This window comes from Magnolia sinica, chromosome 3, assembly GCF_029962835.1.
Source record: "Magnolia sinica isolate HGM2019 chromosome 3, MsV1, whole genome shotgun sequence".
NCBI lineage: Eukaryota > Viridiplantae > Streptophyta > Magnoliopsida > Magnoliales > Magnoliaceae > Magnolia > Magnolia sinica.
Window position 1 is genome coordinate 129,253,656 of NC_080575.1, and position 72,089 is coordinate 129,325,744.

The 72,089-nt window shown below is 40.1% G+C and overlaps 2 protein-coding genes across 2 annotated transcripts; one reads left to right on the plus strand and one right to left on the minus strand.

Annotated features, from left to right (window-relative positions):
• The first annotated feature begins 1,793 nt into the window (after window positions 1-1,793).
• LOC131241300 (COP1-interactive protein 1) lies at window positions 1,794-17,071 on the plus strand. The gene is given in 5 exon segments (XM_058240088.1): window positions 1,794-2,119; window positions 2,331-2,405; window positions 6,999-7,188; window positions 8,376-11,047; window positions 11,049-17,071. Coding segments are annotated over 3 exon segments (8,676 nt in total). The 5' UTR covers window positions 1,794-2,119; window positions 2,331-2,405; window positions 6,999-7,103; the 3' UTR covers window positions 16,968-17,071.
• Window positions 17,072-18,272: 1,201 nt separating this feature from the next.
• LOC131241299 (mitochondrial adenine nucleotide transporter ADNT1-like) lies at window positions 18,273-49,004 on the minus strand. The gene is made up of 8 exons (XM_058240087.1): window positions 48,437-49,004; window positions 42,941-42,989; window positions 38,515-38,678; window positions 36,671-36,708; window positions 33,659-33,771; window positions 20,366-20,479; window positions 19,334-19,678; window positions 18,273-18,710 (listed from the first exon to the last, which is right to left on the minus strand). The coding sequence occupies exons 1-8, from the start codon at window positions 48,601-48,603 to the stop codon at window positions 18,627-18,629; spliced, it is 1,074 nt and encodes a 357-aa protein (XP_058096070.1). The 5' UTR covers window positions 48,604-49,004; the 3' UTR covers window positions 18,273-18,626.
• Between the last annotated feature and the right edge of the window lie 23,085 nt (window positions 49,005-72,089).

A 72,089-nucleotide genomic window follows, 5' to 3' on the forward strand; every position in this document is an offset into this window, starting at 1 on the left:
ATTAAAAGGTTGGTAGGCCATATATGGGTCGTACAGTAGGAAATTTCTCCTGCTGAAAGTCGGAACGAAGTTCGCTAGAGTAGATCCCCATGGCCTGCGGAAGGACACGTAGGGACTTTATCTTTTGGATCTGGGTCATATTTGAATGATCCAAACCGTTACCTTGGATGGTGATACACAAAAACCAAAACCTATTTGATTGAATTATTTTTATTGAATCTTTTTCTTTGAATACGGACAGTAATGATCAAACGGTCGAAATATTTTTTGTGTCGTTGAAAAGGATCCTGATACAACTGATCAAACCCATATGTATCCTGATTCGGTACTTTGGAATTGCCTGTGCATTATCAACTCCCTTGGGTAGGGCCAGGCGCACCTACTCCGCTACCATATTTTGGCTCTTTCTGGCTAGGGGAGCTGAAATTTGTGTTCTCCCTTATTTCGTGTCTGTCTTAACGTATGAACACGTTGGATCTCAGGTGTAAACATCATAGTGAACCTGAGGCAGGTTTCAACGGTGGGCGTAACTCTTCCCACAGATTTCTGTGGTGAGTGCACTCCATATTTGTATCTGACGCATTATTTGTCTGATGCCCTAAAATGATCTCTCTAAATAGATGGATGGTGTAATGATCTCTCTAAATAGATGGATGGTGTAGATACAACACATACATAGTAGTGGGTACTGCAGAACTGGGTGTCGTGCGTTTGGAATAGCCCACCTGAGCTATCTGGGCTATTTGCCTAATTTCAGGTCGTAACTTGAGGTTTTACAACTGGCGGACCCAGAGGATTTCACACACATCACGGTGGGCTTACAGAACTCGGGTTTTGGACGGTCTTCCTGCGGGAGGGTGTGTAGAGGATTACGTTCCTCAACATACGATCGTGTCCTAATAATCTCATTGGACTGTATTGCGTTCCTCAACATACGATCGTGTCCTAATAATTTCATTGGACCGAATTTCTTTTCAGACAGGCCATCAGTACGGCGGCCCGGTCTAAATAAAAGGAGCCAATGGCTTTTTCCTCTAATGTGGTCTACTTGATATTGGGATATATCTCATTTTTGGTCTCATACCATAAAATGATCTAGAAAAGTAGATGGACGGCATGGATGAAACACATACATCATGGTGGGACCCACAGAGCACCAAACATCAGCCATTGGCTGGTGGCAGGGGAAGTAGCCGATCCGTTTCCCTGGGGCAGGCAGATTGGACGGGATTGGATGGTATTAGGGTGGATTGCACGGATTTCAAGGTGATGATGGCTGCTTGTCTTTTGGCACGCCAGGTCAATTCCGGGATTAAATCTTCCAATCCATTTCAATCCATCGAACCAAACACGTCCCAGGCAAATTTGATCGGATTAAGGTGGATTGGATGGGATTTAAAGGCAATGATGGTGATGTCAGTGGATTGTCTTAAGATCCATGGGATTGCTATATCCCGGTATCATAATCCGGTGTCTGTTTGGCACGCCTGGCCAATCCCCGGATCTATCTTCCAATCCCATCCAACCTACCCGGCCAAACAGGCCCTAAATCACGGGGATGTCCACCACATGAGCCTTGGCACGTGCACCGTACAAAGAGGTGACTGCGGCAGGGAGAAAAACGTCTTGCCCGATATTTTGCGGAGACAACATGAAAGTGAAAAATTGCGGAAGCATATCGAATCCTCAAGTTCTCCTCCAATGGCATCATAGTAATAATCTAGCAAACAAGCGGCATTTTCGCTACAGAAGGTCCAAAGATTCCATTTCCCAGTCCCAGCTTGGGCAAGCTTGCGCTCCAGAGAAAATTCGCAGCCATAAACGCGCCTGCAGTTGCTTTTATGCCCTAATCCAAACGAAAAACACACGTTTCTTCTTCCGTTTTTTTAGATCCTTCCATTAAAAAACCCTTCTCTCTGGCTGTCTGTCTGTCTGTCTGTCTCTCTCTGTCTCTCTCATTGAATTCCTTCCGTTTTTCTACTTCGTTTTGGATTTCATGGAAGAAGCTCTTTTTTGAAACAATCAGATGAAACTCTTCCAAGAAAATCGAGATTCAAAGCAGGTTTTTCTGTAAATTTTCCTGTTCTTGGGAGTTTGAAGAACAGAAGAGAAGCCTGAGGTGAGTTTTTTCTCCGATCTTTCCACTCTCTATTTTCTATAGAAGACAAGTAGTAGAATTATATGTTCTGTTTCTAGTTTTGAATCTGATTTTTCTTGGAAGCGAAATTCTCATCTACTACTTCTTCTTCTTTTCGTTTTTTTTTTTTTGTTTTTCCTTTCTTTTTCTTAATTTTAATTTTAATTTCTTTTTTTTTTTTTTTTTTTTAAAGACAGCTCATATTCATCTGGGATTTTGAAGCTTTCTTGCTTCATTAGGTGGTGCCAGATAAGAAATGGTTGCGCAGGTGCGTTATTTAGCTAAAATTGGATAGCTGCCATCATTTTTCTTTCTGTAGGATGCGAGTGGCATTTATGGTTTTAATATACGATTCCGCACGTGCGGGGCCATTGCTTGGGTGATCCGAAAGGATGATTTCGTGGGCCCCGCCTTGGAAAGAGATCTGATAGTAAAAAAATTCCAGACTGGAAGAACGTAGCCCTTCTACCAGTGCCCTGAAAAACAGCAGTGGTCGACAATCAACTGAAAGTAGTATGGTGATCGGAGGGACAGGACCTTCCGATCAACGTGATTTTCAGGGAGTCTCCCATCCATGGCAGGGTCCGTCCGATCAACGTTTCGGATCTTAGAACCATGGGCCTCATATGAGTTGAATCTTGCAGGATGGGCAATTGTAGGTTTGCTGATGAGCACTACCCTCCTGTTTATTTATTTATTTAAAACTCTTCCGCATGTTTTCATTTTCAACTGACTTCATATTCATTATTAAGTCTGAGGGGAGTTAAGCATAAGCCCATTAACCATTCATGTGAAAGTTAGAATTTCTTCATCTGAATAAATTTAAAAGCCTTTAACACGAATGCATGTTTATAGGGTGTTAAGTATAGACTTGTTACCCTGCTTCAATGCACGCATTGAGCACCAAGAGTGGTTGCAAGTATTATCTCCCACCTAGAGCTGTCAAGCGATGCAACCAAACGGCCACACAAGCTGCTTGGTCAAGGATCTGACCAATCCAATCATTCATATTGTCTTGATTGATAATATGGACCAAATTAATGGTTTGTAATAACTTTGATGAGATCAACGGTCAGTTTGCAGTTTGGGGCCCATGGGATCAATCTTATGGTCTTCAAGTTCATAGGTGTTTACTTATTTAATTAGTCTTTAGGGTGAGAATGAATCATGAGTTCTTTAATAAATTTCTCTTTTATATTTTTTCACTTTCTTAGTGGGCCACTTTTGGGACACCAAATTATGTTCAAATGATATCTAATTGGTTCTGTTTGATAGCCTATTAAGCTGCCTTTCAAGTGAGCCTAAAATTATCCCATCCAAATGCTATTGGAATGAGTCATGGCTGAATTACAGAAGGCCCATCGGGTTGTGCATTTTGGTCTTTTTGCTGGTTAGGGTTTCTTTGTTTTAAGCCTATATAAGGTTCTGTTTTGGGTGTAAAGTAGTGTGATACATTGGACCAGTGTTTTAAATAGCGGTAGCGTGTTGCGTAGCGTTCAACCCTCCGTAGCGTGTAGCGAAATAGTGTAACGTGTAACGTAAGCTGCGCAATACTTCTATTTTTTTTAATTATTTTTAAAAAGAAAAATATGATAAATATTAAATAGTAAGAAAAAAGCAAAATATATAAATGTCACGTTCTTCAAAATAAAAATCTCAAATATAGTAGTTCCCACATGGACCACACAATAAAAAACAATGCACACATATGCACACAGCACACCAGAGTGGGCTCACCATAGAAAATAATGCAAATCCACCCCTTCACGCACCTCAGTGGGCTCACACCATAGAAAACAATGCACATCCACACATACGCACACCACAGTGGACCCCACGCAAGCCATAACATAGAAAACAATGCAAATCCACCCCTTCACGCACCTCAGTGGGCCCCACGTGGGCCATATCATAGAAAACAATGCAAATCCAACCCTTCACGCACCTCAGTGGGCTCCACGTGGGCCATACCACAGAAAAAATTCTATATTTAAAGAGATATTGAAAAAGAAATGAAAAAAATTATAAAGGACAAAAAAATGTACAGTAACTGGCATTTTAAAAGGAAAAAAATAAGAAAAAACTCAAAATGGCAAGTTATTTTCATTGTACATCGAAAAAAATTCAAAAAAAAAGAAAGCGTGCGTACCTATTTTTGTCTCAAGATGAGATTGAACTAATGAAATATGCAAAAGTTGAAGCTCCACAGTCGATCGCAATTGGAATAGGGGAAATCCGATTTCTCCGTTTTTTCTTCTCCATTGTTGATGAAACTGCACCAAATGGAGCTCCTTGTAGTCTCCAGCAATCGGCCAAAGAAGCCCCTTCAAAGGGCCTTTCGATCGCGAGATTGAAGAGGGGGGAGAGGAAGTAGCGTCGGTTTGGGGCTTGCTGTCGAATACGTTGTTCGATAAGGCCTAAGGGTTTTTTTTTTTTTTTCAAAAAAAAAAAAAAAAACTTAACTTCCTGTGGTGTGAGTTCGCCACTATTTACAGCAGTGAAAAAAAATAATTTACAACAAGTAGCCCGCGCTACCTGTGCTACACGCTACGCGTCTGTAGCGTACGCTATGACCCCTGTAGTGTGCGCTACAGGGGGTTTACATTATTGGATGCGCTACATAGCGATTTTGCAGTGCTACGCTATGTAGCGTACGCTACCGCTACGCTACCAACGCTACTCAAAACATTGCATTGGACATAGAAAGTCCTTAAGAGGGTTCTTTTTTTCTTTTTTTTTTTGGGTGATCCCCTTAAAGAGTTTTTGCTTCGGTAGAGGATTGTTGGGTTCTTTCCCACAATCTTGTTTTCCTTCCTTTGATCATTTGCATCCCTATTCGGGGTTGCAGGTTCGGTTCAGATAGTGGTGTACTTGTACTAGACCCCAGCGAAGGGACCAAATTTGGAACTGTTGGGTTTGGATATGGGTACATGAGGTACTGGGTACAAATCTGATTGGATTTGGGTATCCCATTAGATTTGATTAGGTTTAGTTTCAAGCATGACTTGGGATTCAAATGGGGTTTGGACTTGGTGGGTTTAAAATATGGCCATGTTAATTCAGGTTAGGATCTAAATTTGGATCTTGATTCGAATTCAGATCGATACCAAAAACAGTCTATTGTAAGGTTCGCAAATGAATGATAAAACTTTTTTAAAAAAAAATTCATAGATTTGGGCACCCAACTCGATCAATTTCTAGTCAGATCCAAAATGTTGACTTAAATATGACTCGATTATCAATCAAATTTGGACTTGGGTCTTCAGTTATTTGCAGATCTGAGTATCCATCAACAGTCCTCCTCCCACCATTACAAGACAGGTTGGCAGGAATATAGCAAGCATTTCAAAATGCGAATTTTTAAATGCCCTTTTGAACTGCATGTTAAGATTGCGGTGGCAATGGGCCGGGTGGCTGACCTGATAGGGCAAGGGCTTGGGCCCCTAAACAAATGGTTTAAAGACTGCCTTTAAACCATTAGCCTTCAGGAATGGCCTGGTCCAACTCACTAGTCCTGTCCAATCTCCAAGTGAGCTATCTTACAAAAATCACTTTACAGTGGGTTTGCTTTTCGCTTCTTGTTGTTTGAAGAAACCCTCCACTTCAATTGGTCTCTTTTCACGAAAAGTAGACATGAGATTACAAATCAAGTGTTTCACTAAGATTTCGAATAGCTGTCTTGAATTCAAGTTGATTATGTTTCGCTTCTTCCTCGGACAAAGACGATCAAAGAATTCCCAATCAAGGTCCTTGCGGATCGGATATGGTGAGACGAGCCATTTATCATTATGATAGGTGTCAAGTGCAAGTGCAGTGATGTATGCAGCTGAGGCATCCTAACAGACAGGGAGATTTGAACCTTGTTCCTACATGACCCGATCAATTCGATCAGGCAATCGCCATCTATTTTCATTGTTCAACTGTATGACAACATGAAAAAACCAAAAGCTCTGCCCTCCCTCTCTATCTATCCAAGGGATGGAAGGCCAGAGGCCTTTGGTGTATGCATGTTTGTTATTATAATCACATTACAGGTATTTTATAATTTATTTATTTTCAATTTAGAAAATACCCCAACAATTGTTACTAGTGATTTGGCACATCTCAACAGGCAGGCCATAACCCAAAGTCCCACTAATCAGACATTCCTGACTGTCCAACTGGAGGAGTGAAAACAGCCTGATTTTTATGGCAGAGGATCTAAACAGTGTGGCCACCTATTGAAAGCTTGGATCTCACAGCCATGTGCCATATTGGCATGTATGCTTGCATCTGGATGAGTTAGGCTCTGCATGCCCGGGCTTAGTAAACCTCTTCAGATGTGAGTGTCATTATGTCAATTTTCTAGGTCCCTATGCCTGACACATCGAGTCCATGTCTAAGTAATACATGTTTGGTTGGTTTTGGAAATATAAGAGCATCTTGGTCATGTTAGTAAAATTTCTTTTATGTTCCTGTGTTCTTCGTGTGTCATAACCTCATTTTCTGATTAGCATTGGTTCCTTTAACTCGCCTATGTGAACCTAATGAATCTTTTCTGTTTGCATGATAATAGTACAATCAAGATTTATCAATGTTGGTTTGGACAATTTTAGAGCATTTTCTTGTGTTTAGTGAGATTCGACGACCGATGTGTGTTTTCTTCATGTCTCGTGACCTTATTTCGATTTTTATGATGTTAACAAAGTGGAGTTACAGACATACAGAACTCGTTCATATAAAATGGCAATAAAAACTTGCAAGCTTGGTTAAGGTTTTGTTTACTTTTCAGACTGAAGGTGAATGCAAGTTATTTGTTTAGTAATTGACCAAAACATAATAATAATAATAATAATAACATAAAACATGATTTCTGTTTCAGATCTTCATGCATTTGAGCTTGAGAGGATTTTCATTCATGGAGATGGCTTCATTTCAGGGTGATGCATGTTAAGGAAGGTTTACAATAAAAGCAGAAACATCAGAGATGAAGAAACACAGATTAAGCGGTTTGCTTTCGTCTTTCTTTGGGAGACATGAGAACTCTGAATGGCTTGAAGAGGACAAGAAAGGTGACTTTCCCCCTACATAAATGTTGTAACGATCTTAGTACCTTAAGTCCTGATGAAGATGTCTGTTTTTGTCTTCTATTTGCAAACTGACTGTGAAGTTTTTGTTTTCTTTGAAAGATTGCACAAATGAAAATCGCATGTCTTGCTCTTGTTGTTGGAAAGATAGTCACTTGTATTTAGTTGGGTTTTAGTCCTTGTTCTGAATGATTGTCCAGACAACAAAAACAACCGAGAAATTCAAAATTTGAACATGGTGTGCGCATGGATTTACAGCTGAATCAACCCTTATGATTTTTTTTTTTTAAAATCTAAATCATCCACGTTTCATGTTAAGAAGCTTTTGTCCATATGCCTTTCTTAATATTACTAAGAAAAGGCACTGAAGGAAGAGATCTATAGGAGTAAAATTAGTCTGACTCATTGCAGTTTTCTGTATTATGTGTTCTATGTTTGTTTCCTTCTGAAGGTCTGGCCTTGATAGAGTGAAATGGCATAACATGATTCATGTAGCCAACCCCAATTAATTGGGACAAGGCTTAGATGACGACGACGATCATGATGTATGTTTCCTTCTATTCTTTTATTTGGTGTGCTCTTGGGACTAGACTGTGTTTTTCCCAATATTTCTTAAATGTTGGTGACTGGTGAACAATCCATGTAGACTCGAGATCTGTGTATGCCAATCCAGATTCCAGACTGTCTGAACTCATGGGCCACATTTAAATGTAGCATAGTTAAATCACAGAGATCAAACACTATGATCCTACACCCAACTGATGACCTTAAAATGGACAGGAAAATGGTCAGTGATCGATTCAGTGGCCAATATGAGATTGGTAAAGATGGTTGATCAGTGTGATTTTTGGGCATTGCGCTGTCCACAATGCAGCCGAAGACTTGGACAGTTCGGATTGACAATTGATATACTTATAGGAGACATCTGTAGAGGATGGGTCAGCACCATCTGGGAATTGCGGAAAATGCACACAATAGTCCAGATCACAGTTTAGATAACTTACCCATAATATTGTCTGATAGAAAGATTTAAGGTTGCAGTATACTGGTGTTGTTGCAAAAGCTGCTAGTTTTATTCTTGCACCTTCCATCTTGGTGATGTGCAAGCAGCAGTTAAATAGTTACTCTTCCAAATAATAATAATAATAAGTAAAAGGCTCTTGTTATTGCAGATATTGAGAAGAATGTAGAGAAGATACTAAAGCTGATCACTGAAGAAAAGGACAGAGACTCTGTTGGGAATTCAACTGAAGGGTCTGAATTGGCAACACTTGTTGAGGATTTCTACCAACGCTACAAATCACTGTATGAACACTATGATCATCTGACAGGTGAGCTAAGGCAAAACGTTCATCACAGAGAAAAAAAGGATAGCAGTTCTTCCTCTAGCTCAGACTCAGACTCAGAGCATTCATCTAATGAGAAAACAGCTAAGAGCAGAGAAGGCAAAGCTGGCAAACAGAAGATTTCTGCGTCGGAGTATCAAGCTCTGCAGGAGCAGCTTGGGAGTTTAACAGAGACCTGTAAGGTCTTGCAGGTCGAGAATGGAGGACTGAAGCAAGAAATGGGTGAGAGATTAAGAACTATTAATGAAGAAAAAGATGCTCTTGAGTTGGTAAAGTTGGAGGCTTTTAGCAAGATAGAGAGTGCAGAGAAAAACATAGATGAACTTAAAAATGAAGCTGGATGGTTGAAAGATGAGAATTCGAAATTGCAAGTAGAGAATGGAGGTTTGAAGCTTGAAATGGAAACCGCAGTGCTACAAGTAGCTGATCTCAACCAGAGATTGGCAGCTGCAAATGAAGAAAAGGTTGCTTTGAGCTTGGAAAATTCAATGGCTTTGAACAAGATACAGCAGTTGGCATCAGAAAATTTGGAGGTCTTGAACAGGATACGGCAGGCAGAGAAAATCATTGAAGAGTCTGGTTCTGAAATGGGGCTGCTGAAAGACAAGATTTCGGAATTTCAGGCTGGGAACGGCAGTCTGAAGCTGGAGCTGGAAGCTGCAATTCGGGAAGTGATGGATCTGAAGCAGAGATTGTCAACTACAAATGATGATAAGAATGCCTTATCCATGGAAAACCTTGCTCTTTTGGGCAAGGTAGAACAGGCAGAGAAAGCCATTGAGGAATTCAAAATCGAAGCTGAACGGTTAAAAGGTTTGAAACATGATCTGGAAGTTGTAAATCAGCAAGTGGCTGATCTGAACCAGACACTGCAAGCTACAGAGGAAGAGAAGGCTACTCTGTCTTCAGAAAATTTGGCGCTTTTGAACAGGATACAGAAGGCAGAGAATCATATAAGTGAATCAGAAAATGAGAGCAAACGGTTGATGGAGCAGAATTCCATTCTGCAGTCAAATCAAAGTGACCTGCAAGATCAGTTTCTAGATCTGGAGAGAAGATGGGAAGAGAGAGGAGACCAGGTTTCCACTCTTCTGAAGAAACTAGAAGATGCTGAGAATGAAGCATCGGGTGTGGTCAAGGGTTTCACGTTACAGGTAAATGATCTGAAACTGGAGCTGGACCTGTTTCGTACTCAGAAAAGTGAACTGGAAGAGCAGGTCCAAAGGAAAAACAGTGAAGCTTCAGAAAACCAGGTTCAGTTGGAAGCTTTGAGCTGCGAATTAACAAACAGGATTTCAGATCTGCAGATGACACTGAAAGAGAAAGAAGATAGTTTGAACGGGTTAGAGGTGAATTATAAAAAACTTGAAGATCAGTTCCGGGAGTCATCCAAGAAGCTTCAGATTGCAGAAAAGAAGATTGAAGAAATAACAGAAGAGAATGGCCTGACAAAATCACATGTCAATGATCTGCAACTAGAGCTGGATTTGTTATGTGCCCAGAAAAGAGAACTGGAAGAGCAGATTGAAAGGAAAAACAGTGAAGCTTCAGAAAACCAGATTCAGATGGAAAATTTGAGGAGCGAATATACAAACAAGATTTCGGATCTGCAGATATTACTGAAAGAGAGAGAAGATAGTTTGAACGGGTTAGATGTGAATTGTAAAAAACTCCAAGATCAGTTTGGGGAGTCCTTTGAGAAGCTTCAGATTGCAGAAAAGAAGTTTGAAGAAATAACAGAAGCGAGCGAGCAGACAAAATCACAGGTAAACGATCTGCAACGAGAGCTGGACTTGCTACATACCCAGAGAAGTGAACTGGAAGAGCAGATCAAAAGGAAAGACGATGAAGCTTCAGGAAACAGGATTCAGATGGAAAGTTTGAGCCGTGAATGGGGAAGTAAGAGTTCGGATATGCAGGTAATGCTCAAAGAGAAAGAAGATGGTTTTAATGAGTTACATACAAGTTATAAACAACTCGATGAACAGTTCAGGGAGTTGGCCGAGAAGCTTCAAATTGCAGACATGAAAATCGAAGAAATGGCAGAAGAGAAAGAACTGATCAAATTACAAGGAAATGATCTGCAACTGGAGCTTGATTTGGTGTGCACCCAAAAAATCGAATTGGAAGAGCAGATTGAAAGGAAAACTAATGAAGTTTCTGAGCTAAATGGCAAGATTTTGGATCTGGAGAGAGTGCTGAAAGAGAACGAAGATAGTTTCAACAAGTTAAATGTGAATTACAAGCAACTTGACGATCAGTTCCGGGAGTCTCGTGAGAAGCTTCTGATTACAGAAAAGAAGATTGAGGAAATGGCAGAAGAGAGCCGGATGACCTTCGAATCTAAAGATGAGATGATTCGGAAGTTGGAAACAGTCAGCCAAGAGCACAAGAAGGAGATTGAAGCTGCAGGAGAAGAAATCAGTAGATTGAGAATGGAAATAAATAAATTGGAGGAGAATCGGAAAGAACTCCGAGAAAAGCTTGACCTTGCAGAGGCGTGAAAAGATGGAAATGGCTGGAGTGAAGGAGGAATTGGTCCGATCAAAAGATGAGAAGCTTCAGATTGCAGAAAAGAAGATTGAAGAAATAACAGAAGCGAGTGAGCAGACTAAATCACAGGTACACAATCTGCAACAAGAATTGGACTTGCTACGTACCCAGAAAAGCGAACTGGAAGAGCAGATGGAAAGGAAAGACAGTGAAGCTTCAGGAAACAGGATTCAGATGGAAAGTTTGAGCCGTGAATGGGGAAGTAAGAGTTCGGATATGCAGGTAATGCTCAAAGAGAAAGAAGATGGTTTTAATGAGTTACATACAAGTTATAAACAACTCGATGAACAGTTCAGGGAGTTGGCCGAGAAGCTTCAAATTGCAGACATGAAAATCGAAGAAATGGCAGAAGAGAAAGAACTGATCAAATTACAAGGAAATGATCTGCAACTGGAGCTTGATTTGGTGTGCACCCAAAAAATCGAATTGGAAGAGCAGATTGAAAGGAAAACTAATGAAGTTTCTGAGCTAAATGGCAAGATTTTGGATCTGGAGAGAGTGCTGAAAGAGAACGAAGATAGTTTCAACAAGTTAAATGTGAATTACAAGCAACTTGACGATCAGTTCCGGGAGTCTTGTGAGAAGCTTCTGATTACAGAAAAGAAGATTGAAGAAATGGCAGAAGAGAGCCGGATGACCTTCGAATCTAAAGATGAGATGATTCGGAAGTTGGAAACAGTCAGCCAAGAGCACAAGAAGGAGATTGAAGCTGCAGGAGAAGAAATCAGTAGGTTGAGAATGGAAATAAATAAATTGGAGGAGAATCGAAAAGAACTCCGAGAAAAGCTTGACCTTGCAGAAGCTGAAAAGATGGAAATGGCTGCAGTGAAGGAGGAATTGGTCCGATCAAAAGATGAGAAGCTTCAGATTGCAGAAAAGAAGATTGAAGAAATAACAGAAGTGAGTGAGCAGACTAAATCACAGGTACACAATCTGCAACAAGAATTGGACTTGCTACGTACCCATAAAAGCGAGCTGGAAGAGCAGATGGAAAGGAAAGACAGTGAAGCTTCAGGAAACAGGATTCAGATGGAAACTTTGAGCCGTGAATGGGGAAGTAAGACTTCGGATATGCAGGTAATGCTCAAAGAGAAAGAAGATGGTTTGAATGAGTTACATGCAAGTTATAAACAACTTGGTGAGCAGTTCAGGGAGTTGGCCGAGAAGCTTCAGATTGCAGACAAGAAAATTGAAGAAATGGAAGAAGAGAAAGAACTGATCAAAGTACAAGGAAATGCTGTGCATCTGGAGCTTGATTTGGTGAGCACGCAAAAAAGTGAATTGGAAGAGCAGATTGAAAGGAAAGCTAATGAAGTTTCTGAGCTAAATGGCAAGATTTTGGATCTGGAAAGAGTGCTGGAAGAGAGAGAAGATAGTTTCAACAAGTTAAATGTGAATTACAAGCAACTTGACGATCAGTTCCGGGAGTCTCGTGAGAAGCTTCTGATTACAGAAAAGAAGATTGAGGAAATGGCAGAAGAGAGCCGGATGACCTTCGAATCTAAAGATGAGATGATTCGGAAGTTGGAAACAGTCAGCCAAGAGCACAAGAAGGAGATTGAAGCTGCAGGAGAAGAAATCAGTAGATTGAGAATGGAAATAAATAAATTGGAGGAGAATCGAAAAGAACTCCGAGAAAAGCTTGACCTTGCAGAAGCTGAAAAGATGGAAATGGCTGCAGTGAAGGAGGAATTGGTCCGATCAAAAGATGAGAAGCTTCAGATTGCAGAAAAGAAGATTGAAGAAATAACAGAAGCGAGTGAGCAGACTAAATCACAGGTACACAATCTGCAACAAGAATTGGACTTGCTACGTACCCAGAAAAGCGAACTGGAAGAGCAGATGGAAAGGAAAGACAGTGAAGCTTCAGGAAACAGGATTCAGATGGAAACTTTGAGCCGTGAATGGGGAAGTAAGACTTCGGATATGCAGGTAATGCTCAAAGAGAAAGAAGATGGTTTGAATGAGTTACATGCAAGTTATAAACAACTTGGTGAGCAGTTCAGGGAGTTGGCCGAGAAGCTTCAGATTGCAGACAAGAAAATTGAAGAAATGGTAGAAGAGAAAGAACTGATCAAAGTACAAGGAAATGCTGTGCATCTGGAGCTTGATTTGGTGAGCACGCAAAAAAGTGAATTGGAAGAGCAGATTGAAAGGAAAGCTAATGAAGTTTCTGAGCTAAATGGCAAGATTTTGGATCTGGAAAGAGTGCTGGAAGAGAGAGAAGATAGTTTCAACAAGTTAAATGTGAATTACAAGCAACTTGACGATCAGTTCCGGGAGTCTCGTGAGAAGCTTCTGATTACAGAAAAGAAGATTGAGGAAATGGCAGAAGAGAGCCGGATGACCTTCGAATCTAAAGATGAGATGATTCGGAAGTTGGAAACAGTCAGCCAAGAGCACAAGAAGGAGATTGAAGCTGCAGGAGAAGAAATCAGTAGATTGAGAATGGAAATAAATAAATTGGAGGAGAATCGGAAAGAACTCCGAGAAAAGCTTGACCTTGCAGAGGCGGAAAAGATGGAAATGGCTGGAGTGAAGGAGGAATTGGTCCGATCAAAAGATGAGAAGCTTCAGATTGCAGAAAAGAAGATTGAAGAAATAACAGAAGCGAGTGAGCAGACTAAATCACAGGTACACAATCTGCAACAAGAATTGGACTTGCTACGTACCCAGAAAAGCGAACTGGAAGAGCAGATGGAAAGGAAAGACAGTGAAGCTTCAGGAAACAGGATTCAGATGGAAACTTTGAGCCGTGAATGGGGAAGTAAGACTTCGGATATGCAGGTAATGCTCAAAGAGAAAGAAGATGGTTTGAATGAGTTACATGCAAGTTATAAACAACTTGGTGAGCAGTTCAGGGAGTTGGCCGAGAAGCTTCAGATTGCAGACAAGAAAATTGAAGAAATGGTAGAAGAGAAAGAACTGATCAAAGTACAAGGAAATGCTGTGCATCTGGAGCTTGATTTGGTGAGCACGCAAAAAAGTGAATTGGAAGAGCAGATTGAAAGGAAAGCTAATGAAGTTTCTGAGCTAAATGGCAAGATTTTGGATCTGGAAAGAGTGCTGGAAGAGAGAGAAGATAGTTTCAACAAGTTAAATGTGAATTACAAGCAACTTGACGATCAGTTCCGGGAGTCTCGTGAGAAGCTTCTGATTACAGAAAAGAAGATTGAGGAAATGGCAGAAGAGAGCCGGATGACCTTCGAATCTAAAGATGAGATGATTCGGAAGTTGGAAACAGTCAGCCAAGAGCACAAGAAGGAGATTGAAGCTGCAGGAGAAGAAATCAGTAGATTGAGAATGGAAATAAATAAATTGGAGGAGAATCGGAAAGAACTCCGAGAAAAGCTTGACCTTGCAGAGGCGGAAAAGATGGAAATGGCTGGAGTGAAGGAGGAATTGGTCCGATCAAAAGATGAGAAGCTTCAGATTGCAGAAAAGAAGATTGAAGAAATAACAGAAGCGAGTGAGCAGACTAAATCACAGGTACACAATCTGCAACAAGAATTGGACTTGCTACGTACCCAGAAAAGCGAACTGGAAGAGCAGATGGAAAGGAAAGACAGTGAAGCTTCAGGAAACAGGATTCAGATGGAAACTTTGAGCCGTGAATGGGGAAGTAAGACTTCGGATATGCAGGTAATGCTCAAAGAGAAAGAAGATGGTTTGAATGAGTTACATGCAAGTTATAAACAACTTGGTGAGCAGTTCAGGGAGTTGGCCGAGAAGCTTCAGATTGCAGACAAGAAAATTGAAGAAATGGTAGAAGAGAAAGAACTGATGAAATTACAAGGAAATGCTGTGCAACTGGAGCTTGATTTGGTGAGCACCCAAAAAAGTGAATTGGAAGAGCAGATTGAAAGGAAAGCTAATGAAGTTTCTGAGCTAAATGGCAAGATTTTGGATCTGGAGAGAGTTCTGGAAGAGAGAGAAGATAGTTTCAGCAAGTTAAATGTGAATTACAAGCAACTTGACGATCAGTTCCGGGAGTCTCGTGAGAAGCTTCTGATTACAGAAAAGAAGATTGAGGAAATGGCAGAAGAGAGCCGGATGACCTTCGAATCTAAAGATGAGATGATTCGGAAGTTGGAAACAGTCAGCCAAGAGCACAAGAAGGAGATTGAAGCTATGGGAGAAGAAATCAGTAGGTTGAGAATGGAAATAAATAAACTGGAGGAGAATCGGAAAGAACTCCGAGAAAAGCTTGACCTTGCAGAAGCTGAAAAGATGGAAATGGCTGGAGTGAAGGAGGAATTGGTCCGATCAAAAGATGAGAAGCTTCAGATTGCAGAAAAGAAGATTGAAGAAATAACAGAAGTGGGCAAGCAGATAAAATCACAGGTACACGATCTGCAACAAGAATTGGACTTGCTACGTACCCAGAAAAGCGAACTGGAAGAGCAGATGGAAAGGAAAGACAGTGAAGCTTCAGGAAACAGGATTCAGATGGAAACTTTGAGCCGTGAATGGGGAAGTAAGACTTCGGATATGCAGGTAATGCTCAAAGAGAAAGAAGATGGCTTGAATGAGTTACATGCAAGTTATAAACAACTTGGTGAGCAGTTCAGGGAGTTGGCCGAGAAGCTTCAGATTGCAGACAAGAAAATTGAAGAAATGGTAGAAGAGAAAGAACTGATGAAATTACAAGGAAATGCTTTGCAACTGGAGCTTGATTTGGTGTGCACCCAAAAAAGTGAATTGGAAGAGCAGATTGAAAGAAAAGCTAAGGAAGTTTCTGAGCTAAATGGCAAGATTTTGGATCTGGAGAGAGTGCTGGAAGAGAGAGAAGATAGTTTCAACAAGTTAAATGTGAATTACAAGCAACTTGATGATCAGTTCCGGGAGTCTTGTGAGAAGCTTCTGATTACAGAAAAGAAGATTGAGGAAATGGCAGAAGAGAGCCGGATGACCTTCGAATCTAAAGACGAGATGATTCGGAAGTTGGAAACAGTCAGTGAAGAGCACAAGAAGGAGATTGAAGCTGCGGGAGAAGAAATCAGTAGGTTCAGAATGGAAATAAGTAAATTGGAGGAGAATTGGAAAGAACTCCGAGAAAAGCTTGACCTTGCAGAAGCTGAAAAGATGGAAATGGCTGGAGTGAAGGAGGAATTGGTCCGATCAAAAGACGAGAAGATCCGAATGCTGCAGAAAATAGAAGGAGAGCAGAAAGAAGAGACCGACAGAATCGAAGTTCAGCTCCGCCTAGCGAGCCGGAAGCTTCAAATCACAGAGACTGAATTCAAGGAGAAGGAAGAAAATTATCAGAGGATGCAAAAGAAGCTACAAGAAGAACACAAACTACTTGAAGAACACATACTGAAGTCAGACAAAAAGACAAGTGTATTAGAAAAGGAGCTGATGCACATTAAAGAAGTGGCGAAATCCGCGATGGAAGCGCTGAGCATTGGACTCTGCGAGCTGGAAATTAAAGTCCAAAAAATTGTGGAAAATCACGGGTACGTCAAAACCCGATTGTCAGATTGGTCGCAAGAGCTTCAAGTTGCAAAGGTGTGGGCTGCGGCCATGATTAATGAGAAGCAAGTACTAAAGAAGGAGAAGCATGATTTATTGGGGAGGCTGAAGGATACGGGGGAACTGATATTGGCGTTGAAAGAGAAGGTCAGAATCTTAGAAGTAAAGGCCGGCGAGAAGGAGAGAGAAAAGGAGAGAGTGGTAGGTAAGATGGTTGAATTGGAGAAGAGAGTGCAGGAGAAGGAAGAGGAGATGTTGGATAGGAAGGAGGAGAAAAGGGAAGCCATAAGGCAGCTCTGCTTGTGGATTGAATACCACCGTGAAAACTACAATCAACTCCGGGAATCGCTCTTGATGGTGCTTAAAAGGAACCGGCAGCGGCAGCCATGATTCTCTTTTTTTTCTTTCTTCTTTTCTTTTTTTTTTTTCTGGTCATTTTGTGTGTCCTGCATCCTTGATTCTGGATTGTCAGTAAATGGTCTTATATTTGTTCATTTTATTTTATTTATTGTATGAGACAGTTGGGCTTGTTGGTGAGATATCATTGATTTTTTTTTTTTTGGGGTAAAACAGTAGCGTCTGTTGGTAGATAATCGTGATTCGCAATAACAACAATCCACCTAACGGTGGTTGAGGATTTACATGATTCTCAATCGATGATGAGTCAGATGCTCATGTGGTTAAGTGACTGAGATTGTTGATTTGATGGGCCTCACAGTGGATGGATCATGACCCCAAAACTTAGCCCCCAGTACCAAAACTTGGATTTATAGTGACCATTGAGAAGAGAAATACTCAATTGAAAAGATGCTTTAGGTTGGATTGCTAGGATCCTTATGGCTCATCAAATCATGGGCCCTGCCTTTTCAAATTGAAAAATGGGGATACAGTGTATATCTTTCATATTTGTGGATCACATAATTCCTCCAGGAATGATCAACGGCCAATTTTAGTTCTTCAATACATGCTAACCTCCCCGCTAGTCTGCAGATGGTGCGTGAAACTGTTCAGCCAACTCCACTGGAGAATTAAAATATGCGGACAATATAACACCATTATGGCACTCTTTCCAGGTTAGGATTAAAGGGTCACCGTGACGTGGTTGCAAGCTAAATACATAAATGTGAGGGATGTCTTGAGATGAGGGAGAACTCTCTTTTCAATCATGAAAATAAAGTAAAGGTTAGTTTCCATCGTTGCTGAGATCCAGAAATTGGAATAAATAGTCATCACCCACCAAAGTGTTGTGGGCCTCGGAATGAGTTAAATGAGAGAATAGAAAGTGATAAAAGGAGGTTTCCTCATGGTTGGTTGCGATCATCAGGTGTAGGATCTGCTCCCATCAAATTAGTTTCTTGCCAGAGGGGAGGACCAACCAGCAAAGCTTGCCACTGTGGGGCCCTTGCATATTGCTGACTGAATTGCACGAGGACAGGCCTCTCACCCATACACCATAAAAATCATCATCATCATCATGATAGCCTGGTCTAGTTATATCGGACCAGCTTCTGGAATCCAATTTTGATAATCATCCATGGCCGTATCCTCAGTAAATAAGTGAACAGGCTTTCAAATCCATTTTCACCACCTAAATCTAAGTCCTTTGCAACAGTGCAAAATTCCTGATTTCTTTTGTTTCTCTGCTATTTTTTCATATCACAATGCATCAAAAGAGGCCTTGACAATTCCAACGGGTAAAGGAAATGACATATATCTAATTCACTTCCCATGTAACCCAGCAAATGAAGAGAAAGTAATTAACATATAACACAAGCAATCTAAATAACAGGCTAATGGCCATTATAAGACATGAAGAAGGAATTTAAGAAAACTACGAAAATTCTCGTCTATTGCCTTGTGTCTTATTCAGTTAGGCGAATACCAATAGGAGGAGAAGAGGGGTATTCAGTTGTAGAGAGAAGGAGAGAATGCATGGAATATCAACATGGGCTTACAGGGTTTTTCATCCTCTGATTTCTTCACCTACCTTGATCTTTCTATCCTTTCGCCTACAAAAATCACACGGAATTCCCTTTCTTCCCTTTTGCTTCAATCTGATATTCTCATCTCCACTCCAAGGACATCCTTCACCAGTTCATATGTCACAAATGCAATTGCAATGGATGGCACCACCTGAATAAACAACAAGCATAATACATCATTAAGCACCCAAAGGAATCAACAAAAATGTCTTGACAAACTAAAAGGCAATTATTTCTCTGGAATTTCATCTTGACTATAAGTGAAATTAAGGTTCATGGGATAACAGTTTGTATGGTAGTTCATCGTCTTAGCTGGAGACAAGGATATGATGATGACGGGAATGACAGTGATTGAAGCGCATTGTGTTCTTTCTTTTCTTTTCTTTTCTTTTCTGTTCCTTCTTCTTCTTCTTCTTCTTCTTCTTTTAAAAAAAAATCCCTTTAGTATTCAGTGACTCTAATATGAGATTCAGATTTCAGGCTGTCCATCGAGCTGCACTGTTGATTGGCCAAAGCCCAACACAAATACGGCAATCACAACCATCTGATCAGAGGCCTTCTACCCATTCAAACGTTGGATTTCGGTTGACAGCAACCGAACACTTCCAATTCTTTGAATCCTCCAATCGATGGTTAAGATTATCTGATCCTATGTAGTGTAGATTCATCAGTAGCCAGAAGAAAGGGTGGAAAAAAGAAAAGAGGAGAAAAACGATATTTAATTCTTCTGTTATGTGGGAAGGTAGAAATCTAAGATGGGTGACGTTGACTTACCTTCACAGAATTGGGGACCAAACCCTTGTACAGTGCTCCAAAACCTTCATGTCTGACTGTTTTTCTGAATGCATCAACCATGCCAGAATACTCAAGTGGTGCTTTGCTCCTACCATCACCGGTCACTATAGAGGAAGCATCTTTCCAGCCAACCATCTGCATTCTTCTGCGAATGACATCAAGGGGGTATGCAACAGTCTGGCCAATAGTTCCAGCAGCAGCTCCACATGCAAGCCTTGTCATCACCCCTAACTCATTGTCTTCAACCAGTCCAAATGGTTTCAATTTGAGTAACCAGTCCTTCAGAGATTCGTAGACAGCAAAATTGAGGCCCACATAAGGAACCTGCAAATATCAGACACCATTCAAGTTCGTTGAAGTGGAATATCATGTAGAGAGTTATTCCAGTATGCACATGAGATATAGACACCACAAGTAATAACAGGGCTGCAAGATGAGAAAAGTGGTAGCTGGTTCATTTTGTCAAGTTCAGGGTTCCAGTTCAACATTTTCTGAAGTGTGGTGAATCAAATATGGAAATCAATGGTATTTTTGTCATTTTACCTGAACATCCAAAGTTTCCTGTCTTTTATAAAGTCAAAGTTCAGGAACAGTAGAGAAACTGTATACAGACATTGTACTTGTTGAAAAGGACTAGTTACGGATGGGATTCAAAACATGTGACAATGAGGTCAATAAAATAGAATTGGTCCCTAATCTGCTGGAAAGTAAATGAACTGAAACTAAGAAATATAAGGAGTCACTAGCTAAGGCTGGAAAAAGGGCTATGCTAAGCATCGTAACACCAGAATTCCATCATCAATACTCAACTGTTAGCCAGCCCTCCAGCAACCATGTAGCCTCGATAAGAGTTATTACAAAAATAAAAAATAAAACTCTGACAGAGCATTACCTTGTGTTTCCTATGGGATAATTAGAACTTACAATGTTTAAGAGAAAATTTAATAGATTATGATGTGAAAGCGTAAACTATGAGAATTTTGCCAATGGGTTGGGGAAGGCACCACTCACCACTCCGATGACAGATGGAAGCCATCCTTTGTACAGTGCCCTAGGGCCTTCTTGTCGAAAAACAGTTGATAGTGCATGAAACATCCCTCTATACTGGTACGGAGACTTCTCTGTCTGCACAAAGCAAAAGAAAAATGTAAGGGCCTGTTTGGCAGACACCTAAAACGTGGTCCGCAGAAATGAGCTACTCTCCCAGCAAATTATCTGAAAGCAGCATGTTTTGTAGCAACATTACATAAATGTACTAAAGCTTAAATAAGCCTTAAATTTGGTTGAGATTAAAATGGCAAGGGGCTGCTTCTTCTTCTTCTTCTTCTTCTTCTTCTTATTATTTTTTTTAAGAAAAACAAATTGAAACTTGACTCCCTTTATCCTGGTGAGAATAACCTAATGAATGGGTTGGATGGCATATAAACATTACAGTGGATCCAAGAAGGCTTCAATGTGCGCAAAAATCCCACTGTTTCTGGGGTGTGGCACACCTGAATTTTGGATTTGCCTGATCTTCATTCCCACGTCCTAACATGTGATAGTGAACACATCAAGGTGGGCCCCAAGTAACCATTTTTACATGCCTCCACATAATACTTTTAGTAGGAAATCTACAACTGTGAAAGCTTGAAAATGTGCATTCTTCTTGGATGGGTTTTGATAGGGTATGCATCCCCGTAGCACATTACCCTACAGTGGATGGTTTCCACCTCCAGTTACAACTTACATGATGATCTGAACCATTCACATTCTAGATTCTATGCTAAACGAACCATTGTATGAAACATTTGCACCTTTCAATTTTTTATTTTTATTTTTAAATAAACAAAATCATATGAAACATTTGCTCAAAATCATTTTAGAATTTCTTATTTTCTTTATGACTATGAATCCCAGAGTTTTAAATCGTTAGAGAGGACGCCGACGCCGACGACGAAGACGATGTAGCTCTCTTTCCATGCTTCGTTTAGCTATGGCTCTAAGCGGTATGAATATAGGCGAAGATAAAGGCAAGGGAACTGTGGGAGAGATGACCGATGGTAGCGGTGAAATCGACTGGAAGGTAGCAAAGGCAAGGAACAGGAACAGAAAACCGGTGGGGGATGGTTGACGTAAATAAGCTTCGTTTCCGACCCTTTACGTGAAAGGTTACCCTCATAGCTGGTTTTCCCTCAATCTGGAGAGGATTTTTGGCCGTGCGGGAGCTGTTATGGATGTAGTTATGCCTAGGGATAAGGACATTGGTGCGTATTGCGGATTCGCTTTAGTTATAGCGAGGCGGAACTGGCCAGGGCGGTGGCCATGTTGCATGGAGTCAGCTATGACGGTAAAAAGATGCTGGTTCAAAGGGCGTGTTATGGTCCTGAATCCCTGACCGCTTCGTATTACCAGAAGCACTCCACCCTTAGTGCGTCCAAACCGATGGAGCAACAGCCCGCATTTCCAGTCATGACCACCCGGCCTGTATCTCGTTCCAAGGGTTGTTCTTTTAGAGATGCCTTGCTCTAAGATCCAAAGGGCACTGTTTTGCCCTCTCAGGAGTCGGAAGGGTCCAGGAAGGATCAGTTCAATCCAGATTGTGATGATAGTGCCGATGATCAGTCAGATAACTCTGTTGTTGTAGAGCAGGAGATTTTTGAGAAGAATCGAGCTAAGTTGGCTACGTCAGTGGTGATCATAACAGAAGCGGGTGCGTCGATTTCGGGAGTGAAGGAATGGATTCAACAACGCACTGGGTTCCAACTTGGCATCTCTGACTTCAAGCCACTGGGTCACGATGTCTTATGGGTGAGAGTGTGTCCAGGCCTCAACCCCAACATCTTAACAATGGCGGACCAATTGCATGCAGATGGCCCGATTAGAAAAATCATGCCATGGGAGGAATTTTCAATATTCGGCAAAGAAAACATATGGATCCTCATTTGGGATATTCCTCCAGAATGCTAATACGACGAGTTCCTCATCAAAGCGGCATCTCGAGGAGGCTTTCTTCTCGAAATCGACCCTAAGACTCGACTCGGGACGAAACTCGGCGTCATTAGGGCACAGGTGAGAAGAAAGAAAGGTTCTCCCCTCCCGTCTCATGTACGTGTGAAGATCAATAATCATATCAACCTGCTCCCGATCTAGAAGGGTTCCCCTCAGTCGACGCAGCCTAGATGGGGAGACATGTGGAGGGCCAAGTAATTGGTGAGTTAGCCATTGTTGCACATGCAGGAAGCAAGGTGGGAAGAAGGTGCTCAATCCGCGTTCTCCAGCGGACTACCGAATCAAAGGGGTGTCAGATCTCCTGCAGCGAGAGTACATGAAGACAGCGTTCGGCCTTTTCAAATGACGCGTGGCAGTCTCTCCCCTACGTCAGGGTCTTGTGTGGCAGACGAAATCCAGGGAGCCAGTGCGAAGATATCTGTTGCCTTCAATAACTCGACACGTGTCCCGGAGTTTGAGCGTCCTTCTCGGGAAGAGGGTCTCATCTCTCATCAAGCAGCAATGGCGCAGACACGTGGCCTCTTATTTTCGTCGGCCGAGTAATATTAATTACGATGAGGCCGTTCTTATGAGATCATGACGTGTGTCGTCTGAGCGCCTGATCAATGGTAGTAGGGCTATCCACATGGAGGAGTGGACGTCATCCCCTAGGCTAACGTCTCTCATTGACATCGGGTCGGTCGAAGCAGGCCTGTTCTCATCTCGTTTTCACCTCTCCCCAAGCAAATGGGGAACTCTGAAGGTATCCGAACCCGTTTCTATCAACCCCAACCCCAGCCCTTTTTCCGTGTCGCACCCGAATATAAGACCCAACAAACCCGGTAGACCGCAACATTCTAACCACACCCTATCATTCTATCTCGTCCCACCTTCCCATAACCCCACTCTTTCCGTCCAGGGCGACGATATCTCCCAAGAGGACATGACAGAAAATCTAATATTTGAGTCTCGTTCTGCTTCATCTATCCCTTCATCTCCTCTCAACTCCGCATCCAAAGACTAGGCTGATCTAGGTCCCCCTTACGCTGTTCCGAGAGGAGACGTCTACGGATGTCATCGTCTTAGAACCTCTTCAGATGTGCTCAGAAATTCCCCATTAGCGTCAGGGAGACAACTCCATGGTTTTCTCGGAGGGCAAAAGTAGAGACGAAATTTATAAGGAAATTCGCGACAAAAAATGGATCAGAGACGCAGTGGGGAATGTGGGCCGATCGCTGGGCCTCTCCTTCGGCAATAGGGAAGAAGACTATACTGGTCTCTTCCAATACATTGAGACCAGGGGTAGGCCATTACCTTCTCCGAAGACCCCCGTCAAACAAGTTCCTCGATCCACTAGTAACAGAGAGCTTCTCCGGCTTCAATCCTCTCCGACTATTGCTTCCACGTCTACGGCTAGACGCGGAAGGAAGGGAACGTAAGGGGAGGATTGAAGCCGGAGAAGCTTAGTGCCCCAATGATAGTTCTCTCATGGAACGTAAGGGGAGTGGGGTCCAAGTAGAAGCGGAGCCTGATCAAAGGATCTATCAGGAGAAAGGACCCAGATGTTATCTGCTTACAAGAAACTAAAGTTCTGTTGTTCTCAAAGAAACTTCTGGATACGATATGGGGAGCTCAGGATGCAAATTTCGTTTCTCTAGACGCTTCTGGATCCTCAGGAGGTATCCTCATTGCTTGGAAATCCTCCAAGTGGGATTTATAGTTCTCGCTATCAGGGGTCTTCTCTAAAGCAGTCATTCTCCAAGATAAGTATTCTTCTTTCCGATGCATTGTCATTTCTGTTTATGGCCCTAATGAAGACTCTTAAAGGTCCAATTTCTGGGATGAGCTGACTGCCATTAGACAGTCCTATTCAGGGCCTTGCTGTTATGTGGGTGATTTCAACGTGGTCCGCTTTCCTCAGGAGCACTCTCGAAGAAGGAGATCAAATCTCGCCATGCAATCGCTCTCCGACTGGATTCAAGCCCAGGAGCTAGTTGATCTCTCCCTCTCTGAGCCAAATTCACTTGGTCCAACAGCCGTAAATCCCAGATTCAATCGAGATTAGATAGGTTCCTCTTATCTACGGACTGGATTGAGGAGTTCCCGTCTTCGGCTCAAATTGCTCTGCCTAGAATGACTTCTGATCAGTCGTATCCTCCTCTCGGTTATTGAAGATGATTGGGGCCCCAAACCATTCAAATTCAACCTTGCCTGGCTCAATATCGACAGTTTTAATCAGAAAGTAGTGGAGTGGTGGTCCTCCTTCCCGTCTGATGGTTTCGCTGGTCACGGGCTCATGTGCAAGCTTCGTCTGCTAAAGGAAAGAATGGAAGAAAGATGAGCTTCGTTAGAGATAGAGCGAACCTAAGGCTTTATTCGCAGAGCTCCAACAGATTGATTCCGGATTAGAAGGTAATGTCCTCCCTCTGGAGGTGTTATCCAGACGCATCCAGATTATTCAATCCATTTCCTCCAGAACGCTGGAAGACGAATTATCTTGGAAGGTTAAATCGAGAGCTAAGTGGATCTTTGAGGGCGACAAGAATACTAAGTATTTCCACACCCTTGCTAATATGAGAGCTCGGGCTAAAGTTATTCACAGCATTTCAGTGGACGGTAGACAGGTTGATGATAGAGATGAGATATCGGAAGCAGCGGTGCTCCATTTTAGATCCCTTCTCTCTTCTGAAGGCTGGTCCAGGTCTCGGTTGGATGAGAACCAGTTCCTCTCGCTCCTAAGTTCGGGAGAAGATCGGCTGGAGGTTCCTTTCTCAGTAGAGGAGATTAAAGCGGCCATTGATGCAATGGGTGGAGATAAGTCCCCTGGACCTGATGGGTTCCCTATGAGCTTCTATCACTCGTTCTGGGATACTGTACGCCCTGACGTCATGAACTTCCTTAACGAATTCCATGCCAGGCGAAAGCTAACTAAGGGTATCAGAGCTTCTTTCATCGCTCTTATCCCCAAAGTCCCTGGGGCAAATTCTTTCTCCGATTTTAGGCCCATCAGTCTCATTGGCAGCCTGTATAAAATCCTGGCAAAAATCCTATCCTTAAGGCTTGCTTCTGTGATGGAAAAGTTGATATCCAAATATCAAAATGCCTTTATTAAAGGAAGACAGATCGTCGACAGAACGCTGATAGCGAATGAAATTCTCCACTCCTGTCATAGGGCTGGGATCAAATCTGTCTTTTGCAAGCTCGACATTGAGAAGGCTTACGACCATGTGGACTGGGAGTTCCTTCATTACATGCTTCTTCGTATGGGTTTTGGTGAGAAATGGAGGACGTGGATGAAGGCATGCGTTGAATCTCCTCTCTTTTTGGTCCTTCTAAACGAAGCCCTGAAAGGTTTTTTCCCCAGCTCGAGGGGCTTACGACAGGGTGACCCTCTTTCCCCTCTTCTATTCCTTATGATTGCTAAGGCCCTCTCCCAGATGCTGCTTAAGGGCCAAAGCGCTAGGCTGTTCAAAGGCATCTCGATGCCAGGGGTAGATACGCCGATATCTCATATTCAATTCGCGGACGATACGTTGATAACCTGCGAAGCGGATTTTAAAGCCATCGTAAATTTGCATACGACTTTTAGATGTTTCGAGGTTGTGTCTGGGCTGTGCATCCACATGGCCAAATCTAAAGTCTTTAGGATCAATGTTTCCAACCTGGACCTAAATTATTTTGCCCAAATTTTGGGTTGCTCCACTGCCCCTTTCCCGACATTCTTCGTGGGCCTGCCGCTTGCCATCGGTACTCCCCCGATATCTATGTGGGACAAGGTGGTCGAGAAATTCCAAAAGACGCTGGCCAGATGGAAATGTAGGTACTTGTCTTGGGGGGGGGGGGCTCACACTTATAAAAGTTGCATTGTCGAATATCCCCATATATTTCATGTCCCTCTTTCTCTGTCTGTCAGTTGTTTTGCGCCGGATCGACAAGCTAAGGAGAGTTTTCTTGTGGAGCGGCAAGGAAAACCAGAAGAAATTTCATCTCCTGGATTGGCAGGAGGTTTGCAGCCATTTCCAAGATGGAGGCGCCAGCGTAAAAAATCTGAAGGTGATGAATAAGGCCCTCCTGGGCAAGTGGACCTGGAGACTCGGATCGGAGCCGGAAGCTCTGTGGAATATTGTCATCAAAGGGAAATATGGGTCGTCCCCGGGAGGTTGGTGGACAAGGGATTCTTCAGCCTACAGAGCTTCTCGCATATGGAAAGGAATCCTTCATTTCAAAAATCCGGTAATGGAGAACATTGTTTTTCATTTGGGGAACGGGTTGGCGATTCGGTTTTGGGAGGACCACTGGATAGGGGAAAGGTGTTTGAGGGACAGCTTACCTTCGATTTATCGCCTCGCAATCAAGAAATACAGGCTTGTTGACAGCTTCTTCTCTCAATCGGAGTCTGGTGTAGTTTGGGACATCAGCTGCCGTAGACATCTTCACGACTGGGAGATTGCTCATTTTGTTGAGCTCCCGCATTGCTTATTTAGGGTTAGCTCGTCCCAGTCCGAACCGGATAAAATTTTCTAGACCAAAGAAAAATCCTCCCAGTTCTCGGTGAAGTCGCTCTACACTACTCTTCTCCCCTCCTCTCACCCTGCCTCGTTGGCTTCCCCGTTCATCTGGAAATATCCCATTCCCCCAAAATATATTTGCTTTGATTGGCTCGCCTCTAGGAATCGGATCCTCACCTTAGACAACCTCATGAAGAAAGGTATGCAGCTCGCCAACATCTGCCTATGTTGCATGGGTTGTGATGAATCTGTCGATCACCTTCTCGTGCACTGCCCGTTCATCTCTCAGATCCAACAGTACTTTCTTTCAAGCTTCAGCGTCCTTGGTGGCGTGCCAGCTACTGCATCCTCTTTTCTTGCTTACTGGCACGGTTTCAAGTTGGGTAAAATCAGATCCAAGGTTTGGAAAATGGCAATCATGGCTATCTGGTGGGCGGTCTGGAAGGAGAGAAACGATAGATGTTTCTACAACGTGCAAGCTTCGGCTCAAACAATGGGATCGAGAGCAAAAAAACTTCTTATAGAATGGGCTTCTAATGTGCCTCTTCTTAGAGATTTTAATTTTCTCATTTTAGGCTTGTAGTGTTTTCTTTCTGTGTGGTTTTGGCTCTGCTATCTCAGCAGGCCCCTTTGTTCCCTTCCTCCGTTTTTAATATATTCCCGTTGCTTTAATAAATTTTTTATAAAAAAAAAAGAAAAAAAGATGAACATGAAGCATTGAAAAGTTATTTTTACTGGTTCCTATTCAAATTCAAGATTCAAAACATTTTCTCAATGGATGATTGTGTATGAAAGTGAATATGAAGCACTGAAAAGTAATTTAGTGGTTCACATTCAAATCCAAGATTCAAAGGTAGGATTATCAATGAAGTATGATTATAAGAGCATAGCTTCTATATGGTAGTAGTGAGAACATGAAGAGTTCCAATTGATCTTGGATGTGCAATACAGGGGTTGGTAACCAGCCACTGTAGGTATTGTTGCTATGGAGGCACTGGACCCTATCAAAACATTTGCTCAATGGATGATTGTGTACGAAGACAAATACGAAGCATTGAAAACTAATTTTAGTGGCTCGTATTCAAATGCAAGATTCAAAGATAAGGATCATATATGAATCATGATGATAAGAGCATGGCTTATAGATGTTAATAGTGAGGTCATGAATTGTTCCAATTGATCTTGGATGCAATCCATGGGTTGGTAATCAGCCACTGTAGGTACTGTGCTATGGGGCTCCATACCCTATCAAAACTCTTCTTCAGATTATGTTGCATTCACAGTAACAGTAAAGAATAGTTTGAAAACTGAAGATGTGTGGGCTAATCCGTATGATTTATGTTGAATCAAAACCGTTAAAATATTTTATCACCTAATTTCCACTGTAAATACCAAGAGTCATCCTGATCCAAAATTTAGGTCAGACACACTAGAAGGAGGAATGTATAATCACACCTCAAAACAACTATACATTCATGTGGGTGTAGTGTACATAAGTGTTCTAATATACTATATTTTGGTGTATCCCTTCATTCTAGTGGTTCTTACTTGATGACTAGTTTGGATGGTATAGATTGATTAGAATAGAGGTCTGATTAATGATTTGAACCATCCATCATGTGAGCCCTACCTTTGAATGCCAATCCCTTTCAAAAGCTCCATCGATCCAATGGCCATTACCATCAGATCAATGCCTAAGAGAATGGATGAGCCATATTTATTATATCAGAGAGGTCCAACTGGTGATCTAGGCTACCCATCATGTAGGGCCCACTTTCAATTAACAATCCCTCTTGAAAGTCTCTTTAATCTAGATTTAAATAGGGACCAATCAATTATGATTAGAATAGAGGTCCAGTTAGTGATCTAGACCACCCATCACGCAAGCCTCACCTATGATTGCCGATCCCTTCCAAAAGTCATTTTGATCTGTAGCCATCAGATCAATGCCTAGGAAAATGGATGTGTTATATTTATACCGGAGAGGTTTAGTTAATGATCCGAGCAGCCCATCATGTAAGGCCCACCTTTCATCAACAATCCATCTTAAGAGTCACTTTGATTGTATGCTCCTAGCCTTCCACTCAAATGGCTTGAAAAAGGGACAATTCATATTGATAAGAATAGAGATCCGATTAGTGCTTTGAATTGTCCATCATGAGAGTCCTACCTCTGATTGCCAATCCCTTTCAAAAATCACTTTGATCTAATGGCCATAAACATGCGATAAATGGCTAGGAAAATGCATGGTCTACATTGATTACAATAGAGTCCAGTTGTTGATTTGGATTGTCCATGAACTGGGTCCACTTTGATTGTCATCAAGTTGCATTATTTCATAAAATAAAATTTCCAATGATTGTCATCCAAACAACATTTAAAGAGAAAAGGATAAAATAGGGAGTACCATCCAAACACCATTTGCATATAAAATTAGATTTCTGGAGGTAAGTTTTCCAAATTTGCTTTCCAGATAAATCTGCTTCAAATTTATTTTTTTGCGGGAGTGGCTACCTGTAACACCCTGGTTTTCTAATACTCGAGTACTGAGTATCCTGGGGTATCACCACATATTTTTATTTTATCAGCTATATAAATACATGCGCGCGCACTCCATTTACACTCAAGAACCCTAAAAATATGTACATAGAACCTGAATTCTAGGATCCTGATTCCAACAAGACTTCATAAAACCCCGTAACATACAAATTAAATCGTTCATTGTCAATATCGGGTCCTGGATTACTAGATCCACCGTCCATCAGATCTACAATTAATATTGGGCAATCCAACACTTAATTACCATGCTTAGATTGTTTGATCAATAAGTATACCACTAATGTTCATCTAAACTAGACCGGGAACCCTTAGAACCATTAAGATCAAACTGAGAAGTCATCTGACCATTGGATCGAAAGAAATCAACATCTAAAACCCAAAACCTAGTGGTGTGGTCCACCCGAGCTTTGGATCTACCGACATATGATCTGAATTGTTCATTATACTGGACCCTAGTAAGACTCTTAACTATAGATGAATTCAAATATTGCAGCCCACATGATAGTCGGAGACTCGGAATAATTAAACTCATTTTGAGCTCATGACTACCACGATAGAGTTGCATTAGACGAGCGTAGTGGATTTCCCACAAACATCATGGTGGACCCCACATTGCACGGAGTACACTGGTAGGCGTACACCCCCGTACCATTGAACTTAAAACCCAGTCAATCAAGTTTGACCCAAACCGAGTCGAAGAGGAAACTTCCTCGTCCTCTTTTCGTTTTCCCGCTTGCGGGCGTTTAAAACGGAAACCATCCATTGTGATTGATCGTGGCCCACCATTTGCGATCACATGCCTGATCCGATCCGTCCATTGTGTTCGGGCGGTGGTTCCAACCAAAACCCTAACGATCTCACAGGTTGGTGCACACATGTACAAGTGAAATCCGAGCTGCGTGCAACCGTTTTGCGAAAGCAAAAACCCCATTTCTCCTTGCCATGTTGGCAATCCAAAGAGACATACTTCCTTTAATCTTAACTATCTAGTAGAACAGATCTCAGCCTTCTATTTGTCTTTGTTTTAGGGTTTCCATGGCTAGAGCTAGAGGCGGAGAGAATCTTTCAGTTTTGATAACATGGCTCAATCTCAGCCACTCCCTAGCTTCTAGAAGCCTTGTCAGTAGATCTCGAACATCAAAATTAGGGTGTCAGGAGATCCTATACAAAAACAACGATATCTCGTGCGATATTCCAAGCCAGCGCGAGTCATCTCGGGCGGAATCATGAAACTTGAAAAATCACTACACATGAGTCCCTTTCACATCACAAGATGGGTCCCACAAGCTTTGTGGGGCCAATTAGGATTGTTCAAAGGCCTTGGATCAAAGGATGACCCCCTAGACCAAGAATCACCATGACTGATCGGGTCATCTTCCTCGTATGGCTAGAAAAACCCACCATCCGATTATGGGTTATAAACATTGATCAGAGCCATTCACCTAGTGGGACATGGTATCTGAAATCCAGTTGTAACGTCGTTTTACTACCATGCAAACGAAAATTGAGATTTTCTTTTCTAACCCATCTAGGAGAACACTTAAAAGTTGTAACTAATCCATTGATTAGTTGCACCCGAATGCTCTAGAATCGAATTAGAGAAGCCTATAAGAGCAATCTTTTTAGGGCATGCATTTCCCAAAATAGAAAGTTCGTGAGGGTAAGTGTGCCGCATCGAATCCATACTACCAAGTCAGGTTGTGGTGCTAAGTCTGGACCGAGTCCAAAGCTCCACGAAGCATCAAGAAGAAGGGAGGAAGTAAGGAGTAGTAGTAGAAGAAGAAAGAATGGGAGAGAGTATACTCTCGTGTTGGCTTAGTTGAGTTGTGAGGGGAGCAAATCAGCGTTTATGCCGCATCACGCCGGGTCGCTGACTGAGTCTATCTGAGTTTTCAGGTTAGGGTTGGTCGAGTTCAGATCTCGCCGAATACTCCAGAGAGAGAGAGAGAGAGAGAGAGAGGCAGTTTCCATGTCGTGATTGAGTCAACTCGTTGGCTCGACTGGTGCTCGGATTTCCAGTGTTGTGTCTGTTCACCCAGGGCATTCTCTGGCCATTCATATAGAGAAGGAGAGAGAGAGAGAGAGAGAGAGAGAGAGAGAGAGAGAGAGAGAGAGTGGAGTTGGGAAATCGGGTTGTGCCGACTCAGCCAAGTCGACTCACTGAATCAATCTATTGGGGCCGAGTTTGGATCAAGGAAGGTTAGGCTGGGGTTGGAAAACCCCTGGTGTGGGTTGATCGTGAATCAAGAACAGTTGGTTTGGCTCAAGTTCGACCGAGTCAGGTCACCTAGTTCGTAGTGTTGGTAAGTTCCGAGTTAACTTGTTGTATTTTGCTGAGTTTTGCCCTTTGAATGGAATCTGATTTTGAACATTTTGTTTGCCTCAGCTCAATGTTGGTTTGGGGTTTTGATTGCTAGCTTGGATCGAGTTAAACGTATCCAAATCGGAACCGAGTTGTGTTCAAGTTGTCATAGGTGAGTCTTCTTCTATGAGTTTTGGAATACAATTCAAATTCAATAAGCTTGTTGGATTTTGAGTCTTAAATTTAGTTGTGCGAAGTGTAAAAATTTCAAATCTAACCCTAAATCTAAGTAGTCTAAACCATAGGTTATGATCTTAACCATATATAGTGTGTAGAACTTGAATCTAACCGTACAATTTCACAATTTGTCATAGGATTCGATCCTAAGGGGCGCACGCGCTTCCTAGCGACGTTAGTAGGCAATTCAGCTCATAAGGTGATGATTTTTTCCCTTGAGCTTTCCGCCTTCATTGTTAGTTTAAGTGATAGTTTACTTTTCACCTTCATCGATGATTGATAGCTTTATTTCGTGCTTACCTGTGTTAGTTAGTTGAATAAATCTTCAAGTCATCCGCTCGACATTTATTTACTATAAGCACTTACATGTTGCACATGAACACCTTCACATACCTTGTGGATTGTTTATGAAGCTTGAATTACCATATGGACTAATGGGAAACTCAACTCCTGTATGAAAAACTGGACTTTTAATATGAACTTGAATAGTGGTGGTCACCTATATAGAATGGTTCCTCAAACTAGTAGCCCACTTTGGGAAATGGATTAAATGGAAACTTGATTGTAGGCTTACCATCTTGTGAATAAGTTATGTCTATGTGGCTCTTGATGAACTATTTTGTATAATCTTGAACTAGTAAGATCTACTTGTTACATTATAGCCACTAGTTGTAGAGGTTACCCTCAAACATCATACTTGCTAAAGTCTCATGAGTTGGGGATGGTGGTATGGGGCACTATGCCCAAGCTGTCGACTTATATTGAGTGATGAGCCCCCCCCATAGTGACCTTTGAGCTCCATTAAAATGGTTGTTTGTAAAATTAAATAATAACAGTTGGGCCAATCATTCATTCCATAGAATGTGGGCGAGATCGGGTGACTAATCTGGATGCTATAGTACGTACCTTACTTGGGGTATTTTTCACCAGCTCCTAGACCACTGTCGATTGACCCAATTTGTGTGAGCTTGTCACTTGAGCCCGTACTCAATGTACATTCTCTGGTGACTAGCCACTTGAAACTGCATGTGGGTTTTTGCCCAAAGCTAGCCGGATGAGCATCCTCAGGTTGATGTGCATTTCATGCATCCATGCATTTAAATAAGAATACATGATGAATTGTTTTGCATGTTTTCTTGTTTAAAACTATAGTTGACTAATGTGATGATGTGTAATCTTGAGGGGAATTTACGTTGAGCTGGCCACTCATGCTTTGAATTATACAACTATACAGATGATGTAGGCATGGATGGTGGAGTTTATGAAGCAAACCCTAAGGACGTTCCTGCTATGGAGAGAGAGGATCTTGTCGAGGAAGAGCCCTACCAAGATATGGCTGAGCTCTATGGTCTCAACCGGTGGCTGCTTAGTATTTTCCTTTTAGCAGTATCTTTCATGGCATTTGATACTTTGGGTTGAGTCCCCAGCTGAGTGGATTCGTATTTTCTAGTAATTCGCATGAACTATGGTACTTGATGTTATACCATGATTAGTTTTCTCTCTCGTCTTTGATGCCCACTGATACGAATCATATGCATGTTATATGTTCCTAAGTTAATGCTCGGGTTTTTGTTGGCAGAGTTCTGTACTCGAGTTACAAAAACTGGGGTGTTACACTACCAAACAGGGCCTAACCATTAAATTACTGCAAAGTTCCTGCAAACTGGAATAACCAAAACCGGGAAAAAAAAAAAAAAAAAGGAATTGTCAGGACATTCAAGAAAATACCTGGACAGTTAGCCTACCCCGTGCCAAGTCCATCGGATAAGTTGCTGACATGGCAATGATTCCAGCACAGGCTCCAGCTCCGAGACGTAAGAGAGGAGTTAACTGAGCATCTTCTGTAAAAAGGTTCAAGGGGGGGGGGAAAGTCTTAGAGATCTTGACCCATAAAGATCAGTATCATAAAGGTATTAAGTATCTATCAGAGGATGTGTAAGTAACTAGAAAAGCCAGCCAGCAAATTAGAGCATCACAACACAAGTTTCATGATAGTTCACCCAAGGCGAGAATCAAATAACAAAAAGAGGTGGGGACACCCTGTGTCTTCAAAAAAAAACAAAAAAAACAAACAAACAAACAAAGTTATTCAAGGAAAGAAGGCAATCAAGAATTCAGATTCACAACTGTGACAGGCACCATTAGGTTCCCAAATCCAGCTCGTAAATTTGTAACAGGTGTATGTGTGCATGTGTGGATAACAACCTATCAAATAACTCAACAGAATGCAGTGTGTCGTTGCTGCATTTGAGTGGGAAATTAAAGCCAAGTGCCATCTACATCACTGTTAATGATAACCTAGTCTTCAGTGATAGAAGCAAACGAAAAGGCTTGTGATCATGTGGATTGGAAATTTTTGGACTATATGCTTGATCGAATCGAATGTGGAAGTAAATGTAGGGGATGTATAAAGGAATGTATTAGCTCAGTTAAATTTTTGAGGTTGATCAACATGTCCTCGAAAGGTTTCTTTAAAAGCTCAAGAGGTTTAAGGTAAGGGGACCCGCTGTCACCTCTCCTGTTTGTGGTAGTAGCTGATGTGTGGCAAAAGTGTTGGAGCGTGGTCAAGAAATTGGTCTGTATCGCGGGTTCAGTGTTTGTTGTAGGACAAGCATCCAATCTCCCATTTGCAATATGAGAATGATATGATACTCTTGTATGATCCTAATGGGGCAATGGTGGAAAGATTGCAAATGGTGATTAGTTGCTTTGAGGCCATCTCTGGATTAATAGTCAAAGAGTGTCTTGTTGGGCGTGCATTTGTCATCTGAAGAGGTCAATCACTTGGGTGGGTTTTTTGGGTGTGGAGCGTGGGTTGTTTTCTCTCCACCTATCTTGGCCTCCCCCTTTGTATTGGAAAACCGGCAAAACATTTGTGGGATGCGGTAGCAGGAAATATTCGAATATAAACTTGCCAAGTGGAAGAGCCGGAAACTCTCCTTTGGTGGCCAACTCACTCTTATCAAAGCAGTCCCTTCTAATCTTCCAGTTTACTTTATGTCCTTGTTCAAATGCTTGAAGGCAGTGCTGGTCAGGCTAGAAAGGTTGAGGTGCGATTTTCTGTGGCAAGGCGCAAAAGAGAGGAAAAAGTTTCATATGTTATCCTGGGTTGAGGAGTGCAGGCCTTAAAATAGGGGAGGAGAGAGAATCAAGGATTTGGGGCAAATGAACTTGGCTCTTACAGGAAAATGGTTGTGGAGGTTTCGGGTAGATGAAGATGCACTTTGGAAGGTATCTATCGCTGCCAAGTACGAATGTAATAAGGGTGGATAGTGCACTAAAGATTCTTTTAATTACAGGGCCACAGCAATATGTAAAAGGTGATGTCTGAGAAGGTAAAGTTCATTGAGGCCTGAGGGGATCGGTTTTTCTCTTGGAATTAGGGAGAGAATCTGGTTTTGGGAAGATGTGTGCCCAAGTGACACCCCACAAAAGATCTGTTTCCAAGGATTGCTCGCTCGTCTCCGAATCCTAATATTTTGGTCTCTTTGTGTTATTCCTTCTGTGGTGATCATTTGGTTTGGTCTCCCCTGTGCCATAGATCTCTTACAGATGAAAAGGTGGGCGAGTTTGTAATGTTGTTAAATCAAGTTTTTCTTTGCCATTCAGTGATTAGGGAACAAGATAAGATGATTTGGAGATTCAATAAGTCCAGAGTTTTCTCAGTTTGGTCTTTTTATGGTATGATTGATCCTGGCGAGGAAAGTGGTGGAGCGCAAACACACCACGTATGGACGTACAGAATTCTTTCCAAGGTTGCAGCTTTTGGGTTGTTAGTTGGAAGAGAAAGGGTGCTAATAGTGGATAACCTTCAGAAGCTATCGATGATTATTCCAAATACTTGTCTTATGCATATGGTGAATGCTGAATCGGTGAATCATCTTTTTACTCACTGCCCGTTCGTGCATCAGATGTGGTCCAGTTTCCTAAAGAGTTTTCATATCTCATGGACTGTACCAAAAATCTGTTGGCACCCTTTTGTTGGCTTGGAATGGTGGGCTTTTGGAAGCAAGTTAAGGCTCTGTGGAGGCTAAGTCTGCTAGCTGTCCTATGGGCTTTATGGGCTGAAAGAAACCTGAGATGTTTTTGTAATGTTAGTAATAGTGGGGACAAGGTCCAGTGTGGGGTGATGGGTTTAGTCGTGGATTGGGCCTCTTGTATAAATGGTTTAAGGGATTGTTGTTTTCCTTTTTAGTTTGTAATTTTGTGCTATCTTGGCATGTCTTTTAATAAATTCATCGTTATCTTTCAAAAAAGAATGATAGAGGCAAACACATTAAGGCACGTGTTAATTTCTAGGGACAAAAGTGAACACACCCGCAACAAGAAACACACACATATTTCAAATATGCAAAATGGTGTTATGTTCATTGATGGGAACTCTCAATCATATTTGCATTAGCTCAACATTGCATGTAATGTATTCACACATATTTCAAGTTAGCTTGCACACATTTCATTTGCATTAGCTCGTAATATATTCACTTACATATTTCACTAATGGGAACCATTTCCTAATTGTCAAGTTCATTTGCATTAGCTTATCATTCCACACAATATATTCATCAGGGATGCTTTTCCTTTATGAAAATTATGAATGCCAACTTATTCATCAAGCTCATAATCGAGAAACAACTGTTCCCTAACTAATACACATTAGAACCGTAGAATGCAACTTCAACTTCGTATGCAACTATAAACAAAGGAATAGCATCACAGACAAAATAATGAAGATCATACCGTTGCCTGGTTGTTGCCGGTAGAACCATAAAATTCCTCTGTTAGAAAGACCAGTTAATAGTGAGCAAGATGGGAAAATATTTTATTAGTTGAATAATAAGCACACACTGGATGGTAATGCAATTGATTTCTCTTCTTCTTCTCATTTAAATATGACAGAAATTGGTGATTATCAATGGATAGAGATATCATGCAGAAACAAAGAATGATGCTTAAAATAAGTATAGCAAGCATTTCAGAGCAATTGGAAAATGTAATTCAGAAGCTTAGAATGCTTCCCATGTAGAAGACAATCTCAACATTTAACATGGAAAAAGTAAATACTCTCAAGCATACAAATCAAACCAAATTCTGCAGGGTTAAAATTTATCTTTTGAGAAGCCAAACTGTAAATATCAAGTTAAATTTATCTTCCCAAAAAAAGTATCAGGTAAAATAGATTGGAGTTTTTTTTTAAAAAAAAGTCTTCAAAAGAGAATATCTATGAACAGAAAGACTGGTCCTGTTCCCAGTTGAACACCAAGTTTGATAATACAAAACAATTACTGCCATTCGCCCAGAGGGCCCAGACATATAAAAGTGATAACTTCCAGCATCAAACTTTCACCACTACTTCTCATACATAGCCGAACCCAATTAGTTGGGATAAGGCTTAGATGAAGAAGGCGACGACGATGATGATGAAATGAATACATACCCTATGTCATCCGCGAACAATGTTTCAAAAGCCTACCACATTGGCAACTATGAACTAGTCTCAACTACGACCCAACTTCCAGATATTATCCCGATCATGGAGTTTGTCTGGTTTTTCTAGTAGAACACTAACAAAATTGATGAGCAGATCAAAACTGATATGTTCTGTACTGACGAACTGGCTCTATAGTCTGCTTCAAGGTTTAAATATCAGTATGAGGGGGGCATATCAGCTGGGCTGAAAAAAGATACAATGCAGGTCAAATTCAACTGTATCAGATCTCTGTTGATGAGCCCATATTGACCTCTCTTTTTTTCTTTTTTTCTTTTTTTTTTTTTCGGCGTCAAAAATTAGAAAATTTATAAGGAATTATGAGAAAATGTCAAACATTGGACACTATCATTGTTTCTATGTTTTTAACATGTAATCAATGGTGTATCAGACTATTCTTTCATAAGAATTTTGTCTGCCAGCCTGTCCAACTGAAAATTGTCTAAATGGGTCATAATTGAACACAAATCAAGTATGATTTAGTGGATTATGGCTCATTACATTGAAGTATAACAAAAAGGAAATGAAGAAAATGGAGGGAAAAAAAAAAAGGTGATGGTTTACCACTTTTTCTGATTTCCCCCGAATGATCCATCTGCCTCAAAACTTGTGTTTTGATCCTCAAAATAGGCTTAGATCTAGTCTAAACTGAGTTTCTAAGCTTCCTTTAGGGTTGAAATAAAGGAAAGGTTGGAAAAAATGAGAAGAAAGATTGAAAAGGAAAAAAAAAGGAGGGGGAGGGGGGGCAGCTTAGATGCACTTCCTGATTGAACTTGTGAGCTACTTAATAGGAATTCTAATAAATTAATCTCTAGCAACAATATAAAAAGCCGAAAGGACGGCATGTTTGATGATTATGTCATGCACTCTTACAATAACATTCCAAGTAAATGTTTTGGTATGCACAATGAGGGGACTTTCATGCCATTTACTAAAACAAGGATCATAGGCATCGAACATGGGTGTCTAAAGAACTTGACATCAATCATGACAAAATGTTATGCATTCATGGACATCAATCAGCACAAATAAAAAGAGATATTGGCATCAGCCTTCAAACAAGGCAAGATAATGATTCGATGCAAAGAAACCAAACCTAGATGCTTGCTCATAGCTAAAAAACTTGACTGCCGAGTTCGGCACTATGCGTGCACAATTGGTACCATTGCCTTTAAATAGGCCACGAAAACCCTCAGTTCTCCATATATACTTCAAGCCTTGTACTGTTCCATTGTACTTTATATTTTGATGATTTTGAACCTGCATTTTCCAATTACCAAGGAGGGTACCATGCTTTAGATTGAAAATTGTAACAAAAAGAAGAATAATGGAGAGAAGGCTAAAAGATGAAGTTACTACTTGTTAGAAAATATTTCAGCTCTTTATATTTCCAACCAGGAACAAGCTTTCAGGCACTACACATTGAATGTTTTTCAGTGATCTATACAGTGGTCATAAATGCATTTGAATCAATGGGCGAAATTTTACTTAAAAAAATTTCATCACTTCCAAAAAATAATTTATGACTTATAATTTGAAAAAGGCAACTTTATTTAAAGATGTTTTCCAACTAAAATTTTGCAACAAAAAAATAAAATAAAAATAAGAGCATACTCAACTCCATTTACAAAAATGTAATCTGTAAATGCAATAACTTGACGTAGCAGTTTAGCATAGAACCAAAGCCTTTTGCTCAATGATTAGATAGAAAACATGAAGGATACAAAGCAAGTCAAGATGCAAAGAAGTTGCAATACAAAGAAAGATCCCACACCCTTAACAAGGCATTTACAATCTTTAGCTTGCTTCTCTCAAAGAGGAAAGAAGGAAATGACAATCTAGGGCAATAACTAAAAAACCCCATTCCCAGTAAAGGGTATATAACTAGATTAGAACACAATTTTCAGAAAAACATGACAGTATTATGTAAGAACTAAGATGTAGGCTCAATCATTGGATAAATTTTCTAGATAATAATGGGGTTCCTCAAAACTGAGTTGCTTAAACCTGAACTAGCCTCAGCAGCAATGGCAGCTGAAAAATAAGCCAACACAACATTTCACAGGTTTTAAGGACAGTACTTGACTGCACAGAGAAAAGGCCAGTCTTTAGGTTTTTTTTTCTCTTTTTTTCCTGATCGGCTACCGGTCTTTCAATATTATTAAAAAAACAAATGAAATTCTCAGTTATTATCAAGGTATTCCAAAACAGTTATGGCAGTAACAGTGTTAACCGTTACACGTTGCAGGGTTGTAACAGCCGTTATGGAAAAATTGCCCCGTAACGGTCCTATAATGGTCCCATAACAGCACCAAAATAGGTTTTTTCAAAAAAGAAAAAAGAAAAAGAAAAAAGGAAGCCATTATGGCCTGTATCATAATGGTAACGGTGGTGGCCATTACAACCACCATTACCATTATGGAATACTTTGATTATCGTCATCATTATGTTTGGAAACTAGGAACTTGGACTCAGCTCGGTTGACCAATGAGTCAAGATCATAGTTAGCAAAATGCCGTACAGCATAAAAGAAAAGAAAAAAGGGCACGGAAAATATCCACGTGTAATGTAATTTGGTTTCTATCAGCTGACCGCTATTAATTGGTATAAAGCTTAGATGATGATGAATTTAGTTTCTATCATTAAAAGGAATGTAAAAAATTCAGTCAAAGAAACGGAAACACCAAAAGATCGGTGAATAAAGATTTTGGGTCTAACGTAATTGATTGAAAGAAAGAAAGAAAAAAAGAAGAAGAAGAAGCTATATATGTGATTTATCATATATAAATAAGCTTAGAAAACAAAACGGCAAATAAATGAATAGTTCTATATGCATAAGTAACAATGGATATAGGCCTTCTTTACCTCTCTCAAACCCTTCATTTTCAAGTATACCTTCTATAAACAATCCGCCTAAGCTAAAATTTGTCACCTTCTACTCAAATCTATCAATGGATGATGCCCACAAATCTTTGTTTTTAAAATCGTATTAAAAGTTTTTTTACAAAATAAAACACTTTTTTTTTTCCAAAAAGGTGTTTAATTCGGTTTGCCCAAAAAGAGTTTTTTTTTTTCCCTCAATAATAAGGAGTTTAAAATGGAGTATTGCTAATTTTGAAAGATGATTGTATGGCTCTATCGGTACGAAATGGATGAAGTTGTTGTGTTTCGCTACCCTGGAACTTAAGGGTAGGGTATGGCCCAAGAGTGTCGGTATGCTGTTGAAGAAGACTTGCATCACTGTGCCCTTCCTGTGAACAACCAGGAGGAAATGAGGGTGAGGCTAAACAGAGGTTTCTACAGTTTTGATTACGAGACACCTCCTTTCAAGAGCTCTTCTCGCTACGTTTGGAGTTACGAAAACTTCATTGTGGAAGAAAATACAATAGTATCATGAACTAGTAATCTGATGCCACCTGATGGAAACAGTCAAGAAACAAGTGGTGCCCAGCAGACTACAAATCAACATCCAATGACCCGACTAAACAGTGTGGATGAAGCGTATTAGATGGCATGAAAAGTGCAGGCATAAACATGTGCACTTTTATCAACTAAAATGCATGGCTCTCTCTAGAGGGGAAAAAAAAAAATCATGAGAAAGGGCAGTAATGCGTCACTGGCACAGGAACCAATTTGCATTTGCAATAATCACAAGGCGGAATGGCAAGTTGCAAGCACTACACAACCTGTTAGGGCGAAGCTCTTATTTCATGGTATAAGGGTGGATGGTGCCAAATATTTGCTTTTTGTTGGAAAGAGAGAATCTATGTTGTAAGGGAGTTGTAGACCTACCTCCTCTAGTTGTCTAGTGTGGAGTCAGTGATTGATGTGGGCCCAATGTTGCATCATAGGGTCCAACATGTGCTTTTTTGAGCTGCTAGTTGCTAATTTTGGGGGCTGCATTTCAGAGATTACCATTTACTATTTTGGAATATTAGAGTTGATGATTGTGAAGATATCGTTATTTGAAGTTCTGCTAAAGATTTCAGGGAAGCTTTTCTATATTTACTTCTACTATTTTTAGGCCATGACAAAATGGCCAATTTTTTTTAGATAAGAGTTGTTACTATCTTGATGAGCTACGGTACAAGTGAAGGCTCTAAAAGGGTAAGGGGAAGGCCCAAAAGGACGTGGGTGGGGGTAGTAAGAAAAGACTTGATGACCTATGGTCTAACCAAAGTTATGGCCCTTGATAGAGTGGAATGGAGGAAGAGGATTCGTGTAGCCAACCCCAACTAATTGGGGTAAGAAAAGATTCATATATATTTTAGGGTGTCTTTTAGGTTCTATAGAAGGATTTTGTTCTAGCCTTCTGGGAGGTAGAAGGCGTTATATTTTTTAGTTTTTTGGGGTTTTACTAAGTAGTTGTAAGAGATGAAGAAATTCAATTTCAATGAATTTGTTAATCCCTTTCTATCGCAAATTTTTTGTGGGTGTGTTCTTCACCCATTCTAGTGATTCGGGTATTGAAATCTCATCAATTTGATGACAAGGTTGCATTAGTGATTGGGCTGTGGGGCTTTTCCTAGGAAGGGAACATCATTTGGAAGATGGTTTCGATGTGCTATCATGTGGACCTTCCATAATAGAGAAATTGGAGGATATTCAGGAATAAGGCAACATAAGTGGAGAGTATCAAAAGAGCTGTTTCGTCAATCTTGGTGGAGTGGGTTCAAATGAAGACCGACTTAGGAATGCTTCCAAGGAGTTTAAGGGTATTCTCCTACAACTCAGGAATGGGGTCATTAGTTGGGTTCTAGTGAAGGGGGATTTGTATCAGGGACATTTTTGTCTTGTAATGGGGCTAGGTCCTTGTTTTCCAAGATGATTTTTGGTCATCTTTGCTTTGTTTTGCTATGAGGTCTTCTTCTTTTTTCTTTTTTTTCAAATAAAATCATCCTAACCAAACCCAACCGCCCCCCTCCTTTGACTCCTTGATATTCAGTTGTATATCTTTTTGGTTTTCAATAAAGTTTTAGTGTCCATTCTAAAGAAAAAAAAATGGTGTACAAAAGCATGCATTGAACAGAGGTAACATGGGTACTAGATGCTTATGTTTGTAGATATTCCAAAGTCTTAAATAGAGTCAACTCTCCTAGAGGCATTATCAAGGAGATCCTGAGTTTCTTCCATCATAAGCTGAATGCAAGTTCCATGCAGTCACTTATTTATCTTGAATGATATTTGAAAGCCCACTCAATTACTTGGACAAAAAACAGTTCATTCGTTCTACCAAAGCAGTTCTTACTGGATCCACATTGCTTCAATATCAATAAACAAACAAATCGGGCATATAAAATCCAATAGCCTGCTTCTCCAAAACAGCATCACTAAAAATATGATACATCTGCATAACAGTTTATCATACAAATATGCAAAGACTTCCAATGGTTCATTGAGACTTCAGACATTTCCTGATCTATGGACTTCCACAGAAAAATTGAAAACAGGCAAGGAAACAAAATACAGAAAATGAACTGTCGAGGGTTAACATAATCTAACAAGGTCGCGAAGAAGAATACCTGGAGCAGAATTTTTAACCGCTCCAATGGAGCAACAGTAGTCCGTGACCTGCAAAAGAAAAACACAACAGAGATGTCAGCGCAGGCAAAATATGGTATAGCTACAATTATAAACTCAGACCATAATAAACACGAATATTACAGTAGAGAAATTCTATTATTGTTCAAACTTCAAAAATTCATCAGTATAAGAGAATGCAGTGCAGATTAAAGGCATCCTCCAGTTTGTCCAGTCTAAGAATGACAGAAGGAAATAAATATTGAGTAAACCAGGCATCAAGTTATCATTTGATCTTGGATCAAAGAGTGATGGACTCCACTCGATTGTGCCAAGTTTCTTGTTATCTAAAAGACTTAGGGCCATCTTGGTTGCCACTTCAAAATGAGTTCATCTCATTTTTGTTATTATCAATTATGTACTGAAGATCATAGTTTATAAAAATTGTTGGTTATATTTTTAATCCCTACCATTTTTTTTTCATCTCTAGTACATATGAGATGAACTCATTTTAAGTGGCACTGGGGCAACCAAGCAGGCACTTAATTTGGAAAGAATCAGCATGTTCATCCACTAAAATAAGGTATATACAATTATGAAATATTAACTTTTGGCAAGTAACCTGGCAGATGAAATATATGCTTCAACTTCTGTGTTCATTCAACTCAACGATATGTCTCTCAAAGCTTATCTTAAATTCGGACCTTTACATGCAATATGAAATTTGCCTTCAATTTCCAAGTATCAGAGAACACTCGGTCAACACAGGCTTCTTCCTTTGCTTTGCTTGCCTTACAACACTTCCAGAATTAGAAGGATATCAGGCAACCTAATCCTTTTGTAGGTACAATCTCTAGACAATCACATTCCAGTTGGGGTAGCTTGATTAAAAAGTCCAATGGATGTCCTACTTTGTCTGTTCCAGTCCCATTAAGAGACCGAATTTTCTATTTCTTCTTCCTTCTTTCTTTCTTTCTTTCTTTCTTTCTTCCAGGAACGTGTCAACAAGAGGACTGCAATTCTTGCAGTCTGGCTTTGGAGAATGGCTATTCTTGCAGTTTGGTGGTTTGTTTGGGAAGAGAGGAATGGTAGATGCTTTAGGGACATTTCTAATTCTGCAGAGGCTATAGATAGTAAGGCTAAGCGTCTATTGATAAAATGGGCGGTTCATGTAGACCATCTTAAGGAGTATGATTTTCTTTTTCTTGGAGCTTAGTAGAGTCTGCCTTCTCAGCGGACTCTCTCTCCTTTCTTTTGTAATTTTTTTTCCCTCTTTAATTCAAATCTTGGTTTCTTTCCCAAAAAAAAAAAAAAGGAGGACTGCAATTGCACTTTCAAATCTCAAACTAGCAAGTGATGTCAAGCCCATGTTTCCACTCACCTAGTGAATCTAGAAGTTAAGGGGAACCCGTTGGGTGGATCAATTCCTGTTGAAGTGACACTACAAGGACTACTAGTAACTTTTTTTTTTTTTTTTTTTGAAAGATCACGACATTTGTATTAAAAGGAAAGAGGAAATACAAAAAATGGAGAGAGAGTCTGCTGAGGAAGCAGACTCTACTAAGTTCCAAGAAAAAGGAAATCACAGCCCTTAAGATAATTTACATGTACAGCCAATTCTATCATTAACTGCGTTGCCTTACTCGCTATAACCTATACAGGATTTGAGACATCTCTAAAATGTCTCCCGTTTCTTTCTTCCCAAACAAACCACCAAACTGCGAGAATAACCATTCTCCATAGCTGAGTCATTTGCTTGCCTATGTTGACCCCATGCCATGCTTTTAGGAGATGACCCGCCGAACCAAACAAACACCAATCAATTCTAAATCGAGTAAAAAATTCTGACCAAATTCGGGTGATAAAAAGGCAGTGAACAAGAAGGTGATCGACCGATTCTTCATCCATCATACAACATAGACAAACGTTAACTATAATCATCCCCCTTTTTCTCAAGTTATCAACCGTGAGAATCTTCTTCTTTCCAACCAACCAGCTGAAAGAAGCTATCTTAGGAGGGACTGAATATTTCCATATGTGATTTGTCAGATGATCATCTTTGGGATACAGATTGCCATCCAGCAATTTGTATAACGATTCAACCGAAAACATGCTGGACTTATCAGACCTCCAGCTTAATCTGTCTGCACTTAATTGATCTAGCTTAGATCTATAAATGCGATCAAGAAGGTCCACATACTCATTTATCTCCCAATCTTGAAGATTCCTTCTGCAAACCAAGTTCCACTCTACTTTCTCGCCAGAGACAAATTATCAGCTAGCTACGGAAATAGCTTGATGAGGAGCGAGGAGGAATATATTCAGAAATTCTTCTTTCAAGGGCACATCTCCCACCCATATATCTTCCCAAAAACAAATATTATCTCCATTTCCTAGATCGAAACCAACACATTTAAGAACCTCCCTTTTTATAGATAAGATTCCCCTCCAAAGAGCCAAAGCCCTATAAGAGGATGAATCCTTGGTCCACCATCCACCCTCTGACCTGTCGTATTTACTTTTGATGACCTTGTTCCAAAGACTCCCCACCTTCTGTCCCTAATCTCTAGATCCACTTCCCTGGGAGAGCCCGATTCATTTTCTTAAGATCTTTTACCCCTGCTCCGCCTTCTTGAAAATGCTTGCACACCTGTTTCCAATGAACGAGATGGAATTTCTTATTATCTTCCTTACCATGCCATAAGAAATCCCGTCTTAATTTTTCTAGAGTAGCCAAAACTAAGCCCGGGCACCTATATATGGACATGAAATATAATGGCAGATTTGAGAGAGCGGCCTTTATAAGGGCGAGACGACCTCCCAGAGATAAATATCTACATTTCCATCTTGCGAGATACTTTTCAAACTTGTCTATGACCTTATCCCATAAGGTCTTTGGAGGCAAACCCATGCACAAAGGAAGGCCAACAAAAGTAGTCGGGAAAGTAGCCACTGAGCAACTGAAATATTCCGTATATTTAATTATCTCTTCTTCCTCCATATTGACCCCAAACATCTTAGACTTCGCCATATTAACTCTCAGCCCCGAGACAGCCTCAAAACATCGGATCGTAGTGCGCAAATTGTCCACCTTCTCTGAAATTGCTTCGCTAAATATCAAAGCATCATCCGCATACTAAATATGAGAGATCGGACTAAACATTCCTCTCACTCTAATACCGCTTAAAATACCTACTTCTTGACCTTTGTGTAACATTTTGGATAGGGCCTCCCAAACTATGAGAAAGAGAAACGGGGACAATGGATCACCTTGCCGCAAGCCTCTCAAACTTTTGAAGAAGCCTTTCGAGGACCCGTTAAGAAGAATAGAGAAGTAAGCCAAATCAACACACTGTCCCAAACTAGTAACTGTTAGTTTGGAGCCATTAGCAAGGTCAAGTATCCCTAACATGGGGAAGCTTTCCCTTCCCTGTCTCACGGGCCCTTGCTTACGAAGTCTAAGTAGATCTAAGTGGAAGCAGTTGAAGGGTTAAGGGATAGGAATGAAAGGCATGTGCATCAGGGCATGCAAGTTTGAGTCAATTGCTCAGTGTCTGACATTTTGGAACCAAATGCCCACACAATCTATCCCCAAAATAATTAATAAAAAAGAAACAAAAATCCAAGTCTAAGAGGTATACAACTTCATACCAACAAAGCTTCAGTAAATGATCACAATCTGGATTACTTCATCTAGACATCCTGAGCAGCTTTTTGTTTCCTTTCTAACTTTAAGACACCCTCTCCTTGTGCCCCCTCACATATTAAGGGGATATAGAAGTCTTTTATGTTTTTCTTATTAACATGAAGTTCAGCTGTTTCCACGGTTTACTTCACAGGTAAATCAGTTATCGATGAGATAATCTTACAGTTACAGCTGGCTGTAGGTTAGCTTAACATACAACCTGTCTCATATTCTAGTCATGCAAAAGGTGGGCTCCAACATGAAGTTCTAGCGCCAAAATCCACTCATCAAGTGGGGATAAAAGTATGTTGAACTAGACGGTAGGCAGGTCTGGTTCAAACATCCCATTGCTTTCGCATAAGGTGGCCACCTGATGAGTAGACCGGCCCAATTTTTGCACTAGGTGAGCTTGGCATTGGGCCTACCATTTGCACTGTTAGGATGTCCTACAAAGGTAACGAGTTGGCACTAGGGCTGTACACAAACCGAGTTAGCTCGGTTAGCTCGCTCAATTCGAAACTGAGTTCGAGCCGAGTCGAGCTGATTTTTTTAGCTCAAAAAAATTTCGAACCGAGTTCGAGTCGACTCGGATTGAACCCCAACTCAAATCGAACTCGGATCGAACCAGTTCAATGACTCGGTTACTTTGATATTGATGTTGCTCACCAAGTGTTTGATGAAATGACTTAAGGAAGTGTCGGCTGGTGCAAGGAAGGTATGTATATGAAAGAAATACCCTTTTTTTTCTTGATTTTGACGTTGCCTACAAGGTGTTTGATGAAATACCTGTAAAACTGCTGCTGCTGTTTTACATACAGTGAGAATTTGAATGTGCAGTCCATGTGTTTGTGAAAATGCTGCACAGGCGAACTCGGCTCCCACTGGCCCAAGTTGCTGACCAAACCAAGCCGAGCTGACTAGTCAGGCTCGAGGACTGAGCCAAGCCGAGCCGAGTTCGAGCTGGGGTTAGCTAGTGGCTGAGCCGATTCGAGCTTGGCACAAGCTCGACTCGTGTACACCTCTAGTTGGCACATGAGAAGCTATCCTACAAGGGGTTGAAGGTGATCATTATTCACATGTAACTTAAAAGTTAAGCCAAACAAATTAAACAATGTTCATGCATATATGCAACCAATGTCATTTTAACTCTCCATTTTCAGGCGCAACTCATTCAATACATATCACACATCTCTCATACAGACCATCACCCATCCATCATTATTGCCTCACAAACCATCACCCATCCATCGCTATTGCCTCACAAACCATCACCAACCATCACCCATCCATCGCTATTGCCTCACAAACCATCACCCATCCATCATTATTGCACTGTGAGGCCCACCTGATGAGTGGATCAGCCTGGTTTTATGCGAGTTGATCTTCATGGTGGGGAGAACGGTGCCTTTAGGACAGCACCAACTGTGAATACTGGCGAAATGTGCCAACAGGAGAATGGTAACTTGTCGTCCATTCAGGTGTATGCAGACAGAAACGTAAATGATAAAAAGAAGAACTGGCCAAAATCCTAAATGAGGTTCATCAAAGCACATACGAACGGATCAAAATTTCCGAAACTTACCCACAGCGATTAAACAACATACAGCAGTAAAAATAATAATAATAATTAAAAAAAAACCAGATTACTAGGAAGGACAAAAGCACATCACGTTGCCAAGGTGTGAGGACGGGTTCAAAAACCCTAACTAGGGTTTAAGCAACTACGACCAGATTAGAAAAAAAAAAAAAAAAAACGAAAAGAATTTCTCATCGACGAACAAAAGATAAAGGGCCGAAGAAATCGGAAACTCACACTCCTCCAGCAACGCCTCCAGCAACGAGTGATTTGCAGATGGTGAGGATCGCGTGTCCGGGGGCCTTAACGCCTTCGCTCGCAAACTTCGCCTCCTCGGCCAGGTTGACGATCGTAGAAACCGCTGATTCGCTCGTCGTCTTCCCCACTACATCTTCCGAAGCCATCAAAACCCTAGAAGTACGTTCGGTCGGTTTCCGGTGAATGAGGAGAAGGATTTCTAGTCTTCCGGCGATCGATCGGATACCGGCGATTATTTCAGGGCAGAAATCTGCATTTGCTTGTCTTCGAGGAAATGAAAGAGAAGTTTGGAGGCTGGGGTTAAAATCCGCCGGTAATGAGGGTTTTCAGGACTTTTCAGTGACGGCGCATTTTGTAGAGAGTGGTTTCGAATCTCTTTCCTGTTCGGCCAGCTACCCTTTTCGAGACGGAAACCTACAGGCAGATCTCCGTTGTAAGGTTTATTAATTCTGGCCGTTTGGTCGAGAGGGATTTCTGAGTTTTTTTCAATTGACAAAATTGCCCTCGAATTTCCAGTCCTTCACTCACTCCAGCTTTGTAGGTAGTTACAAAACTTCCAACAAAATCGGGAGCGTTTCGGTCAAATTGGGCACAGAAATCCTCTGCGACACTTGTTTAGAGTAAATCCATATCCATTCCTATAAACAAAATTTTTTTGTATATGTGAAATCCATTCCGTCCTACGTGGGAGATCCTCGATGCTAGGCCCTCGAAATAAAAAATCATCCAAATCCACAACTCAGATGGGCCACGCCACAAGGAGTGATAGGGATGTGACGCCAACCATAGGTTCGTTTGTAAGGATACGATGGTGTATACATTTCATCAATCCAGTTCATCACCTGTGACTCACCCAAAGATATAAAAGTCAGCTTCATCCAAAACTCAGGCAGCACAACACGTCAACATAGAGGTTTTAGAAATAATTTTACACTGTTTCCATGTTTGTAGCCCTATTGAGATTTTTATTGGGTTGATATTTTTTTTGTGCAGTAAACATAAGAGTTTTTACCTGATGGACGGATTGGATTTTATACTTACAGTCTGGTAGACAGTGTTTTACGTGCTGCCTAAATCAGCAGTGGTAGACGATTCGGGTCCCACATTAACGTCATTCGACTGTGGCCGTTGGAAACGGATTGGCTACTCCCCCTGACACCAGCCCCGGAGCTGATGGTCGGTGCTCTGTGGGCCCCACCATGATGTATGTGTTTCATCCATTCCGTTCATCCATTTTAAAATATCATTTTATGTCTTTATCCCAAAAATTAGAGGGATATAAATCTCAAATGGATCACACCACAGGAAAAAAAATAGTGATTGGATGTCCATCATTTAAATCCTCCTAAGGCCTAATGTACTGTTTATTTGAAATCCAATCCGTTTATTAGGTCATAAACACCCAGATGAAGGAAGAAAACAAAGATCAACTTGATCCAATACTTTTATGGAGCCCAAAAAATTTTTAACGGTCGAAGTTCATTCAACACTGTTTCCTATAATGTGGTCCACTTGAGATTGGGATATACCTAATTTTTTGTTTATTACCATAAATTGATATATAAAAATAGATAGACGGAATGGATGAAACACTTACATCATGATGGGCCCACAGAGCACCGACCACTAGCTCCGGGGCTGGTGTCAGGGGCAGTAGCCAATCCGTTTCCGTGGCCGTTGGGGTGCGCTGCGGGCATCAAGGTGTATTGCAGAATACTCAACCCGCATGTTTTTACAATACGATCGCAATTTCATTTTCTGCAAGTGGCAGCCACGGTTCTTCGATCCAAAACGTTGATACAGTGGAGTTCGACGTGGACACCACATACACAAAAATCAGCGAGATCCAGAGATCCTAGCCATAAAATATTTGACCTTTTATTATTTGAACTGTAACCGTTGTTTGGTTTTTCTTTCTTGATGACCTTTCCATGGGCCACCTTCCCATGCGGTTAGAAACTAGTTGCAACGTAGTGGATCGACTGATGAGCGGCTCTGATCTCAGACAGGCATGCCTTGTATTTCCTCTTACGAGGCGAGTACACTTAAAAAGTGCATCGGAGGGAGCTCGCCTTAGCATTTATCTTCCCATCATCTTCGAGGAAAGCTTTGATATGGCTAGATAAGTTTCAATACACAGCACTCAGTCGTTCTACCTGTGGCACAAAAATAATACAAATTAAACCGTCCAAATAGTCAAATTTAATTTAGATGGATTTTAAGTAAAAATTTATGATAATTTAATTATTTAACTAGTAGATTGATCAACATTCATTAAACGGCTAAAATGAAAAAGACAACGGTCCGAATTCAGCAAACAAGTTTATGCTAATCAGAGGATAGGATTGTTCACCTTATCTTATATTTATAGGATGACCTATGTACGGTGGGTCCCACAATTTGGACAGTTTATATCTTATTTATATGTGCCACCTATGTAATTTCGCATCAACCATCAGACGCTGAAGAAGTATTGAATAATTCTCATCTAGGTTCCAGAACATGATGTTTAAGCCGCGAGTGGTCTAACTCAGATTCGACGTGCTGATCCTATATTAATTGGATAGTTCTGTGCCTCTTACAAACGGTAGCGACTCATCCTCCCCACAAGTGGCTTTTATGTACAGCTATCCGGGCCGTCCAAGTTGTGGGGCCAGCTGTGGATGGAACACATTATTTAAAATAACACTTATCGACAAATCTCGACCATCCAATAATGGACATCAAATGAACGGTGAAGAGTAAAGGAGTAAGTGGTCCAAATTCGAAGGGAAAATTAGATAGTTAATATGATCTTCTCGGTTCAGTTTTTAGGTTATGCTCCATTGAGTTGGGTCAGCAAATTTGGACAGTCAGGATTGCATGTAGTTGAACCATGCGAACAGTTAAACTGACTCCACCATTTTTTTGTTGTGCAGAACTCACATAGGAGTGTTATACTCTATCAATCAAGGTCACAACGAAAACGAAAATATCCTCTCATCCGAAACGAAATTATTCTATAAATAAATAAATAAATAATTAATTAATTAATTAATTAATTAATAGGTGAGAAGTTCTTTTTGGCGTATGAATGCGACCATGTGTAGCTCTCTATTGAGATAGCCCGATGACTTGAACCGTCCATATTTTCCAAGCTGCGTTGTATAGGCTACCGTAAGAAATTTAGGTTGAACGGATGATTCTTACCATCAGATACGTGTATACCATTGGAAAGAAAATTGTCTGTGGTTCATATTCCACTCAAAAATTCAAAGGTCAGGATTATTTATCGTGCTAGTTATTGGATTATTGGTCAATAAAAGGTATCATCAAGAAGATGGACGGTTCCAATCGTCAGAAAATGTCTTCATGTGAGCCCCATGGTGCGATGCAGAAAAAACGAACCCGTGAGGTGTCACTGCCAAAAAGTCACGAATACATCTTCCCTTCGTCTTCACGAGATATGGAAGTTATATCCTATCCATAGTCCGTACAACGATTTGTAGATAACTACGTTCTTATCAGTTATCACCTGCGAACACGTGACCTGTCACGTGAGCCTAGAGATAACTTTGGGTCGCATGTCAAATCCACACGTCCGAGCACAACACGCTAATTAATAAGCCACGAAACCTGCGTGTTCGATTCAGGTCCGAAAATCAGTTGAGCAGTATTTAAAGACAACACTGTTCAAGAGGGGGATCATCGTACGTATGCACATAGCTTCGGTGCACGTGGATATCACCAGTGACCTGGTTCTTTGGGGCCATCAAGTTATCCACCACGCCCATTTGTTACTAGCTGATTTTAAAGCATGAGCCATTTACATCCGTAACGAACGTAAAACACAAATATTAGGTTAACTCAAAACTTTTATTGCTCCTGATAAGTTTTCATTGATAGGCCATTTTCAATCTTTACTTTTGTTGTTGTATGGTTTACTTGAGCTTTGAATATGCCCTAGGGGGCGTTTGGTGCCTGGGTTTAAATGGGATTAGATGGGAGTGGGTTTAAAGATCCCGTAGATGGTTGGGATTTCCTGTTTGGGACTCACATAAGGTATGAGTTGTCCAGACCTTTCTTGGAATCAGCGTTAGGGCAAAGGTTTCTTTAATCCTACTTTGGATTTTGTGCAAGTAGTGGCCGGTGCTATAGGAACCCTACTATGATATATGTGTTTTATCCATGTTGTCCATCCATTTTGAAATATAATTTTAGGGCTTGATCCCAAAATTAAGGTAGATATAAATCTCAGGTGGACCACACCATGGGAAAGCAATAGTGATTGAATCACACCATTAAAAACCTCCTAGGGTCAACTGTGCGGTCCACTTGAGATTTGGATCAAACTCATTTTTGGGCTCATACCATAAAATGACATGAAAGAATGGGTGGATGGCATGGATGAAACACATACATCATGGTGGGGCCCACATAGCACCGACCGGTAGTGGCAAGATGCGTAGCCAATCCGTTTCCCAAACATGAAGTGGGATGGCCTCCAAGCCATGGGATTCGACGACAATCCCTAACACGGTGTAATAATTATATTTTGATAATTTCATCTCACTTAAACCCATCTAATCCCATGCTCCAAACACCCCCTTAATTTTAGACTAATTAATTAAAATGAGTCGATAAAATAGTGAGACAGTGTTCATGCAACTCAATTAAACATAAGGCTATATGTGTGATTAAGGGCTTGTATTTAGTTTTCACGTGTGATTAGGAAGGGTGGGTATGCTAGAGTCATACTCGACTCAATATTTGATTGAACACTAATGACCCTTGAAACGACTGAGTAAGATTGGATTATGAAATCCAACTATTAAGTCATGAGCTATCGATAATGATTAACAATCAAGCTCTTTGTAAAAGGATAGGAGTTGGTCCTATTTGATGGATTCTTTTTACCTTGTATTTAAGGATTTATACTTAGTAATCATAATTAATATTTTTCAAATGAATAATGAATATTGACAAATAAATAAAAGAGGTTAAAGCGATGTCATTTTATTAATATTTGAATGTATCTCATTATAATTGGCGAAGTATCAAAATAAATTAAAGAAATAAATATCTAATCCGTTTGTAAGAATAGATGATTGAGGCAGATGGTCAATAAAATGTAATTAGAAAGATGATCGTCCAAGTAAAGATTCAGTTGATAGGGATTTAGCAACTTAGGATTGTGGATATTTAATCTAATTCTATGATACTGTAGTGGTAGTGTTGGATACTAGTGTTATATACAAAGATTAAGCTATACTAAAATAAACGTAGAGATAAATGTAAAAGACTATAGATTGTGTTTAGTGTGGGCTTTGATTTCTTCCTTGCATACTCCTTTTATAAGTTGTTGAGACGACAAAACTCTTGTTAGTTTTCCTTACTAATCCTAGATCATTCGCATCTACGACATTCATTCAAAATACGGAGATCTCTATAAATTTGGATCTGTTGGTTTTCATATCTCTACTTTTACATATATATTCTTATATTGGAGACCTTTAAGACTCTATTGCATCTAGATTTGGAATCAATAATATCTATTTCCATCGTTCGTCTCAGACATAAAATCAATAAGATCATCGTTACATCTGAATGACCCAACCCATATTGTCTACCTTCCCACAATCTTAGTCTCTTTTGAATGTAGAATTAATGGGACTGGATCTACTAGTTTGAGTTCTCCCATTCTTTTTATTCTTGATTATTGTATGGCCAAGGATCCGATTTGATGATGTCCCCTTTCTTGATTTGGGTCTATGTTGTGATCAATTTACTTGAATATTGAATTGATTTTTGAATATTTGGATATTCAAAATCTTCATGATCACCACAAACCTTATGAGCATCTATAGAAAGATATCCCGTTTTAAAAGCATTGTAAGAGACGACCTTACCAAATATATAATAGCCAGATTTGGAGAAGAATTCTTTCTCTTAGTCAATCTTTATACACATATTGGGCACGCTACCTCATTAATTGGTTTGTTAATCATGACATATGGCACATGATGTTTTGCTCTCCTAAAGACATGGGTATGATCCTATACCATTGCATTAATAACTAAATTTGTATCACTGAATGAAGATCAAAAGAAGACATCTCTAAGCATGAGTATAATTCTATCAACACCTAACTCCTAGTGACTACACACGGGGAATTCTCAGTAGTTTATGTCTGTGCGTCGAATATGATTGTAGACAACGGCATGGATAAAACATATACACCACTGATAGCCCTAAAAAGGCACATCATGGATATCCACGTCCATGTACATATGTGTAAATGGTGAGGCCCACTGCCCACTTCAAGCGAGACATGTTGCCATAATTTAATTTAATTGGAGATCCTAACCTCCAATTAATGGTCGTTTGCTAGTAGAATTTTGAAAACTATCAGTTTCTCGAATAGACCATCCATTTGATTCCACAAATAGAGAATTTCGGAATCATCTTTTCTGGTGTTGTTTCTCGGTCATAGTCCATCCAAGTGGGCAAAAAATTGGACGGTCTGGATTGAGCTATATGTATATCTTGAGTACATTCACTATGTGCACAAGCATGGATCGTCATATAGGCTATTTTATCAAATATCTTTTGGCATTATATCGATAGGTCCGCACGCCTCACACATGGAGAAGTGGCACACGTGTATGATATGGGGCCGCTCGTTAGGAGATCCACGCTCTACAATTAGGCTAATATGATCATCAGGTCGGCTGCAATTGGGCATCACAAATTGCAGGGCATATTGGACGTATGCCGTGTTTTCAAGTGCGACAAACTCTCAATGGCCGTAACATTTTTTTATGAGAGATCAGCCGGTCAAATGTAGGGCTAAAAGTCCGGCGGGTTCAACCCAATAGACCCATGAGCAACCTGACAATGGGTTGGGCTCAGGCAGGATGTATTGGGTTTGGTTTCGAACTTAGGCTATATAAAAACCAACCCAATCAAACTTGGATTAGGCTTGGGTTGAGGTCTCAGGTTGCCCAACCCAACTCAAACCTGATCGATATATAATTGAGTGTGGATTGTCTTTGTTAAAGGCATTGGAAATTCCATTGTTGTTAGGTTTCATTAGTCCATGTTATTTTGGATGACTCAAACTAACATGATATGCTGGATTTCTCTCTCCCAAATAGATTGTGTGCTACATAACATGACTTTTAAAGGAGTAGTTGTCTTAAATTTTAGTTTGTTTATTTAGAAAAAAATGAAGTTCTTTACTATAAATAATCACATATATAATTAATAAAATCATAAGTACAAAAATAAGATGTGTATTGAAATATAATAGACTAATGTAATAATGAAAGTATTAGCATGTATCCACCCAACCGAGCCCACTTGGGTTAAGCTTGGGTTGAGAATTCCCAACCCGAGGTTGGGTCGGATTAGGATTGACGTATACGAACCTTGGGTTGGGCTAGGGTTGAGCACCAACCCACCCAACTTTCAGCCCTAGTCGAATGATATCCAATGGTGTAGTTATTTTGATAGGCATGTGCAAGTGCAAGTCATTGTTAGATGCAGTTGAACTTGGGTCCTCACTTATCATGCGTAAGTGGTAGACTCACCGGAGTTTCAACACGAGGTCATGGGTGAAAAACCATTGTTTGTGTGGACGTGGGTTATGTGTAATTAATAAGATGGATGGCTTTGATCAAATTCGATCGAGACCTGGGCATGCACTGTCAGATCTAACTAGATAATATCCTAAAGCACATGGACATGTCCAAAGAGAACTAATTTTTAGGTCATAAGGAGCTACGGTTAATGAGATATGATACGTCTACATTACAATGTTGTTTGGCAGTTTGATTGACCTCCTAACTGACCAATGTAGCATGGCAAGGCCTATAAAAACATGATCAAGGGAATCCAATGATCAACAGGGTGATCTGGCTGGACATGTGGTGCCTTCGCCTACAATGGCCTGTGGGTGGGCTCCACACCTCCCATATATGTGGACAACCATAATCAATTATACTTTTCCATAATAGACATTATTATTGTTATATTTTGTTTTAAAATAGTAGTAAAATTTGAATTTTCAAATTTTCGGTAATTTCCCTCCATTTTTGAAATTGTAGTACTTTTGAGTTTGGGGTTTTGTCCCACATCGGATTTCACAAAGTTAACTATCTTGTATATAAGATAGTATTTTTGCTTAGGGCTTGAGCCCCTTTCAGGGGGCATGTGAATTTGGTCCTGTGGGGGGGCTATGCCAATAGCTCTAATCTATGCCATTGACCACACACGCGCGCGCGAGCCGAGCCGAGCCCTGCCGAGCCGAGCCGAGCCGAGTCCGAGTCCGTGTTTGTGTCCTACGCGACACGACGCGACGGGACGAGCTGGGCTTGGCTGGGCGTGGGAGCGGGTGCGGGTGCGGGTGCGGGTGCGGTGTGTGTATACTCGCGTGGGTGTGTGTTTGGGTACTCGCAGGACTGTATATGCGGGAGTGTACTCGCACTTGCGCCTTTTCGTTTTAAACCAGAGAGATGCGTCCCTTCCGGTTGGTCGCCTCGGTTGGGTTTAAACCCAACGGACCTAACCTTTTGAAAAGGGTGCTTATGCACCACTTCGGAGTCTATAAAAAGACATCCGATTCCAGTTTCAAAAATATGAAAAATCTTTCTCTTATAAAACACTCTCTGATATTCGGTTTTAAGCATTTTCTGCTGAGTTCATCGCTGAGTCAACTCAGCACTTTCGGATTAAACTGCAAGTGGTTCGAGCCCGTGTACAGTGAGTGCACCGCTGGGACCGGGTCATAGTCGTTGTATCCTGGAGGTCGATTGCTCTGGAAACCTGTTGCACTTGGGACGCTGTCCAAGGGGAGCAAATTCGATTTCAAGCCGAGTGACTCAGTCACGCCTCGACTCAATTCAATAAGTTCTTCTTTCTCAAATTTTATTTTATTTTTTGGTTCTCGATTTTTAATAGTCTATTTAATTCAACCAAATATTCCAACAATCTTGAAATCGAATTGTTGAATTACATAGACTATGGCTACAGTAACAGTAAATGCTTCTGCTGAGTTAGCCAAAATCAAACCGTTCGCTGGACAATGCTTTAAACGGTGGAAACAGAAACTGATGTTCGCTCTGACCACCCTGAAAGTTTCATACATTTTATCTGAATCATTTACTATAGATCCAACAAATCAAACTGAAGTAACAGATGAAAATAATTGTAAAAATTATATTCTAAACTCTTTATCCAACGAACTATATGACGTGTATGCTTCTTACGTGTCTGCCAAAGACATATGGACTGCTTTGGAAAAGAAATACATATTAGAAGATGCAGGCGCTAAGAAACATGCAATTGCTAATTTCCTTCATTATGAAATGACAGACGATATACCTGTCACAAATCAGATTCATGATTTTCAAAGTTTAGTTCATGAACTATCGACAGAAGGAATTAAGTTGGATGAAGTGTTTCTTTCAGGAGCACTAATAGAAAAGTTACCGCCCTCCTGGAAAGAATATAAGAATAGAATGAAACATAAAAAGAACGGTATTTCTTTGGAAACCACTATCGTACACATACGAATAGAGGAGGCCAATAGAATCAGGGACCAAAAAGAAAATAAAAATGAGATAGATTCAAAGGCGAATCTTGTGGAATCAAGTCGGGCAAATAATAAGAAAAAGGGCAATTGTCATAACTGTAGCAAACCTGCACATTATGCAAATGAATGCAGGCTCAAAAAGAAGAATGCAAACAATCAATTCAAGAAAAAGGGAAACTGCTACAACTGTGGAAAGCCTGGGCATCATGTCAAAACATGCAGGCTTAAGAAAAACAAAGATAAGCCGCAGGCTAATCTTACAGAAACAGGCAATGAATCTGACATGATAGTAGCTGTGGTGTCAGAAGTCTTCCTTGTAAACAACTTGGAGTGGGTACTAGACACTGGTGCAACTAGGCACGTGTGCAAGGATCGTAGTATGTTTACCTCCTACCAAGTATCAGGAGATGATGAACAGGTGTTCATGGGTAATGCTAGAACGTCTCCAGTTGTAGGGAAAGGGAAAGTACTTCTGAAACTCACTTCTGGAAAGACTCTGATGTTGAATGATGTCCTACATGTGCCCGACATTAGAAGAAACTTGGTCTCTGGTTCACTCCTCAATAAGGCTGGTGTTAAGTTAGTATTTGATTCAGATAAGCTTGTAGTGACTAAGAATGGAACTTTTGTTGGTAAGGGGTACTGTAGCGATGGCTTATTCATTATAAATGTATCCAATGATAATAATAAGAAGACATTCAGTTCTATTTATACCGTTGAACCTTGTTATCTATGGCATAGTAGATTAGGTCATGTGAATATAACATCTTTGAAGAAAATGAAAAGATTAGGTTTATTACCTAATATATCTAATGAAGAATTTGACAAATGTGAAACATGTGTCGAATCAAAATTCATTAGAAAACCCTTTAAACAAATAGAAAGATCATCTATTCTATTAGAGTTAATACACAGTGACTTAGGTGATTTTAGAAATCACATGTCCAGAGGTGGAAAAAGATATTACATAACTTTTGTAGATGATTACTCTAGGTTCACTAGAGTCTATCTGTTAAGGAACAAAGACGAAGCTTTAGATGCTTTTTCTAAATACAAAATTGAAGTTGAAAATCAGTTAAATATAAAAATTAAAAGACTTAGAACAGATAGAGGAGGTGAATATGAATCTTCTCAATTTAGAGAATTATGTGAAAAGAATGGAATAGTTCACGAAACTACCTCCTTATACACGAATAGAATGGAATAGCAGAACGTAAGAATAGAACTCTAAAAGAGATGATGAATGCTATATTAAATAGTTCTGGCTTACCCTCAAATATGTGGGGAGAAGCAATTCTATCTGCTTGTTATATTCTAAATAGGATTCCTTCTAAAGCTTCTGAACAAACACCATATGAACTATGGAAGAATCATGTTCCTAGTTACAAATATATTAAAGTGTGGGGGTGTCTTGCTAAAGTAGGATTACCTGAAACTAAGAAAAGAAAGTTAGGTCCTAAAACGACTGACTGTGCATTTATAGGTTACGCACAAAGCAGTGCGGCCTATAGGTTTCTAGTTTTAAAAACTAAGGATAATATTCTAGATCCTAATACAATTATAGAAGCTAGGGATGCAGAGTTCTTTGAGAACATATTCCCTATGAAATCTAAATCTATAGGAATAGAGGAAGTCAGTGAATCAGATATTGCATCTACTAGTAAAAATGCATACGAGAAAGTAGTAGAAGAGATACAACCAAGAAAAAGTACTAGGGTTAGAAGAGAAACTAACCTAGGAGATGGTTTTTTCACTTTCTTAGTAGAAGATGATCCTACAACCTATATAGAAGCAATTAACTCTCCAGATGCAACCTTTTGGAAGGAAGCAATAAATGATGAATTAGAATCTATTATATCTAATAACACTTGGGAAATTGTAGACTTACCTCCTGGAAATAAACCAATAGGTTGTAAATGGGTGTTTAGAAAGAAACTAAAACCAGATGGGACTATTGATAAGTTTAAGGTCAGGTTGGTAGCAAAAGGCTTTAAACAAAAAGAAGGAATAGATTACTTTAATACATACTCTCCTGTAACTAGAATTACAACTATCAGGGTCTTAATAGCGATAGCTTCCATATATAAACTGGTGGTACACCAGATGGACGTTAAGACAACTTTCTTAAATGGAGACTTAGAAGAAGAAATATATATGGAACAACCTGAGGGTTATAAGATATCAGGAAAAGAAAATAAAGTATGTAGACTAATTAAATCATTATATGGTTTAAAACAGGCTCCTAAACAATGGCATGAAAAATTTGATGGTGTTTTAAAATCAAATGGTTATCATATAAATGATGTAGATAGATGTGTATATAGTAAAATTTCTGGAAATGATTATGTTATTATATGCCTTTATGTTGATGACATGCTTATTTTTGGAACTAATATTAAATTAGTTAATACAACTAAGAAATTCTTGTCATCTAAGTTTGACATGAAAGACTTAGGAGAGGCTAGTGTAATCTTGGGTATTGAAGTAACTAGAAAAAATGGTGTTATTATATTATCTCAATCTCATTACATTGAGAAGATATTGAGAAAGTTTAACCATTTTGATTGTTTACCTGTTAGTTCTCCTTATGATTATAGTGTGACTCTCAAGAAGAATACGAAAATAGTGTGTCTCAATTGGAGTATTCCGGAATAATTGGTAGCCTTATGTATCTAACAAACCGTACTAGATAGTCGAGCTTTTGCGAGGAAGGCTAAGTAGATATACACATAACCCTCGGAAAAGAGCATTGGAATGCTTTGTCTAGGATTTTGAGATACCTAAAAGGCAATAGCCTATGGTTTACATTATAGTGGTTTTCCTCTGTATTAGAAGGATACGGTGATGCTAATTGGATCACTGATTCAGATAAGACAAAATCCACGAGTGGATATGTCTTCACTTTAGGTGGAGGAGAAGTCTCTTGAGAGTCCACAATGGCTGCTGTATCGCTCTCTACTATGGAATTCGAGTTTATTGCCTTAAAAAGGCTAAGAAGTTGAGTGGCTTAGAAATCTCTTATCTGATATACCATTGTGGCCAAAGCCTATATCGATCGTGTCATCGATCACAAGCATAAAAAGCAAAGAGTAAAATATATAATGGAAAGAGCGGGCATATTAGACTCGGAACACAACATAGTGAAACACATGTTGCGTGATGGAGTCATATCTATTGACTTTGTGAGGTCGGAAAAGAATCTAACAGATCCTCTGACCAAAGGACTATCTAAAAGGTTAGTTAATGATACATCGAAGGGAATGGGGCTGAGCCTAATATATGAGCTGCCAGTGTCGGCAACCCAACCTATACAAGTGGAGATCCCATGAGATAGGTTCAATGGGTAAACAACAAGACACGAGGTAGACGATTGCACTGAGTTGTATGAGCCCCTTCTATGGTGTACAGTGCGAGCAGCAACGTAGAAGGATGAGTTGTTAGAACTCTTAATGAATCCATAGCCATATATTTGGTGGTGTATACAATTGCTGCATACACTTGATGGAATTTACCTATATGGGTGTGGAGGTGGAGGCCGCTTCCTATGAGAATCTAGGCGAATTCTCTAGAGCACTCATGAAATCCAGGTAATGGTGTATGGCCGAAACGCACCGAACCGCAGAATCACTTGCAGAGGAAGAGTTGTGTGAGTGGTATGTACTTGCGATTTACATTAAAAGGATTCAGGTTCAAGACTATGGTGTCACCTGATTCCTGTAGACCTGTCTTGCTTACTCTAATGTCGGTTCAAGTCACCGGCACCATTGCACAACTATTACGCTTTAATCCGAAAGGGTTTTATTTTAAAACATGTGGGGGATTGTTATATTTTGTTTTAAAATAGTAGTAAAATTTGAATTTTCAAATTTTCGGTAATTTCCCTCCATTTTTGAAATTGTAGTACTTTTGAGTTTGAGGTTTTGTCCCACATCGGATTTCACAAAGTTAACTATCTTGTATATAAGATAGTATTTTTGCTTAGGGCTTGAGCCCCTTTCAGGGGGCATGTGAATTTGGTCCTGTGGGGGGGCTATGCCAATAGCTCTAATCTATGCCATTGACCACACACGCGCGCGCGCGCGCCGAGCCGAGCCGTGCCGTGCCGTGCCGTGCCGAGCCGAGCCGAGCCGAGCCGAGTCCGAGTCCGAGTCCGAGTCCGAGTCCGTGTGCGTGTGCGCGTGCGCGTGCGCGACGCGACGCGACGGGACGGGCTGGGCTGGGCGCGGGCGCAGGTGCGGGTGCGGGTGCAGTGTGTGTGTATGGGTACTCGCAGGACTGTATGTGCGGGAGTGTACTCGCATTTGCGCCTTTTTGTTTTAAACCAGAGAGATGCGACCCTTCTTGTTGGTCGCACCTGTTGGGTTTAAACCTAACGGACCTAACCTTTTATAAAGGGTGCTTATGCACCACTTCGGAGTCTATAAAAAGACATCCGATTCCAGTTTCAAAAATATGAAAAATCTTTCTCTTATAAAACACTCTCTGATATTCGGTTTTAAGCATTTTCTGCTGAGTTCATCGCTGAGTCAACTCAGCACTTTCGGATTAAACTGCAAGTGGTTCGAGCCCGTGTACAGTGAGTGCACCGCTGGGACCGGGTCATAGTCGTTGTATCCTGGAGGTCGATTGCTCTGGAAACCTGTTGCACTTGGGACGCTGTCCAAGGGGAGCAAATTCGATTTCAAGCCGAGTGACTCAGTCACACCTCGACTCAATTCAATAAGTTCTTCTTTCTCAAAATTTTTTTATTTTTTGGTTCTCGATTTTTTAATAGTCTATTTAATTCAACCAAATATTCCAACAATTATAACATGCATGAAATAAATGGTCATGATCACTACCAACGTAGCTGACCCGTCTATCCATCAGCATGGGTTCTTTCCAGTTTGAATATGGACCATGAACGTTGGTTGATCCCAACTCACCACACATTACCTTACGGTAACCAGACCCACTTAAAAAATATCAAGCCCAAGCCCAACATAACATGAACCATTTATTTATAAATATGGGGAAAAAGGTATTGTCCAACATGCTCAAATAGAAAACAGGTACATAACACATACAACATGCTCATGTGTTGATGCGTGTTTTGGGTTGGGTCGTTTGACCCAGCCCATTGATAATATATATGTATCTGTGGGTCAGGCCAGGTTGAGTAGGGTTCAACCATAGCCTGACCCATTGACTTACCGGCCTACAATTATAGGTCGTTCCGGGCCTGCTACCCATGTAGCTCGGCCAAAACCCCCCTTAGAAGTGGGTTAGGCCATTCGGCGCCCCCACAGGCCAACCGGGTCAAACTGTCACCCAAACTGGAGACCCCCTATCTAGTAATTAGGCCTACAATTCAGTCAAGATCCACTCCATTTATTAATTAAGTCTGAATTCAGGCCCAAGTAGACTGTAACAGTGATGAATGCATGCTATGAGCCCAGGCTCTAGCCAGACCCTAAAACCGTCTTAGTGAAGAGTTTTTAGCCAAGAAAAAAGGTACTTTTTACCCAACCTCAACCGACCCAAGTTTCATTAGGGTTATTAGAATAGATTAGGTTGGGTCGGGTCTCAAGCTGGCTCCTCTTGAGGTCAGCATGGGCCGATGGTTACTTTCCTGACCCAACCCAAGTTTGTTCTTCAAATGTAATAATGAAATGTGGGAGGAAAACACCATTATCTCATGTGTGAAGTTGCAAACCATTGCTTACTGGGGATTTAAAAAACAAAAAGAAAAATAAAAATAAAAAGGAGAGAGAGAGAGAGAGAGAGAGAGAGAGAGAGAGAGAGAGAGAGAGAGAGAGAGAGTTATTTAAATGAAGTTTGAGAGAGAGAGAGAGAGAGAGTTATTTAAAATGAAGTTTAATAATTCTATGGATTGGCTCATTTTTTAATTTTAATTAAAAATGTAATTTAATTTAATTTAATTTTTTTTGTAGTCACATTTTCACAATGGTCGCGCAGATATATAAAGATAGATGCCTGTGTTGTTAGAGTTCACAGTGCCATTTTTCTTAGCCTTTCCCTTCTTTTTTTTTTTCTCTACTTTACATTTTTAAATCTTTTATATATATGCTAGGTGTCGCTCTACATTGGATATCATACGAGAGAGCATACCATGAGTTATCTATGAACATTATGTCAAATATCATCGAGATTTTGAAAAACTTGCTATATTTTTCAACGAAATATTCATTGAACGATTGTCATAAGAATATTGTGAGCTTTTCAAACCTCCACAGTTTTTAAATTTTCTCAAATTTGTCATGAAATTATTACAATTTTAACAAAATAAATATTTGAATGTTTAAATTATTTATATTTTAAATATTTTAAAATTTAAAATTAATTCATTAATTTATAATAAATATTATTTAATAATTTACTTTTAATGAGCTTTTCCTCATTATATTGAGGGAGAAACCTCAAAATAAAAAAACCTCATGCGACTCTCTTGCTGTGGAATTGCTCATAAGGAGATTTTCACAACATCTACTAAATCCTCATGGTAGGACAGAATGTATCAGGTTATTATTAGTAGCGAAACAATTGACATGACAAGGTACACAACTTATGATGGCTACCTTGAAAATATCCATTTAGAAGAACTTTGATCAATGGCCCACAAAACAGTTATTAAGTGGCCCATCCCCATTGTAACGGATAAGCTCTGGGACTTTGAAAATCTCATGATATTTTTGTGGAAAGTATTCATCAAATGGTAATATTGTGAGATTTTCAAAATCTTAGCATTTTTAATTTTCCATGAAACTGTTGTGATTTTAATAAAATAAATGTTTGGAGGTTTATACTTATTCAAGTTTATCCATATTTTAGAATTTTTAAATCATTTATTAATTTAGGATAAACGGCTTTAACACTTGATTCTCAGGAAGATTTTTTTATTTATTATTATAATGGAGAGAAACATCAATATTTGAAAATATCTCAAGAAATTTCCATTCCCAGAAATTGCCAAGAATATATAAGGATTGTTACCATACATATATCTGTAGGGATTCATATGGATGGCATATATACACATATTGGTCTTGCTTTGAGTTCACCTATGTTAAAATATTCAAAGCGATCTAAGCTGATGGTCTATCAAGAGATGTAATTGAAAAGATTTTTAAGGTTGAAAACCTTTAGGTTAGCACATAACAAATCAATTACGGAGAAGAATTACATGAAGATTTTCTTTGTATGTATATCATGTGTATGCATGCATGTATATGTGTGTGTGCATACATACGTATACGTACATACATACATATGTGCGTTGTGTATGTATAGGTGAATCCAACTATCAAAATAGGACGCCCTATATAAATGTGGATATTTTCATGCGGTTTGATGGTTTTTGTGATATGGCCCACTTGATAATTGGGGCAACCTGATGGGGCATCCTAATTTCTTGATGGGACAACATTGTTCGAAGGGCAAAATGTCGTACAAACACCATGGTGGGCCCCATGTTGAGTCCTTAGGGTTTATGCAAATGGAATTGCATATAATACAATTTCAATTAAAAAATCCACTCAGAAAACTCCAATTGCAATAACTTCAATTTTTTTTATAAAAAAAATGTATATTAATGAGATCAAACCTGGATATGATGATCGAGTAGATGATCTTTATAGTGTAGATTTGTCGATATTAATTTCCTACGGTAAGGAGTCTCTTCCTGATATATTGTAAATGAAGGGAACCTAAGGAGAGTGTGTGTGTGTGTGTGTTTTTTTTTTTAATAGGGGATAAGGAAATGCATCAACCGCCCATATTGATGGACCACATAGAGAAGGAAACATGTGTGAGAAAGATGGTTTGAAGGAGGGATGGAATTCTCCCTCTCCCTCTCATTTTCTTCTTCTTTCTAGATGGGGTTGTTCAAAGGAAGAATGTTTAAACTCTCCCTTTCGTCTTAGCGAGGGTATTTTCTTTTGCAGCGGGATCAAAATATAAATAGGGGTTAGGGTTTTAAGGGCGTACTTATTATAGTGTACTACTATCCTACGAATTTCATCATACCCTATTATGGAGGAAGCTTGTAAATTTACTTGTAATATGCACATAAGTATGAACTAATCTATTTGCCGTCAAGGCCATCCATCAATTATTTAAATCCAATGCTGATCATTAATTCGATCAAATATAAGCCATTAAATCATCATCAAGTGCAATAAGAACAATTACAATGGTTAGAAAAAAAAAACTTAATGGTTGTAAATTTAATATTTCTTAACTTTTAAAGTGTTGGGCTCAGCGAAAAAGCCACTTAAAGACATGGGCCAAAACATTTCCTATCTACTTATCAGAAGGGCTGAAGTTTAAAAAATAAAATAAATGGATGATTATAACAAAGCTTGCTTTGGTTTTTCTAAGTCATCCCATTGGTTCTTTATCATGAACAATGAGGGTAACCAACGTGAATTTGGGGTCGGCCCATTTGCAATAAAAGCCCACCTATGGGCAGCTTGGATTTTGCAACCATTAAACACATTGGCACATGTCATATCATTAAGAGGTTGTCCATATACAACTTATGAAAATAGAAAACCCTTTTTGAAAGAGGAATGATCAAATACATTGAACAGTAAAAACTCACGAGATTATAAGTATGTCATTTCAATACTATAAGAAATATTTAGTTTTGATTGTTTCTTTTAGAAAAGTTTCACCTACGTTAGATTTTTTCAGTTAGATGTGCCTTATACATATTAATTCTTTAAATTAATTAAATCGATTATCGTTGTATCTTTGGACTATAGACTTATATCAGCGTATCTTACTATTGTGTGATCATATCATCCCATGTGAGAATAAAGGGTCGCGGATATCTTTCTATTTTGTCATGTGTCCAGTAGTAAGCAGGTAAGTGTATATATGAGGAGAAAATGAAGTTTGCAGTCAGCTTAACCATTATTCCTCTCCAATATATATATATATATAAATGCTCACTTGCGCACCTTCTTATGTGAGCACCCATGCGTACCTTTGCACACGTATCATTGGCGTAGAATTTAAACGGTCCATGTGATGTGGAACCCTTTGAAACTTAAGGACGCAATTTTCAGCCTGATCCAAAACTCTAGTGGGCCATAGCAAAGAGAAATGCAAATCAAGGGAGGAAACTATTTCCTTTTTCCATGGCCCACCAGAGTTTTGTAGTAGGCTGAAAGTTGGGTTAGCGAGGTTTCAAAGGGTGCCGCATCACGTGGACCGTTCAGATTCTGTGTCCAAGACACGTGTACAAAGGTGCGCACAAGTGCTTACATAAGAAGGTATGCATGTGAGCATTCCTCTCTCTCTCTTTTTATATATATATATATATATATATATATATATATATATAATCCCCCAATTTGCACAAAACATAGCTCGTCCATTTTCATCTTTTACCAGCTATTTGGATTAAAATGGGGGAAGACTCTAAATATATTTTATAAGTTAGAACATAAATTATTTCGTACATCAAGAAGGCTCAAAGAGTACCATGGTAACAAGAATGAACATGTATCCAAGTATGCATTTCTGCCCAAACAATTATATGCAATCCAAGTATGCATTTCTGCCATATGTTTAAATGCATAGAGATCTCAGGAAATCTAGGAAAGCTGATCACACTTTTTTCCCATCAAAAGCCGACAGAATTCGTCATAACCTACTTTGTCACTCATTGACGTATGACTAAATCAAACTTCACATCTCATAATTAACTGGCATTTCTCATGTGGTGTGATCCATTTGAGCTTTGGATGTGCCTCACTTTTGCACTTATTCTCTTGAGTGATTTTCAACAAACTGACATACAGTGTGGACCTAACACAAATCATGGTGGGCCAGAGAAAATTGGTGCATTTTGGAAGTTGTCATCGGTAATGACATAGATCGAGAAGCGATGACAGTGAATACCAGTGTGCCTTCAACGGGAGTGGATTGCTTGTGATCCCACACACAGAGGTATCTCTGTCCTCGACGTTGTGTGAGGCCATAGAGATGTCATGATAAATTATTGGTTTTAAAAAATCAAAATAGAAAATGATTTTAAAAATCATGAAGATCCAAAACTCAGGTAGGTTATACCACACAAAACAGTGGGGATTGAACACTCAAATGTGACAGAAGTTTTGTATCAGTATGGTATTTGTTCCTATAATTATTTGAGTGGTAATAGTTTTATGAATGGTTTGGATGGCATATAAACATCATCGCCAACTCCAGGACAGTTTCAACAGTGGACATTGTTGTTCTCACTATTTTGTCAGTGTGGCCCACATGAGTTTTAGAATCTTATCCTATTGTGGTCTTTAAAAACAGATGGGCAAAGTAAATTTGTCTCAGACATCTCTACTGCAGCCCATAGCCGCATGTAATCCACTCCTACATTCAACACAAGTAACACACACTCTTAGTAAAAGAGTTGGTTGACTTAGATGATAATTTTATTGTTTTTGAAAATAAAGATTTTAAACAGTATAAAACACAGACACCATTATACCCGAGGCTGGTATTACTAACTGTGCAAAACATAAACTTATTAATTTAAATATTTAAAAAGTGGGCAATTATAAGTTAACGGTCTTAAAGGCGGGCTTTACACTGAATTTTTTATTATAAACTTTTGGTAATACATGGTACAAAGCTGTACAATTATATAACCAATAATAAAAAGACTATCTACCCAAAAAAGGTTTGGCTGTAAATATCACTTACCAAAAGGATAGTTCCTAAGTAATGATTAATGTTGAATCTTAAATATAAAGTAGAAGCAGAACCATCACTACATAGTAGAGCCCAAAAATACTTACGCGCACCAATCATGAAAGTGGATAATGCTAAATGGGTTCACGCGTCCTTCAAAAAGCAACACCCATTACGAGAAAAATGGCCACATAGAAACCAAAATGGAGATGGATGATTGCTGAGTTGAAGGATAAAAGGTTTGCTGATCTGGTGGTAGATAGCCATCCATGCACATGTGTAGTGCCACTCTACCCATGTGGCATTTTGGGAACCCAATACAAGCTATTGAAATTGTGGGGTCCACTTTAGATGGCCATGACCCAAAAAAGGAACACCAAAGGGACATTATAATTGTCCAATTGGCAGCAAACAAATGGACGATTCAAATGGAAAATATTCAAGCAGATCATTAATGAGAGGTTTGGATCCAGAAAATCAATACAGTTTTGGGGACATTATCCATCTACAATGGGACGTACCGTTTGGACGATTCATATTGTGATTCTTATGTGCCAGGTGGCAATATGCATGTGTATGAATGCTAGTACTCTGCCGACCTATCAAATCATTCCCTTTAGTTAAAATAGAAAGTATTTCGTTTTCAACAGGACGTGCAGGGCGCTGGTGTACCATCGAAAGAACTTTTTCAACCATTTAATAATCAGATACTCTTGTGATGGTCAAGATCCGAGGGAGTGGATTAGGTGTTACCCTTACCATATGGGGTCCACATTGATAATTTTTTTGTATATCCACGATGTCTATCCGTTTTTGCAGCTCATTTTAGGATGTGAGCCTAAAAATTAATCAGATCCAAATATAAGGTGGACCACACCATTGGAAACAGTGGTGAATGACCATTAAAAGCTTTTGATGGGCCATAGAAGTTTTGGATCAGTTTGATATTTATATTTTCCCTTCATCCATATCTGGTTGACCTTATCAATAGGTTGGATGGAAAAGAAACATTACGGTGGGGCATTACAGTGTGCCCTAGGAAGTTCTTAACGGTGGGCGTCAATCACCACTGTTTCCTGTGGTGTGGTCCAACTGAAATTTGGATCTGCTTCATTTTTGGGACCACATACTAAAATGGGCCAGAAAAACGGATGGAGGGCGTGGATATACAACACATCATTAAGGTGAGCCCCACGGTAAGGGTAACACCTACTATGCAGGCGACAAGATGTCCTGTATGGACCATAGAAGCCGTCCATCAGGTGGGTCCTGACATGTAGATGACTTGGCCCAAAATTCAGGCTGGCCACACCTAAGGTGAACGGTCGGACAATGTAGATTGGCCATCTGATCATCTGTTTTGCCCACGTATTGAATGGACAGGCCTGATTTTCGGGCCAAGACATCTGAAATGTGGGACCCACCTGATCACTCTACTTGGAAACTTAGCCTCGGCTAGTGCACGTGTGCATGCGTATGATATGTCATACTCTGGTGAAGTATTCTGTCAAAGATATTCAAAACGCTGAATGTGTTGGACCTGATTATAAATGGATTGATTGGATGAGGGGTGGCAACAAGGGCCCAACAGTAGTCCGCCCAAGGCATGAGCCTGGCCCAAGCCCATCATAGGTCCAGCGCAACAGAACTAAGCTTGCGCCTGATAATATTCGTTAGCCCCGAGCCTGGCCCATTTATTTATTTATTTATCAAATCCCTTTTTATTACAGTGAATCCTGCCATGGCATCTGTTCATCAAGTGGGCCACACATACACAAAGAAATAGACATTTAGAAAAATGAAAACCAACGGTCCACATGCAAGATGCAAGTGTTGCCTATTTTATGATTGGACTAACATAGTTGGATCGGAGAAGTATATACACGTGCACTTGAGTCTGTCCTAGCCCGACCCAAAAATTTATTGGCCCATACATGGAAGACCTGAGCCCAGGCCACAGACCAAGCTCACAGGTCCAAGCCCGGGCCGCCCGGCCATGGAAAACTCGTACGTGCTTGTATTAGAAAGATATTTTGCTTGCAGAGGTGTATTTGACACAATGCTCGAGCCTAACTTTGTACGGTATATTATAACAAGTGATACCACGATTCGTTGATCCAAACCGTTGATATGACAGGCCACAAAGTGGATGGCCTATGCCAAAATTCCTCTTAAGTAGAAGATACTATGTAAGGTGTTTGGCAACATACGCTGGATCCAAAGTCCCCACAGAGAAAAATGAACTCCAGGCAAAATGATGGATGCATCACAAGTAGAGATAGAAGGTGCAATTTCCCATGCATATGACGGGGACATTTAAAAAAAAAAGAAAAAAAAGAAAAGAAAAGAAAAAAGTGAGAATTATTACATTAATTCTCATTAAAAAGTTTTAGTTCTTTGGTCATTCGATTGTTTTTTTATCTAAAACATGAACAATTTACCTTAACCTTTTAATAATCAAAGGCTATGAGATTTTTTTTCTTTATTAATTAATCTACTTGTCATCTAATGCAGGCTAGGTAACTACGGATCCTTATGAGTCCGGTTTCCTAGCTTAGTGGTAGACAGGCTATGTTTCAACACTAAGGCTAGGGATCGAGTGCCCGCGTGGTGTGGGCTGGTGTGTGGGTGCGCGTGTGTATATGAAAAAAAAAAATCTTTATAAAAATATAAATAGATGCCAATCCAGTTACCAGGGTCCTGATATATCCCATTACAATAGGTGGGGACGTATTCGACCAAACCTCTTTTAATGGGAAATTTTTCTGGCAATAGAAACGATGCGGTTTGGCTCGTTACCCTAACAACAGCTGGTTAGCGGAGGTCCAAGCTTTGTGAATCGCCACGATGATGTATGTTTTTTTATATATGCTGTTCATATATTTTCCAGCTCATTTTAGGGCATGAGCATGTCCTAAAGTGAAGCAGATCCATATCTCAGGTGGACCACACCACAGGAAACAGTGGGGATTGAGAACTTCCCACTGAGGACTTTTGTAAGGCTAGCTACATAAGTTTTGGATCAAGCTGATATTTGTGTATCCCTATATCCAGGTCTGTGTGACAATATCAACAGGTGAGATGGCAAATGAACATTACAGTGGGCTCCAGAAGGTTTTTAATGGTGAACGTCCAATCAACACTGTTTTCCTGTGGTGTGGTCCGCCTGAGATTTGGATCTGCCTACCCTAAAATGAGCTGGAAAAATGGATGGACAACATAGGTAAGACACAGATCACGATGAGTCCCATTGAGCTTTGACCCAGCTAGCGGGACGGTGTTGCCGTCACTAGCTAAACTGATTAGCCAAACTGCATCTGAAGAAAGATCCCTCGGCTAGAGAAACTGGATGCGGATTAG

Coding starts and splice junctions, on each gene's coding strand:
- LOC131241299 (XM_058240087.1), bottom strand. CDS start 48,603: ATGGCTTCGGAAGATGTAGTGGGGAAGACGACGAGCGAATCAGCGGTT. Junction 20,480..33,658: donor GGGGTAGGCTAACTGTCCAG/GTATTTTCTTGA, acceptor TGCTTTGTGCAG/ACAGAGAAGTCTCCGTACCA. Junction 19,679..20,365: donor TTCCATCTGTCATCGGAGTG/GTGAGTGGTGCC, acceptor TGATATTTGCAG/GTTCCTTATGTGGGCCTCAA.